This window comes from Pinus tabuliformis, chromosome 4_2 (genome assembly GCF_031772625.1).
Source record: "Pinus tabuliformis cultivar Carrire ecotype Pingquan chromosome 4_2, CPIR1, whole genome shotgun sequence".
Classification (NCBI taxonomy): Eukaryota; Viridiplantae; Streptophyta; class Pinopsida; order Pinales; family Pinaceae; genus Pinus; species Pinus tabuliformis.
Genome location: NC_142304.1, coordinates 338,549,999 through 338,622,087, shown reverse-complemented (window position 1 = coordinate 338,622,087; position 72,089 = coordinate 338,549,999).

Genomic DNA, 72,089 nt, shown 5'->3' with positions numbered 1-72,089 from the left:
TCATTAAGTAGGTTGCCGGGGTAACTGTTCCACCCGCCACTTCTGTACTGAATTCTGCGATGTTGGATTTCATCACCAACTAGTGTTTTCGGTCCGGAAGGTTACTATTTGTGTGTGGTTTGATGCCCTAGATTCTTTAGGCGTGTGATTCAAATTTGTTTGGTTCTTTAGAGACTTTAGGCGGTTTTCTTTGAGATTTTACTTTGTTTGCGTGTGCAGTAGTTAAAAGTTTTAACTGTGGTTGAATTACCGAGACAGTCCCGTAGACTTCGGGGCCAGTCTCCTGAGGTTGTAACCGTGGCCGATTTGTTGAGGAAGTCCCGTAGACTTCGGGGCCAACCTCCTGAAGACGTCCCGGGCCATTACGAAGGTTTGAAAGTCCTCGTAACTCCTAGTGGCAGTAAAGTAGGTTCACCTGAAGAAGGAGAGTCTTCGTTGGTTGTTCATCCTGATTACCAAACTCTAGAAACAGGTTATAATCCTGAAGCTATTTCGGTTTCCGAACTTGCTGGTAGCTTTTCATCTACTAGTGATATAGGCGAAGAACCTGAGATATCTGAACCTGTTACTCCAACATTAGGGTTAGTCTCTCCAACTTCTAGTGCTCCTGATTCACCTAGGGTAGAAAGAGTAATCACCGAAAATCTTCCTTCTGGTTTGATAGCTATTGAAGAACTTGCTCCAGAAGAAGAAATAGGCATCCCTATCCCTGAAAATCAACCTGTTATTGATCTAAGGGAGCGTGAATCAATTTTTTACAGTCCACCTAAAAGTACTACTTGGTATCTTTCTTTAACTAATTATTTGGACAACTCAGGGTTAAGTTTTTCTCCACCTCGTGCTCCTTATCCACCTAGAGGTCTTTATACTCCTGTAAATATGTCTGGTCAGTCGTCCATGTTTACTCAATCGCCTAAATCCTTTTTGTACGGCGGTCCTTCTGTTCCTTCTCGGTATCAGTCAATTTCTGGTACTTTTGCGGGAGCATCTCCTCAACCCATTGAACATGGGTTATTAACTGGAAAGAATGGTAATAAACCGTTGAGCGTAGGAGACATTCTCATGATGTCAGGTTCTATTCCCAATTCTCAACCTCAAGGTGGCCAGTTACTGCCTGGGGGGCAGCCTCAATTAACGCCTGGGGGGCAACCTCAAGGTACACAATTTGCCTCTGGGGGGCAACCTCAAGGACAATATGTGCCTATGGTGCAGTACATTCCTCAAGGTCAACCCCAGCCTCAATATGTACCCCAAGGTCAACCTCAGTATCAATTTATACCTCAAGGTCAACCCCAATATCATTACATGCCTCAAGGGTATCTACCCTAAGGTCAGTACTCGAACCAAGGTTTCCAACCACCCCAAGGTCAATCTTATGTTCAAGGTACGGGAAATGTACCTTTCAATTATCAATCCTACCCTCAATCCGGTTATGGATCTCAATATCCTCAACCTGTTATGGGTCAATACCCCGGAATGAACATAGTGTGGGATCCATCGCAAATTCAACAGGTATTGCAGCCAAGTGTACAGTTGTCATCTCAAACTAGACAACCCTTAGTTTCTGGTTCACCCCAGCAACCAGTCCAGTCTAATATTCAAACTTCTGTACCTTCGGTAGTTTCTCAGTCTGGGCCTGTTTCGCCTCGTACTCCATCTCAAACGACTGCTGCAACTGCCGCAACATCTGTTCAATCTACCCCACCTACTTCTGGAGTATCGACAGCTCCGGTTTCTACTGTCTCTGTATCTACTCCTCAGACATCTTTACCATCATCTGGATCCACGATTCAAACTATGGTTCAGATGCCTGTAGGACAACTTGGTTTAAGTACGGTTGTCACAAGTCAACCACAATTCACTTATCAACCGTACCAGGGACAGTACCAATTCGGTCCTGCTGTCCAGCAGCCAGTTTATCAGTATCAACCGTATCCTAGGTACACTTATCAACAACCACAGCAACCCCAGTACGGTCCAGTTAATCCTGGTTTTCCGGGAGGATATAATATCCCGAATGCAATTCCTATTCCAAGTTATCCCGGATATCCTCCTCCTGGGGCTGGTCTCGTGACCCAGAGTTTTAGGGATCCTAATCGGCAGTTACCGTTTATCGCAACTTTGGACTTGCCTGACTTGTCGCGCCTAACGAACGATCCAATTAATTATCTTCCGTTTTGGCCGCCAATGCCGAACAAGTTGCCCAGTGACATTCCCAAGTTCGAAGGTAAATCTGGAGAGGACCCATCGAACCATGTGATGACTTATCACCTCTGGTGTGCCTCCAATTCCATCTCGGATGATTCGATCTGCTTACGTCTTTTCCAGCACACTCTCATTGGTCTTGCGGCCAAGTGGTATGTTGAGTTACTACGGTCCTCTTTTTATAATTTTAGCCAGTTAGCTACCTCGTTTTTAACTCATTTTCAGTTTCCGGTCAGATATGATAATGGCACGGAGTTACTAACTTCATTAAAGCAATCGACGTCCACTTATATTTCCGATCATATTCATGAATGGAGACGTCGAAGGCGGTTAGTGAAAGTTTTTATCCCGGACCAGATCTTAGCTGAATGGTTTGTTAAATCATTGTTACCGAAGATTACTGAAGACGTAGCTAAGGTCGGAGTAGTTACTGAGGAGCAAGTGATTGCTCAAGCCCAGTACCTTGACTTAGTTTATACTCAGTCAGGTACGTTACATGAAAAGATCCCCGATCTTCCCAAGTCAAATCAAATCGCTGCAGCTCCTTCGGGATCTCATGCCGCTGATGGCATGATTGGTACGGTGAACACTAAAAGCAAGAAGAAATCCTCCAAGAATTCTTCTCCTATCATAACCTTGCCTGATTCCCCGACAGGAGATTCTTCTGCAGAGGTTTCCGCCGATGTTCACGTTGTAGAGTCATCTACAACTAAATCAAAATCCGGTGGAAAGAAGAAAGGAAAGAAGAAGAATAAAGCAGACAAAACTCCAAAGGAGAAAACTGAAAAATCGGAAACCAATGACGAAAAACGCAAACCTCGATATCCTTGTCTTATTTGTGAAGAGGATCATTTTACAAGAGACTGCCCTCATCGGGCAGAGGTTGCGAAGATTGTCAAAGGTTCCCAAACTCCTGCTGTTTTGAAGGATCCATTTCCAAAGCAGGATAGTAAGATGATAGGTTCTTCCTCGAGTGCCAGTGAAGAACCCATATTGATGATGTCTCATGTAAGGATTGCGACTCGATCGCAAGATTATGGTAGTAAAAGTACTGTTGATGGCAAAGAAGCAGAATCTTCTCATTCTTATCCATCAACCTCAGCTCCCGGCTCCGATCTGCTATAGATCGAGAAGCCTAATCCAGACTTAGTAATCAAACCGCCCGCCAAGGGTATACTTCGAAAGTCTGCTTTCAATCCACATGCGAGAGCGGCCCAGAATTATAACATTGTTGAGGACTTAGCTATTTCACCCTCAGCAATGTCGGCTTTGGAAGTGCTGCAATCATGCCCAGCACAACGTAAATTACTTTTGTCGGCTATAGGAGCTGTTGATGTTCAGGACCCGAACCTAATAATCTTTGATCTAGAAAATAGTACACCGCGTTTGCCTCATCAAATGGCTTTCCAGATCCCAGTGATAGTAAAAAACAAGCCTATTCATCAGACTGTAATTGATGAGGGAGCTTCGAATTCGGTTGAACCCACACAAATGTGTCTTCTGTATAGAAACGGGTCGATTGCTGGGGTTTGTAGTTTCAAAAGCCGGCATTCGCGTTGATCCCTCGAAATTCGAAGCTATCATCAAATTGCCTCCTCCTTCGAGTCTTTGCCAACTCCAAAGTTTGCAGGGGAAAGCAAATTTTTTTTGACGATTCATTCCTAACTACACCGAGGTTACAAAATGTTTTACACGGTTGTTGAAACAGAACACTCAATTCTCTTGGGATGAGATAGCTCAGAAATCTTTTGATGCACTCAAGCACGCGTTGACCCATGCACCGTTGCTCCATCCTCCCAACTACAACCAGGATTACTTTTTGTATCTCGCCGCCTCCCATTCCACCATTGGAATGGTCTTAGTTCAGGAAGATGAATTCGGAACGGAACATGTGATATATTACCTTAGTCGAACGTTAAACCCAACTGAGCTAAAATATTCACATGTGGAGAAATTGGCATTGGCAGCCGTTCAAGCTGTCCAACGTTTTCGTCACTACATTTTACTCCGTAAAACTACAGTCATTTCGGATTGCAACCCTATGATCTACATTTTGACTAAACAATTGTTAGGGGGCAAGTACTCTAAATGGATTGTTATCCTGCAGGAGTTCGACTTGGAGTTTGAAAAATCTAAGTCTAAGAAATCTTTAGTTTTTGCAGAGTTAATGTGTGACTTCCCGCGTGCTGACACGAAAACTGTGGCAGAGGAGCCCATTGCGGACGAATCTTTGTTTCTAATCAGCACTTTAGATCCATGGTATGGGGATATCATCGTCTATCTCCAGACCCAATCCTTTCGGCCCGAAGTTTCAAAGTTAGAACGTCGGAAAATTCGATTCCAGTCCCAACAGTACAAAATTATTGGAGATACTCTTTATCGCCGTGGGGCGGACTCTATTTTTCGCCGTTGCTTAACTTACAAGGAAGCTAAAAGGGTTTTGAATGACTGTCACTCTGGAGCGTGTGGCAGTCATATGTGTGGGTATGCCACAACCCAAAAGATATTGCGCGCTGGCTACTTCTGGCCATCCTTGTTTAAAGATTGTATTATTGCGGTCTGAAAATGCCACAACTGTCAAGTGTTTGATCGAAAGATGCGCGCTCCACCTGCTCCTCTCCACCCTATAATTGCCGTTGGTCCTTTTGCCAAATGGGGTATCGATTTTATTACATGTAACCCTGACTCGACCGGGGGGCATGCGTATATCATCATTGCGGTAGATTATTTTACTAAGTGGGCCGAGGCGATGCCTACATTCGAGGCAGACGGCAAGACATCTGCAATTTTCGTGTTCAATCATATAATTGCTAGTTTTGGTGTCCCACAAGTGATAATCACTGACCATGGGCGCCATTTTCGAAACGTTATGATGACAGAACTTACAGGCCAGCTTGGTTTGCGTCACGATAGCTCAACTCCTTATTATCCACAAGAAAATGGTCTGGTTGAGTCCATCAACAAAGTTTTAGTTATCATGATCCGGTGAATCATTGGTATTCATCGGTCGAATTGGCACAACATGTTATTTTCAGCGCTTTGGGCGTACCGAACCTCAGTGAAAACATCAACAGGGTTCACTCCTTTCCAACTAGTTTATGGTTTGGAAGCTGTGCTACCCATTGAATGCGAAATCCCGTCACTGCAAATGGCCATCGAGTTACTTCCAGCTACTTCCGAGGAGGAAAAGCGTTTATTATACTTAGCTCAATTAGATGAGAATCGACGTGATGCTGCATTGGCGATCGAGACTCACGCAAAACGTATGAAAGCTCAGTATGATCGAAATGTGAGCCCTCGAAATTTTTCGGAAGGAGACCTAGTGTTATTGTATGATCAAGCTAATGATAAATTAGGTGCTGGAAAATTCGTTACTATGTGGCATGGGCGCTATATTGTCAAGCGAAAGCTAGCAAAAGGGGCCTATGAGTTGGTAGACTTTAACGGGGACTCTTTGGGTAAACCCAGAAATGGACTTTACCTAAAGAGGTATTATGCTTAAATGATGGGTATGGAGATTTTTAGTTAGGTTAGTTTTTCTTTCTAGCTGGTGTCTTTGTTAGTTTAGACAGTGTGTTAGCTTAGAGAGTGTGTTTTCGTCGTTATTCTGGCTTATCTTTGTTTTACTCTTGATGTTGCAGATGTCGATGCCTCTCCAAACATACATTGGTTTCGCTGATGGTGCTTGTCGTAGTACACTGAATATCTCTTCCGTAGCTTGGGTTATCTATTCGCCCTCTGACGAGTTAGTTTCTATGCATGGGGTAAGCCTCGGTCAAACAACAAACAACATTGCCGAGTACAGTGCAGTGATTGAGTTATTGTCTGAATCTATTTCATTTGGGATTCGGAGTTTGATAGTGAGGTTAGATTCTGAACTCGTTGTATTACAGCTTAATAGAGTGTATGCCATTAGAAATCCAGTGTTATTTAGGTTATTTTTGAGAGTGCGTCTCTTGGAACGTGAATTTGATTACATTGAATATCAGCATATTCCAAGGTCTTTAAATACATTAGCAGATGCAATTGCTTCTCGAATGTTAAATAGACATTTGCAATAATCATACATGTAAATTTAAAACCATTCCATAACATGATTTACAAGATAAGCCGGTAATAATGATATATATATATATATATATATATATATATATATATATATATAGGAGTGTGTCAAAAACTACATCGTCTTCAATCATAGGTTGAAAAACACCTTATGATCGGCAAAAATGATAAGTACAAAAAACCAAAATGTCACATGTGTCTACAAAACGACCATCCAATCACTGGTGATGATCTCTATATGACACCACTGCACGGGCCACCCTACATAAGAACCTCCTAAAATGTCCTGGGACCTCGACTACATAGCGCTGAAGCCTGATTGGAATGTCATCTATGGTAGTCTCTGGTATATCTGCGGTAAGACGCTCCAGGTCACTTTCCAACTCAGCCAAAGTCTCTGTGGCCTCGTCCTGTGGGGCTGGTGCCGCTACAACTGGTAGTCTCCTCTCGTAAGGCCGGAGATTGGCTGGACGTCGTGGGCCTACATCTGCATTTTGAAAATTATTACTATCATTTTTGAGACGATATAAAACAAACAAAAAAAATAGATAGTTTAAAAAACTTGTGAAAAATGAATTACCTGTATCATCCCATTGTTCTCCCGGTGGAAGAACCATGTCCGGATCTCCACGAAAATCAACTCCGGCATAAGGAAAATCCTGTATAGAAAAGACCTGGTCTTCTAACCAGTGAAAGTACTCCGGAGTAAATCGGACAACCTCCATCCCCTCATCAGGATGACGGGCCATAACCGCAACCCATCGCATCAATTTGGGCTCTCGAGGAAGCCCAACCTCAACAGTGAGCTGTTGTGGGATCAGCATCGGAACCCTCTCTAAGCCAAAACTCACAACTAAAGCCCCATAACCAAAGGTCTTTAGCTGTCCGTTTTTGGCTCTAGTCAGTTGGCCTTTTACATTGGCCAACACAGCATCACACCAGTTGAAAATGGTACCTCGATAGCAATCAATCGCCATCCGCATCTGGGATCCAGTGGCAATGTGTAAAGCGGCAGCCCCACAAAGTCTGGTAACTGTAAAGGAAATCACCATAAGTTCAGGAAGGGATATAGTTTTGATCTCTATCCCTTTCTCCTGAGACTGAGTGTTACACCACTCTTGTCGGAGACTAGTGATAGACTGGCCACCTGCCCTAGTCCCGAACAGAGTCAAGTGTTCGCCTCTCTTGGGAAAACCAGTGAGAAAGTAGATATCTGCCGGCTCCATCTCAAGCTGGTGCCCTCCAATATAAAAACACTGGTCCTGAACGTTCCATCTTTCTACCAGCCACTTTAGAAAGCTCACCTGGGCCCTCATGCCAGGTATGGCCCAGTATTTATAAAGGTTGCATGCCTTCAAAGCATCAATTGACGGTTGATGATTAATGGCGGCCAAATCAACATCTTCGTGCTCTCTCTCGCGCCAATCAAGCATGGTGAACAATCTACAAGCCATGAAACATCCATTAGATTCCATGAAATCAAAAAAATTTGGTCCATTTTGGAGAATTTAGGGTTTAAAAACTTGTTGCGCGGAGTACGCACCCCGCCTTTAGGAACAGAGCGTGGGTACGCAGGGTTCCTGAAGGCAAGGTGCGTACCCCCGACATTTTTCCAACTGAGAAAATGTCGGGGTACGCGGGTCCCTAGTGTGGTGCCTGCGTACGCCGAGAGGCGGTCTTTGAAACCCCAAAACCTCCCAAAAATAAAATCTGGGTCCTTAAAAATAATTCTAAACGGATGAAATTAAAGAGGAGGATGTTGAAAATTACCTGGAAGAGACGACGTTCGGTTTCGACGGTCGGATTTTCCGCAATGTCCACGAAAGTTTCTTGCCAAAAGCCCTTTTTCTCTCCTCAACAGTAAAATGATAAAAATGAATTGGTGAAAGCCCTTTTTATAGGTTTTTTTGGGTAAATAAATGGTAAATTTGTTTATTTTTCACCATGAAAAGGTATTTTTCAAAGTATTTTTATTTATCTTCAACATGTATGAGTAATGTGTTGGTTTTTGTGTAGGATAAAGGATTTTCAGGGAAAATTGTCATTTTTTACAAACAAAAACATCAGAGTCATATTTAAGCCCTTTTCTGACTCCTAAAACATGAAAAGATTGCTGAGCGTTTCTTTTACACTCGTTAAAACGGAATTAAAAGACGGTCCTCTTACAGCCCTTTTCTGACCGTAAAAACATGAAAAGATTGCCGGATTTTTGTCGTTTCAAATTCGATATTGGAAATAAAACGACGTGTCATTGATCGCTTTTTACTTTTCAGATCAGAGACACTAATCATGAAAGTACTCCTTGGTCGTAAAGATCAAGCGGTTCTCTCAAGTATTATTTTATACTTTTTCGGGCTTGGGAGACACAAATTTACGAAAAAGGTCAACCCTGGAGTCTTCTTAAGTTTTTTCAGACTCTCTAAAATTGAAAAACGTCGAGTTTCTCCTATACTGGACTCGTTAAAATTTCACAGTAAAGGACCTATTCGATTACAAATAGGAACAGACCACTCCTTCTTAGGGTTCGAATCTAAACTAAGTTGGACTCATCCGAAGGATGGGCTTATAATCAAGCAAATGTTATCCTCCTCAAGCTTGTAAAAAATAAAGAGGTACTTGCCAGAAATGGTGGGGGGAAAGAGAGAAAAATGAGCCTATTTGTTATCCTTTGTCTCGGAAAAAACCTTATCACCAGTATTGAACACGACACTTTTCATTCACCTGGGTTGGGAAATCCTTTGCCTAACAGTTGATCAAACCACATTGAAAGTCTTCAGCCGGTTTCTGGGTATTAACTTTGGGTCAATTGTCACCAAGCCATCTGTTGTGTCGTTATGTGTTCAAGAGGTCACTGCAAATAAACCATTCATCTGCAAAATATCTGTCATCCATCTTGACCATCCCTGAGTCAGTCCTTACAGCTACATTTCTTCAACTTGATCTATGATTTCGTGTTGTGGGCTTGCCTACGACGGATCGCTTTCTATCGACATCAACACATTATCTAGAAAGATGATCTAGGAATCATCAGTACCTTGAAATCTGCATGCCTCAATGGCAGGTTTCTCACCTTTGACGACAGTTTACATCATTGACTTTCGATCGAAGGATTCTGTGACATGTTCGACATCAACACATTCATTCACATCTCATGGATTGTACTGGGTACTTTGAGAACCATTGACATCACTGGTGGTCTCTCTCACACTTGTTAACAATTTACATCATTGACTGGTAATCAAGTGGTTTCTACCATGTTCGACATCAACTCATTTATTCGCATGGATAGAATCGTACTATTTCAAGAAGTAGAAATGAAGACCCTGGATCTAGTTTCCGCCATCCAGGCTGCTAGGAGTTTTGTATTCATTATATAGTAGACTAATTATAAACAGATGGCTGCATCCATACAGTGTCTACAGATGTCTATGATTATGATGTATTGCAAAATCATTCCTATATCAGAGCAGTAGTTAGTTTGTTAGTTAAGTTTTTGATATGAGTATGGGAATGCCTACCTCAGCGATGATATGATCTCATATATGTATTTTGTGTTGAATATTTGTAGGTTCCGACTGGGCTCTCCACAAGATAATCCTCGAAATGATAAAGTGCTTCACCCTTCCTAGATGATATAAAACCCTAATCTACTACAGACTTCGCACTTTAGGGGGCAATCTGTTACACTAAAATTTGTCACCATGACTATTTGCAGTCAGTATGGCTCCATCAACAACCATACTGTCCTCCTTGGCAAGTCTTATACCTCTGCTCCTCATGTCAAACTCCAAAAAAGAGAGAAAGCCTTTAAAAACTCAATATAACTCTGGTTCCGCACTTTCTCTTACTCTTACCTGCGTGCACGCACCTCAAGTACATAATACCTGCGTACTTGTACGCTCTGTCTGTAAAGGGGTGGGTGCGTACCCCTGTAAAAGTCAAAAGGCGCAAGTTTTACTTCAAAAAACTTACTTGCGGTCGATTCTAGAGCATTCTAGAAGATTGTTTGACGTGGATTGAGCGCCTCCAGATGGTTCATGCATCCCAATGAAAGAGGAACTTATCCCATGAAGAGGGGAACTATCCCTTTGAAAGAGGGGCTTATCCCATTGATGGTGGACCTGTTTAACTTCCTCCAAAGCATTATAAATATAGGCATTGGGCCAGAGGGAGGAGAGGTTGAAAGCTGAACATTCCTAAGGGTAGATGCTGCTGAAATTAGGACTCCCTTATAGAGCTTGAGAGGAGAGATTCCAATCCTTTCTTAGCTTCATTTGGAAGTGGGTGAGCTGATCAAAGTAGAGGAGAACTCTTGCTGGACCCTGGGAGGGACCTGCACAACACCAAGGCACTGGTTGTAAGGTTTCTTTTGTTTCCAATTAATACAATTAAGTTCATTTTTCTCAACAAGTTGTTATATATAATTTGTTTCATAAACTCCTTGGTCTTTATGATGAATATGTTTTATTATATGAGTTATTCAGGTGCTATGTAATCGTTTGCTTGTTAGTGAATGCAGGCTTCAAGGAGAAGGAGCTCATCTGGATCGGAGAGGCTTGGCTGCTACAAACAACGTTGGACTAAAGGTAAGACTTGAACACCTGGTTGCTCTTATTTTAAATGCATATTTAGGGAAAGATAGTGCTTGATTGTCTTGTTTGTCACTAGAAAGCCTTAGCTTCTAGGGAGGTCGGTTTTGTCCGCAAAATTGACTCTTTCCGCATGACAGACCAAGCTGTTAATACTAGGTTAGAATTTGAAGATGCGGATGATAAAGTCACAGATTTTCTCTCCTGGCAAAGCATAGAGGATGGAAGAGCTGGTAACTTACCTAAGATTCAAGAGTCTCTGATCTGAATTGGATCCATAAAAATTATCAAAGTTCTACGACTGTATCAAATCATGACAGGCTTCAAAAATTTGTGAACAAAGAGCTATCAGGAAGACCTCTGGACAGTGGCAGTTTCTAATCGCGCATTGCTAGGCAAAACCCCTCGAAATGGAAAGGCCCCGAGCGCTTGGTCACAAGGGAAGCTGACAACCATTGGAAAAGCGCTAAACCGAAAGGCGGGTCTCGTGCTCCAAAACCAACAGAATATCGGAGGCGTGTTGGGCAGTAAGCGGAATTGTCAGGAGACCCAGTGATGCCATACAACGAATGACGCGTGTCCGGCGGATTAGAGAGAAAACTGCCTCTCATCGTCGGCTAACGTCTGAGCAAGTCAACCGTGCGATAAGAGAAAACACCGTAGGATCTGGGGGCTCCAAATCTAACGGCGAAGATTGCGCTCGATGGAAAACCAAATTCAGAGGAGAATTAAGCTGCGGCATATACAAGTTGAAGTCCGATTTGACCGCTAAGCTGGCAGATGAATCATTACACAGAGTAACCAAAATACCGATCCGTTTGAGGAAGAGTTGGCGTAGTTCGTGAGAGGACAAGTGGCCACTTCCCTGTGAGACGTTACACAGTGGCGATGATGCAGAGGCAGGGAATTCCAAGCGAACAACAACAGGCGATCCAAAGAGGCGGAAGAGGAAGCAAACAGTCATGAGATGGATTGGCTTTAAGCCATGAACAGAACAGAGAATAGGAGAGAGAGGACAGTGAAGAAGGAAGAAGGAGACAGTGAGACAGAAGCAGAGAACAAAGAGCCGAGCTGACCTAAGGCAGCATCGAGCAGACAGAACCAGGCTTGAAAGGTTCAAGCAATCCCTGAGAGGATATTTTTTGGGAACTAAGTACCATATTGGACTCATATCATTCAGAGAAGTTGAGGTCGAGACTTGGTAAGGAAGAGTCTGTGCACTCTAGTGGCTTGGGGAATCCAAGAACCACCCTACTAAGCATTATCTGTTTCAGGAGACTCAAATTGAGCTCCTCATTGTAAAAACTCTATTTTAAAGACACAATAAAGAAGGCCACCACTGAAAGCTGGACCGAAGACGTAGCCCAGGAGGATTGGGTGAACTCCTTATTAATTTGTTGTGTTCTTGCATTTGCTTACTGTGTTTCTCTTACTGTTTTCCATTATCCAATGTCTGTGTATTTTTCAATCTGATCAATCCGTTGCCTAAGATAACATAGACACACACCAGCACATGAGTCTATAATACCTTCATTCATTAATTAATTAACTGATATCACTCATGAGTGATTTTTAGATCAAGTGGTATCAGAGCTTTAGGCTGTTAAGGTTAGACAAGGTTGTGTTGGATTTAGCTGTTGAATGCTAACTAGATCAAGGCTCAAATTAGGAGGAGAGTTGGTCGAAACTAATCCTGAAATTGGGAGAGTCTATCCTCAGAAGACAATGTCAGAGGAAGGTTCTATGGGGCCAGACCCTCAATTCATAGATAGTTTCCTAGCCATAAGGTCCATGGTAGAGGAAATGTATAAGGAATTTAGAAAACATAAAGATGAAGACTCATCAGGCTCCAAACAAGATAAAGGAGAAGAAGAGTCTCACTTCCATGACCACTCAAAAGGCAAAGGGAAAGAAGAAAGCTTTCTCACACCTCCTAATAGCCCTGAACATAAAAAGAAGGCATCTTTGATTAAACTAAATGTTAAATTTGATTTACCTATATATGATGGAGACTTGAATGTAGAAAAGCTGGACAACTGGATTAGACAAATTGATGTTTGTTGCAGAGTGCAAAGTATCGACTCAGAGAAGAGCAAGATTCAGCTGGCAAGCCTACGCCTTGGAGGCACTGCCTTGGTTTGGTGGGAAGGAAGGACCCAAGCTGACATGAAAAGACATGGTAAGACTATCTCTGTCTGGAGTGAATTTGTTTCTGCAATCAAAAAACAGTTCTATCCATTGGCCTACATGCAGCAAGCCATGATGAGCTGGCAAACTCTTCGACAGTTGAAAGGGCAAAGTGTACAAGGATACACCCAAGAATTTAGAAAGAGAGCATTGATTCTAGGAATCTCATTAGACTCACCCGAGACTCTGTTGAAGTACATTGGTGGTCTACACAGCTACATGAGGCACACTATCCTCATGTTTAATCCCACTAGTATAGATGAGGTATCTGTTCAAGCTACTCATCTAGAAGCTAGAGGAAAGAATGGAAATCCAGAAGTTGGGGGATCATCCCAACCCATTGCAAGCAAGAATAAGGAGAAAAGAAAGTAGAAATGGAAAGAAAGGAAGGCTAACACTGCATAGAAGAGCAAGTCTTCATGCACCCACTATAAAAAGGATAGGCATGATGATGAGCACTGTTGGATTCTGCATCCGGAGCTGAGACCTAAGAAGTTCGAGGGCAAGAAGAAGAAGATTCCTGCAGCTATTCAGAAAGATTTGGGGTCAGATTTAGGAGATGAAACAACCATTGCAGCCACAGGTATAAAAGGTAAGAATTTTGAAGCATCTACTAGTAATTCTGCACAATCTACTATTGATGAAGAAAATGAGAGAAAAATACATGAGATTTTCCATATTTGAGTTGTTTCCAAACATCAAAAGATTGATACTTTGTTTGATAGTGGCTCACAAGTAAATTTAATTTCTGAAACAATTGTAAAGAAGTTGGGATTAGTGACTACACCTCACAAGAAACCATACCCATTAGGATGGTTAAATGATAAAGCACAACTACAAGTGACTAGACAATGCAAACTCAAGTTTTTTTTTGGGTCAGCATTTGTAGATGAGGTTGAGTTAGACATAATTCCTTTGGATATATGTGGAATTATTTTAGGAAGTCCTTACTTGTATGACATAAAATCTATTTTCTATAGAGCTGAGAACAAGTATCTACTTGTTAAAGATGGAATTGAATACTTTGTAAGAGCTCATAAGCTCAAGAATAATTATACTCTCATAAACTCAGGGCAGATGAAACGAATGATAAATTCATGCAAACAATTCTTACTGATGGTTGTAAAGGAAAAGAAACCTGATAAAACCAATGTATTTGAGGGCTGTAATGCTAAACAACAAGCTGATTTAGAAAAGGTTGTTTCAGAGTATGATATCTTGTTTCAAGAACCTAAAGGTCTGCCACCCAAAAAGGAAATAGTGCATGATATTATTTTGCAGCAAGATGCTCCATTGCCTAACATTGGAATGTACAGGTTGTCCGCTTTAGAGAACGCAGAAATCAAGAAGCAGGTGCAAGAGTTGCTTGAGAAGGGTTTCATTAGACCTAGCACATCACCATGTGGGTCACCAATCGTTTTGGTGAGAAAGAAAGTTGGCTCGTTGAGAATGTGCATTGATTACCGAGCACTGAATAAGATAACAATAAAAAATAGTTATCCCCTTCCTCGCATAGATGATCTTTTAGATCAATTGAAAGAAGTTGTTTATTTTTCCAAGTTAGACTTGCATAGTGGATACCATCAGGTCAGAGTTGCAAAACAAGATGCATGGAATACTGCTTTCAAAACAAAGCAGGGATTGTATGAGTGGATGGTTATGCCTTTTGGCTTAACTAATGCTCCTGCTACTTTCATGAGATTAATGAATGATGTACTCAGACCTTTTCTTGATGATTTTGTTATTGTGTATCTGGATGACATTCTGATATTTAGAAAAACATGGGAAGAACATTTAAAGCATGTTAAGCAGACATTAGATGTTTTGAAAAGAGAAAAACTTTATGTTAAACTCTCAAAATGTGAATTTGGCAAAACATCCTTGAATTATTTGGGACATATAGTAGGGGGTGGTGAATTGAAGATAGATCCCTTTAAGGTGGCAGTGATTATAAACTGGCCTAAAACCCAAATCTGCTATAGAAGTTAGAAGCTTCTTAGGAGCAGCACAATATTGGAGAAAGTTCATTTATAACTTTTCCTCAATTGCAGCTCCCTTACACGCTTTAACAGGATTGAACAAGGTGTTTTAGTGGGGAGGAAAACAACAGAAAGCCTTTGACACCTTGAAAGAAAAGATTAGTACAGCACCTGTACTAGCACTGCCTGATCTTCATAGACCATTTGAGATCCAAACGGATGCCAGTGACTATGTCATGGGAGTGATGTTGACATAGCACGATAAACCCATATGTTATCATTCTGAGACATTTAATTCTACAATAGTTAACTATCCTACATATGATAAAGAATTGTATGCATTAGTATAGAGTGTGAAAAAGTGGAAACATTACTTAATGGGAAAAGAGACAGTAATACATAATGATCATCAACCACTTCAATATCTACACTCCCAAACTAAGTTGCAGCAATCAAGAAATTATAGATGGACGGGTTTTCTACAACAGTTTCATTTAGTCATCAGATATAAAAAGGGCATACACAATAAAGTTGCAGATATGTTATCTCGACCCATTATAAATGCATCTACTATACTTAAGCATAATTCTATGTTACATGAGAGTTACATTGAACAATATTCTCAAGATATAGATTTCAAAGTCAAGGAAAACGAGTAGAAGAATTGGATTATCATGTAAAGGACCGACTCTTGTACCATTGTGGGAAGTTATGCATTCCACAAACTGAAAGAGTAAAGATAATTCGAGAAGCACACACTTCTCTAATATTAGGTCACTTTGGGGTAAGTAAAACAGTTGCACAGCTGCAAAGATTTTGTTATTGGCCAAAAATGAATGAGACAGTTTCTAGATATGTAAGAGGGTGTACTATGTGTGCTAAAAGCAAGCCCAACAACATAAAACTAGGCTTGTACACTACATTACCAGTTCCTTCTCATCCATGGGAAAGTGTTTCCATGGATTTTGTTGGAGGACTGCCTAAATCTAGGAAAGGTCATGATTATCTGTATGTTGTTGTGGATAGGTTCAGTAAAATGTGTATTTTGATACCTTGTAATAAACAGATTACAGCTGAACAAACTGCAAAACTGTTCTTTCAACATGTATGGGTTCATTTTGGATTACCCACTTCCATTGTATCTGATTAAGACACCCGATTTGTGGGGAAGTTTTGGTCAAGTCTGTGGGAACTGATGGACACCAAACTGAAGAAAAGCACAGCTTTTCATCCACAAACCGATGGCCAAACAAAAGTTGTTAACAGGACAGTGATCCAGTTACTCAGGGGATATTGCAGCAAGCACCCTAAACTTTGGGATGAACATTTTTGTTGTGTGCAACATGCTTACAACAAAGCAAAACATTCTTCTACATAGAGATCTCATTTTGAGACCTGTTTTGGTTTCACACCAAGGTCTCCTTTGGATTTTGTCTTTGGTAAAAACACCACAGTTGAGGGACACAGAGATGTGGATAGGGCAACTAGGTTCATTGAACAAATCCAAGAGATCCACCAGGCAGTATAGGAACAGCTGGAAACGAGCTAAGCCAAATACAAGGCAAGGCATGACAAGCAACGGATGGAGCATGGTTTCCAAGTTGGCGACCAAGTCTGGCTGTATATCAACAAGGACAAAATGGAAGGTGAAGGTAAAAAGCTAAAACCTATCAGGTATGGACCTTTCAAGATACTTGAGAAAATTGGTGAGAATGCTTTTTGCCTTGATCTACCAGCTTACATGCACATCTACTCAGTTGTGAATGCAAATTGCTTGAGATTGTTTGAACCTTCACTAATTGAGGATCCTGAAGAGCAGAGTCAATTGCCTTATATTGATGACCTGTTACCTGAATATCTTAATGAATTGCAGGAAGACACAGTTTTGGACAAGAAGGTGAGAACGACATGCAAGGGAGATGTTGAGTACCTCAGAGTTGGGCTCAAGGGTTCAAAGCCGAGCAGTGCAAAATGGATAGAGATTGGACAAGTGAGACAATTGTACCCTCACTTAGTCGATGCTTGAAAACTAACTTTTGGTGGTCCAAAAGCTTTTTCAATGGGAAGGCGTGATCCGAATTGGATCCATAAAAATTATCAAAGTTCTATGACTGTATCAAATCAGGACAGACTTCAAAAATTTGTGAACAAAGAGCTATCAGGAAGACCTTTGGACAGTGGCAGTTTGTAGCCAGCAAGGAACGACGAGGACCTCGGTCAAAGCACGTTGACCGAGGCCCATGGAGACCGCGCAGGACACAAACTAGCAGTTAGGAAGTCCGGATCGGAAAACGGAGGCCATTTCTGATGCGCGATTAGCGCTAATCGCACATCGCTGGGCAAAACCCCTCGAAATGGAAAGGCCCCGAGCGCTTGGTCACAAGGGAAGCTGAAAACCGTGGGAAAAGTGCTAAACTGAAAGGTGGGTCTCGCGCTCCAAAATCGACGGAATATCAGAGGCGTGTTGGGCGGTAACCAGAATTGTCAGGAGACCTAGTGATGCCATACAATGAACGATGTGTATCCGACGGATGAGAGAGAAAACCGCCTCTCATTGCGGGCTAACATCCGAGCAAGTCAACCGCGCGATAAGAGCGAACACCGTAGGATCTGGGGGCTCCAGATCTAACGGCGGAGATTGCGCCCGATGGAAAACTGAATTTGGAGGGAGAATTAAGTTGCGGCATATAAAAGTTTGAAATCCAATTTGACCGCTGAGCTGGTGGATGAATCATTACACAGAGTAACCAAAATACCAAACCGATTGAGGAAGAGTTGGTGTAGTTCATGAGAGGACAAGTGGCCACTTCCCTGTGAGACGTTACACAGTATGATGACACAGAGGCAGGGAATTCCAAACGAACAGCAGCAGGCGATTCAAAGAGGCGGAAGAGGAAGTGAACAGTCATGAGACGGATTGGCTTTAAGCCATGAACAGAACAATGAACAAGAGAGAGAGGACAATGAAGAAGGAAGAAGGAGACAGTGAGGTAGAAGTAGAGAACAAAGAGCCGAGCTGACCTAAGGCAGCATCAAGCAGACAGAACCAGGCTTGAGAGGTTCAAGCAATCCCTGAGAGGATATCTGTTGGGAACTGAGTACCAAATTGGACTCATCCCATTTAGACCAGTTGAGGTCGAGACTTGGTAAGGAAGAGCAGGGAAAATTTTAAGAACCCCCCCTAAATTTATAAATATAATAAATGGGCGAATCTCCATGGTATATAGGAAAAATGGAAGGCGATTTTATCAATAATATAATATGTATATATAATTTTTTGGCGAATCTCTCACTAGGCATGGCGAATATTTTACTCAATTATAAAATCTTGTAAGATCTTGGCAAGTCTTTCACTAAATAATAAAACTCTGTAAAGTCCTAGTGAATCTTAGCATAGGCTACATGCTGGTTTAATTCCCCCATTTAAATAGGCTACATTCCAGGTGAATACCAAGGGTCAATACCATGTGCCATTTTGGTGAATACCATGGGTCAATACCATATGCCATTTTTGTTTTTATTAATTCTAATATTAGGGTTAATAATGGTTTTTTGCATGGTATTAATAACAATCTAGTCCATGGTATTTGTCCCATAGTATTTTGGCCATAGGTTTCACCTAAATATAACCCATTTTTTGAGTGTTCGTAAATATAAGGTGACTTATGGAGTAACTATAAAAAAATGTTTTATTTTTTTACCACATCTCTCGTTTATTTATATTTTTATTAATTTACCATACCTCTTTTACAAATATGGTATTTGGACCATAGGATTCACTTAAATAAAACCTCTTTCTTGAACCTTCATAAATAGAATGAGGGTTATGGACTAAATATAAAAAGAGGTTTTATTTATTTAGGATACGTCTAGTTTATTTATATTTTTATTTATTTACCATACCTTTTGAGTAAGTATAAAAAGACGTTTTATTTATTTACCATACCTCCACTTTACTTATATTTTTATTTGTTTACACCCTTACATGTATATAAGGTGACTTATGGAGTAAATATAAAAAACGTTTTATTTATTTACCATACCTCCACTTTACTTATATTTTTATTTGTTTACACCCTTACATGTATATAAGGTGACTTATGGAGTAAATATAAAAAATGTTTTATTTATTTACCATACCTCTCATTTGTTTATATTTTTATTAATTTACCATACCTCTTTTATAAATATGGTATTTGGCCCATAGGATTCACTTAAATAAAACCTATTTTTGAAAATGGGCGAATGGATTCACTTAAATAAAACCTATTCTTGAAAATGGGCGAATGGAAGGTTGTAAGTCCTAATTTCAAGGGCTAAATTTACCTTTTTTACCCTCTCCCTTAAAATAAGGTGGGCTATTTGAGGTGATTTGTAAAAATGTACTATGATACAAAATATTCGCCCACTAAAAATTTAAAACCCTTTAATTTCACCAAAGGGCGAACATTCGCCCCTAAAATTATCCTTGAGGAAGAGTCTATGCACTCTAGTGGCTTGGGGAATCCAAGAACCACCCTACTAAGCATTATCTGTTTTAGGAGACTCAAATTGAGCTCCTCATTGTAAAAACCCTATTTTAAAGACACAATAAAGAAGGCCACCACTGAGAGCTGGACCAGGGACGTAGCCCAGGAGGATTGGGTGAACTCCTTATTAATTTGTTGTTTCTTGCATTTTCTTACTGTGTTTCTCTTACTGTTTTCCATTATCCAATGTCTATGTATTTTGTAATTTGATCGATCCGTTGCCTAAGATGACATAGACACACACCAACATATGAGTCTGTAATACCTTCATTCATTAATTAATTAACCAAGATCACTCACGAGTGATTTTCAGATCGGTCCCATAAAGAGATATTGTTTTCGGAATGGGAAACACAGTTGATAAAAGCAGAAAGAGCTACCTCCAGGGCCAGGGCTATAATGAATAATGTTATTGAGTTGGTAAATGATAACTTATATGGTGCCAATTTAATTTCTGATTGTTCCCTAGGAAAACTTCTGAAGGTGAAAGTTTTAGAGAAGCAATGGAAGCAAGATTTGGACACCAAGGAAGAGCGGCTTAACAGAATACAAGGTCTTAACTGGGATGTGCATTGGTCCTTTCTGGTCAAGCCGCACAACCAACAGATGACTATCAAGTGCCTTATTGATGCCATTGATCGCATGATGCCTGAGCTCTCAAATGCCACATACACAGGACAGTTACACTCTAGGATGAGTCATCCTCCAGAGATCCAAAGCATGCTCTCAATTTGTCGGTTAAAGATGCAAGAGAAAGCCTAGATGCAATGAATCTCTTCAAAGCTTATCACAATTCTATTTTTGAAATAGAATCCCATATTTTGATAAAGGCAGTTCCAACAACTATCAACAATTTTTATGGATAGTTTTTTTTTAATTTTACTATAAAGACCCTTTCATGTCACTTGAGAAAGGGTCCTCAATTTGTATAAAACTAGACTTGAGAAGTTTGCACTTATGCACTTCTTAATTTATTTTTTATAAGCCGTGGATCGAGGTTCAGACTTTTTGTGAAAGAGCTTCATAAAGACTCGCATTTTTGTATCTCCTTGGAGTTTCCAAAATAAGAAGATTGAACTAGAGTGTTACTTGCATAAATGAGATTCAAATGCAATTGGTAATTCTATCACTGTTCTTTTTTCTTTTTTTGTGTAATTAACATTCCATTAAGTTTCTATTGTTGATGTATTCACAGGTTTTCAAACAACTCTGTATTATTTCACTTCTGAATGATTTAGAATTGTTATATTATACACATATGTCAGCGATAAATATTAGTATGTTATGCGATATGTTTTCATATTACTTTGTTTAATTTCTTAAACAAAGTAATCATTATTTAAATGTATCTTTCTGTAGATGAATAAATAATCTATATTATTATTTGTTTGCTAGGAATCATCAAGAATCACTTTATTATGAGAACACCCAGGTTATATAGATATCTATGTATATATTTGTTACGGGAATAAGTACCCTAGGGCTTTGGGTTGAAACCCCAACAGAGCAAGAGCAAACTATAGTAAGAAACACTCATAAAACTCAAGAAACATGCTTATATAAACAAACTATGCGATAGCGACCATACCCGGATTTCCTTCGTTTGGGTAGTTCCAACAGGGTTCAGACCCTCTGCAACTCCTGATGATCTTCGAATCTGCAAATCAACCAATTCAAACATACATAGCAGCATATAGATAAAGCATTTTAATGAAACTAACTTTATATCATATAAGCAAAATGATTAGTTATACATCAAAATAACATTCATACATGAATTACAATGGTATATGATGCATAAACAAAGTTAATCTCAGGAAGAAGACAACGTTTCTTTTTATTGTAGAAAGCTATAACCAACACGGAGAGAATTCACCCGAATCTTCTTCTTTCAGCTCCAAGTGGAATCGTCCTCCAGATCCGTCCAGTCCTAGTCTTCAACAACCTCCTTCCATAACCAATACCATGATATCACAAGCAAGTGGGAGAATATCAACACTCAAGGAAACAAGGGTTTCCTAAAACTTGGGAAAGTGCTCGAAGCACAGGGATACTTCAGACTCAGTCAGGGATAATCTCAGTATAGTAATTCTATCTCTTCTCCTTCTTAAGGCCTTCCCATAGAAGTCTATTTATGCTTCTCCCAATTAGTTTTTTAGTTGGGAAACAGTTGGGCCACGGGCACTAGGAGGTAATCAACAAGTAAAACCTGTGAACTCTGCCCATAGTTAAGGAAATTTAATTTTTTTAAGTGTTTTAACACATATACGCGGGTTGGGTATTGACTAACTCGTGTGTACACACTTTTATCTCAGGGCAAAGTAGCGTACAGGGAATAAAACACTGTTTTTAAAATATTTGGACCAAGTCTAGAAGGAGGGGTTTCCCTAGGCCATAAACCAAGCATCACAAAAACCAAGGGTGGTATTTGGAGCTATAATAATCTTAGAGCTTATAGATTAAACCACCTATCATCCTTTTACATATTTAAAACACCCATTCATCAAATCATACTGTATTGGGAAACTGGTCCCATAATATCCAGTTGGAGCCACCATACCAAACAGATAAGGAGTTGCACTAAGGTCCGGACCGGGTGGTTATCCCCCAATGTTGTTGCTACGATTTAAGAGGCATCAACATTTTTGGTTCTAGAAGGATTTCAGCAGTGGGTTTTAAATTTTTCTTTTCAACTTCTTGCTTAGGAATAGGGGATTTAGAACACGAAGGAGAAGTTGGAGGTTATGGTGAGGGGGAATTACTCTTGGAATGGCCTGTAGATTTAGATTTACTCACCATTCACAAAAACCTTGCCCTCCTTCTAGCACCAAAAATGTTGATGCCTCTTAAATCGTAGCACCAACATTGGGGGATAACCACCCGGTCCGGACCTTAGTGCAGCTCCTTATCCGTTTAGTATGGTGGCTCCAATTGGATATTATGGGACTAGTTTCCCAATAAAGTATGATTTGATGAATGGGTGTTTTGAATATGTAAAAAGATGATAGGTGGTTTAATCTATAAGCTCTAAGATATACAAAGATATCTATATATCCTGGGTGTTCTCATAATAATGCAATTCTTGATGATTCTAGTAGACAAATAATAATATAGATTATTTATTCATCTAGCAGACAATTCTTCTCCTGAACCTCTTGAAGTACAATCTTTGATTTGTAAACTCTGGGGGATCTCATTATCTAAAGAAGATTCTGAGTTATCCCAAGGCAGTGTTACTTCCCAATATATCCCATCCCAGCCGCTTACTAGGGAAAAGAGTGAAAAACTTGGCATTCCACCAGTTGAATTCCCTTTACCAAGTCGAAAAAGGGCTAGAAAGACACCATCAGAATCTCACAGTGAGATTTTGTCCTCCTCATCGTCCATTCCCTCCATACCATTGTAAGGTTGTCCATCTGTTTCCCAACTTCAGATCATAGTCCAAACAGGTACAGGAACTTCAACATCCTCTACCCAACACTTTCAACTCCTTCGTCATCCTCTTCTACTATTAGTTCAACAATGGCACATAATCAACCTCAACCAAGGCCATGAACCAACCCAGGAGCTGTCAGAATGCCTGCACCTTTGACCCAATTGCCAGCACATCCTGAAAAATAGCTACCTAAATTTAATCCTGACAATGGTCTGTTAGTAGAAGAAAACATAAAAAATTTCATGTTATCAATTAAATTGAATGGAGTAACGGAAGAAGATGTTGTTGTTAGACTATTTCCATATACTTTACAAGGAGCATCAGGATCATGGTACTTTTTGTTACCACCAGGTTCTATCAATAGCTGGGATGCTTTCCAAGTGCAATTTCTAACTAAGTTTGGAGACGATAGGTTTACAAAAAATTTGATTAATGACCTCTCCAACTTGAAATTCAAATAAAAAGAGCCCATTAAGGACTTCAACTCATGATTCAATAAGTTGTTGAATAAAATACCTGCGGTATCCAACCCTAGTGAAGAGGTCTGAAATGAATGGTACATTTCTGCTCTTCCTTTAAACATAGCCATCTTCATTGATAGGGCTGCCAAACCAACATTAGCAGAAAATATGAAGGAAGCAATAGCTGTTGAAAAACGCATCCTTGCTTTGGAAAAGAAAAACGCTCTAGAAGAAAGGAAATCCAAGAAAGTTACCTTTAGAGATGATTCAAAGAAAAAGGCAACCAAGGAACCATATGATATGGAAGGCTTACAAAAATTTCTTAAAACTATGTCTAATGAAATGGTTGAAATAAAAAAGCAAGTAGCTAAAACTTCTACGAAAAGACCATTTAGGAACTTTAAAATAAATCAGCCTACTGATCCCAAACCACCCAATGCTATATCTAATGTAGAATTTGACCTGGATGATGACAAGGAAGAAGATACAGTTTTATCAGTTGAAGAAATAGAAGAAGATGAAACAGTTGAATGTCATGGAATGTGGGACTTTATCTTACCCAACTCTGATAATGAAAGTGAACAGGAAGCTCTTCCAGTAAATACCAGAAGTAAAAGTATAGTAGAGCCTAGTCAAGCAAATCAAAAGAAGAAAAACTCAAACCCTGTTAGTAAAGACAAAGTTCCCACAAAGAAAGCTCCAGTTGTATCTCCCCACAATCAACCATCATCCTCCAACCCTCCCTCATCATCTAAAATCCTAGTAGTTTCGGATTCCATGGATTATAACATTGTGGAAGATATGAAGAAGACTCGAGCAAATATTTCTCTGCATGAACTGAGCAAGCTCAAACATCAACAAAAATTGCTGCTTAAAGAATTAAATGCAGTACCTTCTTCTCCTCTTCCAACTAGTGTATTATCAAAGGCTACTAGAGGATCAGGTAAGCCACCATCTGATAAGGTAGATGCTACCGATGCCGTTTTGATTGGGGATAGGTAAAATTCTCACACTCCTCCTTTTCTCTTGACTTATGAGATCTACAATAGAAATTTGCATAACTGCTTGATTGATTCAGGGGCTTCATCAAATATAATGCCAGCATCAATTTGCTCCAAATTAAATATTGAACCTCAAAAATCTGCAGTTCATATTGTTCAATTAGATCGAGCTAAGGTTCAAGTTTTAGGAGAAATAAATTTAGTTACTATTAGATTATCTGCTGATCCAAGGGTTGTCCAGAGAATTGATATATTAATTGCTAACATCCCTGAGTTTTATGGTTTGATCCTTAGCAGAGATTGGTCTAAAAAACTTCATGGTTATATTTCCACTGATTGGTATCACATGTGGCTTCCCTATAATGGGAAACCAAATCAAATTAGAATTGATCACGAAAAACATTTGACTCACACAATAACTGATTTTGAAGAAGAAAATCAACCTGTAGCCTTCAATAATAACATTCTTGGAAACTATTCGGCTGAATCATTTTTTGGGAATTTCAATGCTCAACAATCCCCGTTTCCTGTTAATAGTGTGATATCACAAGTTGAAAATTTCTCTAGTACTGATACTTCTAAGTGTGTTAGTGTTGCAGATGAACTTGTAGATAAACCTGTAAATAAGCCTTTATTTTGGTCTTTGTATTTTGATGGATCTAAATCTAATGATGGTGCAGGAGCAGGATGTATTTTAGTCAGTCCTGAAGGAGAAAAAACGATGTTATCATGTAGATTAGAATTTGAATGTACCAACAATACTGCAGAATATGAAGCATTGATTCAAGGTCTCTATAAAGCAATAGGCCTGAATATCCAATATCTGAAAGTATTTGGTGATTAGGAAATTATCATTAAACAAGTGAGAAATACTATCCATTGTCTTTTGGGGCATCTAAAACATTATCAATCGCTTGTTCAAGATCTCATAACTCATTTTCTGGCATTTGACATTTCTCCTATTCCTAGATCACAGAATGCAACAACAGATCTTCTGGCTAATGTTGCTTCTAAACTCCTTCCATCCGAAGATTATAGTCCAGATAGATTTTCTATTGAATTAATTTTTCGACCATTTGTCCCAGATAATGTTACCAATTGGCATGTGTTCAATCATGATGAGGATATCTTAAATTTCCTGACATCTGAAGGATTTTATGACAAACAAATTATTGATGAAAGCGATCATGATCTTCAATTAACACAAAGACTCAATGAAAATCCTATTTCTAAATCTGTGGTCAAGATAGAAGATCTTTATGATATTAAGGATAGATTCAAACAGTTCACTAATGCAAAACTTCAAAGTTCAATTTTAAGGTTTGAATTAGTAAATCTTGGCACTGATGCCAAACCACAAAATGTCAATCTTTGACTTGGACTTTCATCACCTAAAAGATTTGATTTCATCAGTTTATTGAAGAAATACAAAAATGTTTTTGCTTGGAATTATGAAGATCTGAAAACTTATGATACCTCTATCATTCGACACACATTCCGACGATTTCTGATGAGAAACCTGTACAACAGAAACTAAGGAAAATTCACCCAAATCCTGAAAGCCAAATCAAAGCAGAGTTGAATAAACCCCTTAAAGCCAAAATAATATTTCATGTCAGACATTCTAAATGGGTCTCAAATTTAGTACTTGTGAGGAAAAAGAATGGTGATATTAGGATTTGCATAGATTTTAGAAATCTCAACAAAGCATGTCAAAAAGATAATTTCCCATTACCAACAATGGAGCAGATACTTCAATCAGTAGTAGGCTCAAAGTTAATGTCTTTTCTTGATGGTTTTTCAGGATATAATTAGATCTTGGTACGTCTAGATGATAGATTAAAGACGACATTCAGAATCAAATGGGGAACATATGCTTATTAGAAAATGCCTTTTGGTTTGATAAACGCTGGAGCTACTTTCCAAAGAGCTGTGGACATCGCTTTCAAAGGTTTGATCAATAGGACGGTCGTTGTTTACTTAGATGATATAACTGTCTATTCTAAGAAAAAGAGCAACCATCTACATGATTTAAAGTAGATCTTTGAACGTTGCAAAAAATATGGGATTTCCTTAAATCCCAAGAAATAATTCTTTTCTCTTGATGAAGGTAAACTTTTAGGGTTTATTGTATCCAAAAATGGCATATACATTGATCTTGACAGGATAAAAGAAATTTCTGATATTCCTTTGCCACATAATAAGAAGTCTATGCAATCATTCTTGGGACAGATAAATTTTGTAAAAAGGTTTGTTCCTAATTTTTCTCATATTGTTTTACCCTTGCAATCCATGATTAAGAAAAATTCAGTCTTCAAATGGGGACATAACGAAAAAGAGGCTTTTGACTCGATCAAACAAGCGATCATTAATGCTCCTGCATTGAGTACTCCAAATTTTTCTAGTCAGTTTATTTTGTATACTTTGGCCACTGAAACATCTTATGCTGCTGTTTTGACACAAATCAACGATCAACAAGTAGAAGCACCAATATCATTCTTTAGTTCTAATTTGCAAGGTGTTGAGCTTAATTATTCCGAAGTTGAAAAACAAGCGTTCACTATGTTTAAGTCTATTAAACATTTTAGACCATTCCTCCTAAAAACACACACTAAAGTAATAGTTCCATTCCCTGCAGTAAGGCAATTGCTAGTTCAAAGAGAAGTAGGAGAGAAAAGAGCTAACTGGGTGACAACCTTACAAGAGTATGATAATGATATTAAACCAGCGAAAATTGTTAGAGGGCAAGGTTTTTGCAGGTTATTGGCAGGAGCCTCCAATATATCAGATCATGAAGACTCATATAGTACTGCACAAGTAAACGAGATAAGTATCATTGATTCTGAATCTCAATATGCTAATATGATCTTTTGCTTAAAAAATGGATATGATCCCCCTGAATTCAACTACAAAAGCAAACGTGCCTTAAGGTTAAAAGCCAAACACTATGAAATCATTGATGATGTGTTATTCAGAAGAAATTATGATTATGTTCTATTAAGATGCCTTGAAAAATCTGAAGTGCAGAAGGTTTTGCAAGAACTACATGATGGCCCAACAGGTGGACATTTTGGAGGAGAAACTACAGCCCACAAAATACTACATGCTAGGTATTATTGGTCGACTTTGTTCAAAGATGCCCATGACTACGTGAGGAAATGTAAGATATGCCAAACTTCTACCAGAAGACAAAGGAAACCAACTTTTCCTTTATAACCAGTTAACATTGAGCAACCATTTGAATAGTGTGGGCTTGATATTATAGGAGAGATCGTTCCACATTCTTCCAAGCAACACAAATACATCCTCACAGTCATAGACTATTTCAAAAAGTGGGTAGAAACAATTCCACTAAAGGTATCCAATTCTAATGTGATTATCAAATTTATTGATCAGTTCATCATTACAAGGTTTGGTTTACCTAATGCGCTTATCTTTGACAATGCATCTTATTTTTCTGGAAATAATATAGTTGAATTTTCTCTTAAGAGAGGTTTTAAGTTAAAATACTCTGAAAATTACTATCCTCAAGGAAACGGCTTAGCAGAGTCAACTAACAAAAATCTCATCAGGATTATTAAAAAAACTGTTGATCAAAACCATAAGAATTGGCATAAATCTTTAATATTTGCATCATGAGCAGATCGTATAACTTAGAAGGCCTCAATAGGTACTTCTCCTTTTAACTTAGTGTATGGGAAAGAAGCTGTAATTCCACCAAATTTAGCCCTCCCATCTCTAGCCCTAGTACAATTTATTGAAGAAACTCCTTCTTCCTCTATTCAATTAAGGTTTGATCAAATTCTTAAATTGGATGAGGAAAGGGAAAAGGCCAAAATTACTCATGCTAAACATCAGCAAGTCATTAAATATTCTTTTGATGCAAGTTCTGTTGGCTCAAAAACATTACAGATTGGTGATCTCGTTTTGAAATGGGACAAAGCACATGAAGACAAAGGTAAGCATACCAAATTTCAGAAGATGTGGCTTGGACCATTTCAGATCATTGAAAAGATAGGCTCATCAACGTTTCTACTGCAAGACCTATCAGGAAAGAGAGATTCTCTTCCTGTGAATGGGCTTATCTTAAAGAAATTCTTTTCCTAAGGAGGTAACCCCTTCTTACCTGTACATATTCTTTATGCAAATTGTGGTTTCTTTTAGAAATAAGGTTGTAAATAGTATATCATTGGCTTTCTACTATTGAAAAGCTCTTTGAAAGAATATTGTGACTACTTGCTTTTAAAAAATAGAAACTTTTAAGGAAATGATTACAGTTTTGGAAATTGGATTAAAAAAACAGAAAACTCTGAAATCCTCTTTAAATTTGTGAAATCTTTCAAACCTTGAAAACATAGTAAATCATTTTGAGTTTTATCAGTCGAGAAAGGTTTTTTATAAAAAAAAGTAAAGACTTTCTCCAACTAAGCATCTACAACTCTTTAATTGTCATCCATAAACCCTTAAGGAGTTAGATATTCACCCCATCCACTAGGCTTATGATTTTTCAGAGTGTAATTCTAAAATATATCTAAATCAAAAGACAAGGGGTCTCATCACGAGTCAACTTGTTCAATTTAATTACAACCAGTGAATGGCATTGTCATTTTCTGGCTACCAAACTAGGGCAATGGCTTTTAATCAAATAATAAAACAAAATATGAAAAAATATATATGTAGATATATCTTTCTGAATTTATCTTTAAAAGATTGCACTCTTAGATGGATGGGACAATGAATAATTGATGGTTAAAAGGTAACCCTGTCGAGACTATAGATGTTTGCTGGCAGCAGTGGCACTACCTGTGAGAAAAGAGTAAATTTAAAAGCTATGTTGGAAGAGCCCCCTACTTTATATTTAACAACCAATCAAAGCTTGAAGAAACCAAAAAATGTTTTTATTTTATGATTAGGGTTTGTAAAAGAAATTGCAAAGTTTATATTTTTGTTTTATTTAGAGTAAATTTTTTATCTAACTAATTCCTAGATAGTTTTCTTTTCCTTAATTGATTCTACTTAAGAAAGTGTTAGAAATTTCATTATTTTATTCAGAGATAACCAGTTCTGCTAGTGAATCGCCAATTGTTGTGCTATACAACAACCCCCCCCCCCCCCCCCCCCCATTTCAATTTCTTAATCTTATTATAAAGATGCTAAGTAAGAAATAGGTCCCCTTTAGGATATAAAAAAGCAATAAAACTTTTGAATAAAATAGATTTTCCATATTTTTCATATAAAAGTTGCTTTATGAGAATTTGGAACCGCTCATCGCAAATCACAATTGTTTAAGACCAATAAACATCCATTTGAAAAGTTGTGATGTGATTAGAGTCATCGCAAATCCCTCATCGCGAAGTTTTAATCGAAATGATCCATTTATAAAATTACGACGTGATATAACTATTGCATCTCGCATATCATTAATACCAAGGAATAACTCACGACATTCGTTTAAACCTTGCGATGCGATAAGGCTATCACAATCGCATATCGTCGATCCATAGGAAAACATTGGAACCACTCCATTGAGACTTTGCGATGCGATGAGGCTATCGCAATCGCATATCGTGCTCTCAATAAAAACAAGTAATATAAACTATGAACATGCGCGATATAAGGATAAATCAATTATAAAGAAAAAAACGTGATTTGCCAAGTTTGAAAAGGAATCCGCCATCTCCACATTCCAGCTCACCACTCATCGCAATCGCAACAATACGAAGAATTCTTTTGAGTAGGTGCTTGAAACTCCCGATTTGTGATATGCGATGGTTCCACAAATATTAAAATAATGCAATCGCTAATCGCAAAGTCACGAAGCCTGTTCTAAAAGGACCATTGGAAAACTTGTGATGCGACATATATTACTTCGACATTAAAGTTTCACGTTATGAAGTTACGGTAAAGCATTAAGGGGCAGTTATGGTTACAGCCCTTTAAGGATTTCATCCATGGGGACTATGTACAATGTGAGATCTTTTGCATCTAATGCGCATAACTTATTTTAGTCTACAAATTGTTGTATTATCTCCTCTTGAAGTTTTTCGCCTATCACGCTCCTCTTTCTCATTTTGCAGTGTTAATCCAAAATCACACGGGTAGTCAAGATGTCTAAGAAATCTCGAAAGACAAAGGTTCCCATTGCAGTGGAAGAAGGACAAGTAAAATTGGTGTTAATCTCAGATACTACCTGTCAAGGCCTTGGTAAGATCTCATGGGAAGGCATATATGCTTTGCTTGAAGGTGAAAATCCAAAGGAGATAGAAGAAGAAGCAATAGTTGATGGAACTGATGAAACAGAAAACACGCTCAGTGATTTGGCTGGCTCTTTCCTCCATAGAATAATAACCCGTGCAAAAGTTTTACCATATAATGATCTAGTGAGATGGGTAATCGAGAACATTAATATAATGGACAGAGCTTTCTTCACAGCTGATGGAAGGATGTTTGGATCATTCAAACCTTAATATGTCAAGAGAATGTATCACTTGCCTAATCCCCAGTGGCACTACAACAAAGAATTCCTGAAGCTTTCGCCAAGGAAAATGACATTGAATCAGACTCTATCAAGCAATAGAGACATTTTCCTAACAAGCACAAACATGAATCATCTGGTATGTATTCTGTGGACTCCTTGGCATCTCCATATTGTTATGCTACTGCTATGATGTGTAGACTCTTCGAAAGTCTCGATTTTGCTATATTTTCCATTGAGATGGTTCCATAGATAGAATCAACGATAAACTCCTTTGTCATGGACTGGGCAACTATCCTATCAGACAAAATAGCTAGTCAAATACTGGATTATAGAAAGAACAAATTTGTCACTACCCGAGTCATGCCCCCATTCCATATGAGTGCTTACATAATGGAAAGAATTTGTTTTAATTCCGACTTTCCCATCCTAGGTTGGAAATGGGTTGTTTAGGATCCCACCCCCATTCATATTTATCATAAGTACTTATGGAAGTCTGAATACAAGAATCATTTATACATGATTTGCCATGGTTTCATTTTACCCGTACATCAAGCTATCTTTAATAAACCTACTCCTCGGCTATCTGATGAGGCTAGCATCGATTTAACCTCAATCAACAGTTGGTTCGGGGAGGAGAAGTTCACCTATATTAGGGTTTTTGGCAGTATTACAGATCCTCATGTCCTTCTGCTTTACATTCTAGATAAGCTATTAGCTAGGGAGGTAGCCTACCAGATAGTGGAAAAAGGGATGTCTAGAAACCTTAAAGAATCCAAGAAACAGTTGTGGCCTCCCTTTCCCCTCTGCTGTGGCACCTACACATTGCATGATTTTAAACATGCCGAGAAAGAATCAGAGAAAACAAAGGATCTGAGTCTAGTGTAGAATTTTCTCTACAAATCAGCTAGCTCACTGATATCATGTAGAAATTTCACCTGCAGATCAAACTGATATATGCAATGTACTAAAGCATAATACTAGATCTACATCTACCATAAACTTTGTGGAAGCTTAATTGAACATGAGCATCATCAAGCATGAACACATATAACTGATAAGAAGGAATCAATCACACATAACACATAATATATCACTGGGGAAAGCACCAGCATAAAACCCCAACACTGTATTATCAATCAATTGGAAATCCTCAACAAAATACAAAAAGAATCAACTCAAAATCTATCCTGCTCTCTCTGTACTCTGATGATAAAACTCATGGACTACCTAGCCCTGTATATAAAGGCTACACCTCAGGTCCAAGCTCCTATTTCCTTGCGCAGTTTTGATTGGGGTCCAATTACAAAACACATGTAAATTGGCCTGATCATACCTGCTGTCAACCTCAGGTCCAACTACGCAATACTTGAGGACTCAAGTTCCTCCTGCATGCAAGGAATACTTACTAGAAATATCCTAGCAACTGACAATACTCTGTCCCTCCATCTGATCTCAACTAGGTCTCTGTCTGAACTGCCATGCATCAGTTATCCATGAGAGAATACTCAGTTATCTGAAAATAATAGTTGTCACATGCATGCAAGCATCAACAAACTATATCTCATTAATTTAACAACTTGTTAAATTAATCTAACTGAACTTGACTAAGTTAAACTAAGTCAATTGATCCTCTCAATATAGAACTCATCCTTAATTCCTCAATCAGTGGAGAAAATCAAGGACACATTCCCCAATTAGTGGAGAAATAATTGCATGTTCTCACAAAGACTTCAAGTTTGCTTTTCCTTAACTAATTAACTCATGGAGAATTAATTAATTAATATTCCAAACTGCTGGTAAGACCAAATTCGAATTTTACTTCCTATTTCTAGTCCAAGGACTGACTAAAATAGGAATCCACACTACACTACTAAAAATAGAACTTCTATTTTTAGCACTTCCATTTTTCATTCCTTGTTGCCCAATCCAGCATTGATGCCCAAACTTCTATTTTTAGCAGTGTTATTTTTAGCACTTCTATTTTTAGCAATTTCTTGTTGCCAATTTTCAACACTTCCTCTCAACAAGAAAGGCTTCCTCTTGAACCCAATCCTGTACCTCTGGAATGTTCTACATGCAACACATCTACCAAGTGTGGTTGCTCTAGCAACTCTCGGAACAAAAAAACTCCCAACTGACATCTCTGTTGGGCTAGAAACATACTCTGATGCTGAAGCTTTACCTGCTACTGAGAAGTGCTCCCTCTCTGAACTCTGTGCTACTGCAACATCTACATGCATCTCGCACCATTGCACCCTTCTCTGTGCTACCCTGCATTGTGCAACACACTTGTGCCTCTCGCATTGCTGCAACCTGCATGCTCTGCGCTGTCCTAGGATTTCCTAGACTGTAGCTCTCTTTGTCGCTCCATCTGCTTCTGTCTCTACCCAATCAGTCAGTTCCTGCTACTCCACATCGGGGCTCCCGTAGCAAGGTCTCATCCAAGAGGTTGGGTACCTTAAGGATCCTGCCCCTCCTCCTTGGGACGATCACTCTATATCGCCCCACCTCCTACCTGGAGGTATGGCTGCATGTGATCCCTCTGCCCACCTGGCTCGAAGTTCCCCCCTACTGGAGGTCTCTGCATGAGTAGATGTCTCTACTCGATCTCCTCTCAGCTTCTCCTGTTGTGGCTGCTCCACAACCTCCTGAAGTTGCTGCACCAATCATGGCTCCTCCACAATCGTCTGAGACTTCTTCTGGCGTTGCATGTTGAGAGGTAATATACCCTCCCTCTCAACCACCAAGTCTCCATCAGTTTCCTTGCTGCTCAAGGCTTTGCATGCATCTTGAACCTCAAGAGCATACAGGTTCTTGACCTGTGAACCAATCTGCTTCACCTGTCTAGTGATGATGTGTCTAAGGAAAACCTTTCCCTTACTGAAGACTACATCATAGCCTCTGTCTTCCAGCATCACGATCGACACCAAGTTTCTCTTCAGTCCTGGTACATACTTGACATCGGTCAAGGTAAGGCGAGCTCCATGCTCCCTTTGAAAAATAACTGTGCCTACACCCGAGACACTATAATTTTCATCATTACCCATCACTATGAGTATCTGGAGATCTTTCTCCTCTAAAGTATTGAACAAACTCTTGTCGCTGGTCATGTGGAAATAAGCTCCACTATCAAGAAACCAACCACTTCCCACCATGGATGAAACCATGCATGCGAAGAGTGTGAAATCCAACTCAAACTATGAAGCAAGTGCCTCACCTTCAGATCCTTCCCCGGATCCCTTCTTGGATTTCCTCTGTGGACAATTTGCAGCATAATGGCCCACCTCATGACAACGAAAGCATCACACTTTCGATTTGTCAACCTTCTTCCCACCATTGGAAGAACTGGATTCAGAAAGAGAAACCTTCTCCTTCCCCTTCTTTGCCTTACTTGCTAAGGCATAGTTCTCCTCATCCTCCATGGATGAAGAACCGTCTTTGGTGCTCCGTCTGATCTCCTCCTACATCAAATCTGACCATAGTCGTTCCCAATCTGGCAGTTTCTCCCTTCCATTAACTGAGTCCTGGTAGCTATGCCAGCTCTTAGGAAGGCTAAGGAGTGCTAGAATCACCATATCATCATCAGTTGTCATGACCCCTACACTTGTAAGCTCATCCCTGCATGTGATGAGCTTGGTAGATACATAGATATCGTCTCATCCTTTTCACACTTGATCTTTCGAAGTTTGTCCTTCAGTGCTAGCTTCCTCTGATCACTGCTATGCTGATATAAATCTTTCAATATTTTCCACATCGAAAACAGAGTCTCCTTCCCATGGAGGCTCGACACTATGTGATCTCGAACTCCCTCCAGGATGATTCTCCTAGCTCTAGCCGCACACTTCTTCCATTCCACCAGTTGAGTAGCATTAGCCAGCTTCGAGACTTCTTGATCAATGAATTCCTTAAGACCATTATCTTCTAATACTGCCTCCATGTGATCCTTCCAGGCTATATAATTTGAACTGCCATCGAGGGCATATTCGAGTCTCAAACCATAGAACGCCATCAGTGAAATAGATGTGATAAGAACATAAGATCTATATCCCAAATAACAAACTTCGAATTCCTTCTTGTATACTGTTCTTCCTTGATCACCTGTGCTCTGATACCATGTAGAATTTTCTCTACAAATCACCTAGCTCACTGATATCATGTAGAAATTTCACCTGCAGATCAAACTGATATATGCAATGTACTAAAGCATAATACTAGATCTACATCTACCATAAACTTTTCGGAAGCTTAATTGAACATGACCATCATTAAGCATGAACACATATAACTGATAAGAAGGAATCAATCGCACATAACATAGAATATATCACTGGAGAAAGCACCAGCATAAAACCCCAACACTGTATTATCAATCAAGTGGAAATCCTCAACAACATACAAAAAGAATAAGCTCAAAAGCTATCTTGCTCTCTCTGTACTCTAATGATAAAGCTCATGGACTACCTAGCCCTGTATATAAAGGCTGCACCTCAGGTCCAAGCTCCTATTTCCTTGCGCAGTTTTGATTGGGGTCCAATTACAAAACACATGTAAATTGGCCTGATCATACCTGCTGTCAACCTCAGGTCCAACTACACAATACTTGAGGACTCAAGTTCCTCCTGCATGCAGGGAATACTTACTAGAAATATCCTAGCAACTAACAGTACTATGTCCCTCCATTTGATCTCAACTGGGTCTTTGTCTAAACTGCCATGCATCAGTTATCCATGAGAGAATACTCAGTTATCTGAAAATAATAGTTGTCACATGCATGCAAGCATCAAAAAACTATATCTCATTAATTTAACAAATTGTTAAATTAATCTAACTGAACTTGACTAAGTTAAACTAAGTCAACTGATCCTCTCAATATAGAACTCATCCTTAATTCCTCAATCAGTGGAGCAAATCAAGGACACATTCCCCAACTAGTGGAGAAATAATTGCATGTTCTCACAAAGACTTCAAGTTTGCTTTTCCTTAACTAATTAACTCATGGAGAATTAATTAATTAATATTCCAAACTGCTGGTAAGACCAAATTCGAATTTTACTTCCTATTTCTAGTCCTGGGACTGACTAAAATAGGAATCCACACTGCATTGCTAAAAATAGAACTTCTATTTTTAGCACTACCATTTTTCATTCCTTGTTGCCCAATCCAACACTAATGCCCAAACTACTATTTTTAGTAGTGCTATTTTTAGCAATTTCTTGTTGCCAATTTTCAACATCTAGCGATATTCCCTAAAAGACAATATGATCCAAATAAGGTTGCTTTCAATTTCACCACTCAGGTGAAAATTAGTAAATTCATACATGAGAATGATGAGTTTGATGACTTATTTGCTTTAGCATAGTTATTCTCAACAGTAAGTCATCTGGCAAGATTCAAATTGGGAGCTGAGAAAATGGACAAATTCATGGAATATAGGACACAGAGGTTACTGATAGTACCCCTGGATTTGTTAAGTACTACACCTATCATTCAGCAGGCATAACACAGTGGAGAGCAAGTAATTGAGAAGGTTTCTGAAGAAGTTGAAATAAGTGATAAGGCCAGTGAGCCACTAAGCACTGATGTCCATATCGATCCCATATTTATTAAAGAATGGGAGCAATTTGATCAACATATCAAAAGCCAGAATGATCCTCAAAACATTATCACATCAACATCTCCCGAAACACAATGGCCCATTATTCATGATATTGTGATTGAAGGGACACCCAACAAAGACACAACTCAAAAAGAGATAGAAATAATCCCTGAAAATCCTTCAGGAGAGATTACGTTGAATATCTAGGAGATTCCACCCTTGGATGTGTTTTACAGCCCAAAACACGGGGCTGTAGTCAAGAGGCAGAGGAAAAAGAGGAAAATAGATCAAACCTCATCCACAGCTCCTCAATCGGAATTCATGAATGTCATATGGAAAGATTTAGAGGTCAATCCTTCTGAGGATTTGACTAAGTTATCTCAATTTGCAGGCACATACATAGCTGCTACAATTGATAAGGCAACTGAAGTGCATCAATTGATTAAAGAAAAAGATCAAAAAATTAATCAGCTTGAAGAACAGTTGGTAGCTGATCAGAAAAAGCTTAATCGGCTTGAGGAACAATTAACAACAGAGAAACAGAAAATTGACCAGCAGGCCATTTAGAGACAACACCAGCTGTCTCAAGACCTCGAGCACCTTAAAATTATGCATCAACAAGAAATTAAGTCTAAAAAAGAGCAAATCATACAGCTACAATTCTCCTTGGGACAATTCAAAGATTATCTCAAGGTTGAAGAGTTCAAAAAGGAAGCCTTAGAGGCAAATAAGGTTTTATATCAACAGTTGAATCTACTCTGCGAGAAGATATATTTTATTGATCCATTATGCATCATAACAACATCACTGATGGACCAAGCAGTGAATACCAGGTTAGAATTTGAAGATGCGGATGATAAAGTCAAAAATTTTATCTCCTAGCAAAGCATAGAGGATGGAAGAGCTTCTAATTTACCTAAGATTGAAGAGTCTCATAAAGAGATATTGTTTTCGGAATGGGAAACACAGTTGATAAAAGCAGAAAGAGCTACTTCCAGGGCTAGGGCTATAATGAATAATGTTATTGAGTTGGTAAATTATAACTTATATGGTGCCAATTTAATTTTTGATTGTTCCCCAGGAAAACTTTTGAAGGTGAAAGTTTTAGAAAAGCAATGGAAGCAAGATTTGGACACCAAGGAAGAGCGGCTTAACATAATACAAGGTCTTAACTGGGATGCGCATTGGTCCTTTCTGGTCAAGCCACATAGCCAACAGATGACTATCAAGTGCCTTATTGATGCCATTGATCGCATGATGCTCGAGCTCTCAGATGCCACATACACAGGACAGTTACACTCCAGGATGAGTCATCCTCCAGAGATCCAAAGCATGCTCTCAATTTGTCAGTTAAAGATGCAAGAGAAAACCTAGATGCGATGAATTTATTCAAAGCTTATCGCAATTCTATTTTTGAAATAGAAGCCCATATTTTGATAAAAGCAGTTCCAACAACTATCAGCAATTTTTATGGACAATTTGTTTTTAATTTTACTATAAAACCCCTTTCATGTCACTTGAGAAAGGGTCCTCAATTTGTATAAAACTAGACTTGAGAAGTTTGCACTTCTGCACTTCTTAATTTATTTTTTATAAGTCGTGGATCGAGGTTCAGACTTTTTGTGAAAGAGCTTCATAAAGACTTGCATTTTTGTATCTCCTTGGAGTTTCGAGAATAAGAAGACTGAACCAGAGTGTTACTTGCATAAATAAGATTCAAATGCAATTGGTACTTCTATCACTGTTCTTTTGTCTTGTTTTGTGTAATTAACATTCCATTAAGTTGCTATTGTTGATGTATTCACATGTTTTGAAACAACTCTGTATTATTTCACTTCTGAATGATTTAGAATTGTTATATTATACACATATGTCAGTGATAAATATTAGTATGTTATGCGATATGTTTTCATATTACTTTGTTTAATTTCTTAAACAAAGTAATCATTATTTAAATGTATCTTTTTGTAGATGAATAAATAATCTATATTATTATTTGTCTGCTAGGAATCATCAAGAATTGCATTATTATGAGAACACCCAAGTTATATAGATATCTTTGTATATCTTAGAGCTTATAGATTAAACCGCCTATCATCTTTTTACATATTCAAAACACCCATTCATCAAATCATACTTTATTGGGAAACTGGTCCCATAATATCCAGTCGGAGCCACCATACCAAACGGATAAGGAGCTGTACTAAGGTCCGGACCGGGTGGTTATCCCCCAATGTTGGTGCTACGATTTAAGAGGCATCAACCCTCTCCTGACTGTTTGGAACTAGAAAATTCCTCCAAAATCATTGTATTTGCTCCTCTGCGTCCTTTCTAGATTGAACTCTCCTCTTTTGCTCAACCTATGAAGCTAAATAGCTCGATCTACCAAGGAACTCACACTATTGGCTTCTCTCTTGTGTCTCAAGTGTGTGTATCTCCAACCCCATCTACCTTCTCTTATCATCTCTCGCTGGCTCACCAACGACCATGATTAAATCCTCATCAAGGACTAAGATCATTTCTAGGTCGATCCATGTGAGTTTCTACAAAATTTTTACTTCTATCAATTAATTCACATTAATTAATCGATTTCCCTAAGTTAAACTTAGGCATTTTTAATTATCGATCAATTAATTTAATTGGGTCGTCTATAGGTGGAATTTCCAAAAACAATTTCTAGGTTTTAACCTCTCCACAAAGTTTGAGACTATAACACCTATCCAATTCACAAAAATCAACATAGTATGGAATGTATACTAGCTATGGTTGGAAAGCAAGGGGCAGTTGGGATGTGGGAGAAGCCCCCAACTGGCACAAGGAAATCGAGACCAACACAATGACCAACTTAGTTCATAACTATGGGAATTATGTTCAATGGTGGAGTTGGATGGCGGGCCACAATAGCTGGTTCAAGCAAACTAGAATGATGAATCTTTTCATAGCCATGTGTTGGGAATGTACGAGCCAGGGAAAATTTGTGAGAGGAAAATCAATCTAAGATCAGTGGACGCACTAGAAAATTAGTTCCATTTTCATCCATAATGGAAGAGTTATTAATTCCTACACCTTCTATTGTCCTTTGACAGGTATCTTGGTTGATTTTACAAGGCATTATGGCTCATTTTCTTCCTGCAGTACCAAAATCAAACCACAGTACCTTGTTGCAGTTGGTAGAGGAATTTTGGGGGTTCTATTTCCTAATTGGGCTTGGTGGACAAAGATTTAGGTGCATAAAGGGATTAAGAAATTATATTTAAAGGAGACAAGAATGGTACCAAGGAGTGGCATTTGATTTTCCCGTAAGCAAATCCCTTACTTGTGACACCCCTTTCATTATCTGAAATTTTGTGATGTAATTAAGAACATATAATGTTTGGATGCCAACATTGTTGCTATGATGTCAAACTCTATTATATGATGTAATATTTATTTTTATTAGTATAAAATTTCTAAAGTTTAATAAAGGGGACAACCAATAGATTACGATGCGTTAGGGTGGACATAAACTTGATTTAAGAGGAAAAATATACCTTGGGTGAATATTTCCCTTTGATGTGATCTTTAGTCTTCCCAATAAGCTGAAAGGTTTAGAAGATGAAGGGTCAAGGTGTGATTATAAAAATAAGAGGGGGAGGCAATCAAGGGGTTCTTCTTCTTAGTTCTTAAGCTTTTGGTTTTTCTCTTTTCTATTACTCTCTCATACATCTCTCTCGCACACTCATAAATTTGAATTTCCATGAGAATTGGTGACAACTTGTGTAACTTGATATGAATGTGTTGTAGCAATTTTTCTTTTGATGAGATGGCTCTAAGGATTGGGAATGGCCTTGATTGTGTGTGGCACATAGGGTACTGAACAAAGGAGGGTTAAATAACTACAAAGATTAGATAAGGACTCCCTTGTGTCGTACATACTTGTATGGTCCTTTTGTGAATGTGAGCCCGGGAAAAGATGGAAATGTTGATTACTAAGTTTTCCTATGTGTGTGTGAAGGAGAATGGCCTTCACTTATGGTGTTAAAATATGGTTTGAACCTGAGTGTGAAAAATACCCCTAAATTAATTTATCTTCAAGGCATCAAAATCTGACATGGAGGTGGTCAACTGTGAGAAAAATTGTAGCATAGTTGAGTCTATGGTGGGGTGGAATGTGGCTCACCCTACTTTAGTTTCTTTTATTTTTCTAGTTGCAAGAGATAAATATTTATTTATTTGTTAATATTATTTTTGGCATAGATGGTTTAGTGACATGCATGATTCTTTAATTTCTCTTTTTCCCCTCCAGACCATCTAACACTTGATCTATGAAAGGTAAAGGAAAATGGTCCTTTTTAGTGGCCTTGTTCAGTTCTCGATAATCGACACAGATCCTCCACTTACCATTTTTCTTTGGTACTAGCACCAAAGGAGAGACCCATTCACTGTCAGAGATGGGGTAGATGAATCCTGCATCCAGTAACTTCTGCAATTCTTCCTTGAAAATGTCTTTGAGTGCTGGATTCATCCTCCTTTGAGGTTGCCTGACTGGCTTGAAATCTTCCTTAATGTATATGTGATGAGTACAAACTGAAGGGTACACTCCCTTCATCTCCTTATAGCTCCAGGTGAAGGCATCTAAATGTTTTCTCAATAAGCTACACATTTCCTTCTCCTAGGAGGTGGATAGGGATGAGTTGATTTTCAAGGTTCTTTCTGGGCCGAACTCTATATTATTAACACGGAGAGAGGTTGGGTCGGCCCCACAGAGATCAGTTAAGGGATTGTCTTGGGTTTCTTTCACTAGATCTTCTAATGGTAAAGTATTGGGGGGTGGATTATGAATTAAACTTTCAATGATATCATCCTAATTTTGCGGTTTCCCCCCATGGCAGTTTCTACTGCACACAGTGGTGTAGAATAGACTTCATCCTCATCCTCCTCCTCCAATCAGAGAGGTAGATCATGTTCTAGCAAGGGTTGGGCAGGAGGGTATAGGATTAGCTGCTTGGACATATGCCCGTTCTTGATTGTCATGTTCCCAGCTCGACAGTTGATGTAGGCATCTGCAGTAGCCAACCAGGGTCTTCCCAGGATGAGAGGATACCTAGTGAGCTTTGCTTTCAGCTGGAGAACCAAGAAATCAGCAGGGTACTCCCAAGAATCAATGGAGACCATCACATCCTCCACAATCCCCTCAGGGGTCACGGTGGAGTGGTCTGCTAGCTGCAGTACTGTCGTGGTCTTTCTCAAGGAGCCCTAGAGTTTGAGCTTGAGCATGGTGTCCTTGGTCATCACATTAATGGCAACTCCCAGATCAATCAAGGTATGTGGGATCATGGTGCCATTGATGTGGACATCAACTACTGGGCTTCCAGGGTCTAGATATTTCGGACAGATTACCTGCCCCAACATTAGGTCAGATAGTTGTCCTATGACATTAATGGTTGGGGCATCTCTCTTGCGCTTGCCTGGATGCTTGAAGCACTTCTCTTTGATAATATTATTGTATATAGGCACATCCTTTATGGCTTGGAGAAGTGGTATCTTTACACATAGCTGTTTTAATTCTCCCAGAAGTTCATTTTCTTTCGGGGTAGGCTGTTTTAGTTCGGATAATCTCTCAGGAAAGGGTGGAATTGATTTCGATTCACTTTCCTCTTTATCTTCCTCAACCTCCTGAGGGGGAGGCTGGCTATCTGGGAGAACCTTCCTAGATCATAGGTTAATCTCCTGAATCTCCACAGCATAGGTTGGGCATGATGGTTCCCCACTATATACTTGCTGAGCCTGTCTGTTGTTCGGGTTCGGGTTCGGTTGAGCAGGCATTTGGGGTTGCCTTGGTGGAGCAGGAGGCAATGGTTGTGGTTGAGCAGGTGGTGGAGGCAAAAGAGCGGGAGGAGAGTTGTACTGGGGCCTCCACCCCTGATGAGATGCATTCCACTGAGGTTGTGGCTGAGTATAGGAATGGAATGAATGAGCGGCTGGTTGGGCATGATATTGAGATGGATATGACCAAGGAGGAGGTGTGGACCAGGAAGGATGAGCAAGGGGACCCCAAGAAGGTATGGAAGTGGCTTGATTGGGGTTGTAGTATGCCTGAGATGTCCCTTGCTGGTATGGTCTAGGCCCATGCGGTCTCCTTTGGTTCATGAAATAGAGTGGTTCAGTGGCTCCTTCGACCCCTTGGTATACAGCTTTAAGTCCGGGTAAGGAAGGGCACTTATCTGTAGAATGATATTCTTCACAGACTGAACAAACCTCTATAGAGTTCAATGGACATTCATTCCTAGGATGCCTTCTGGTGCACCTAGGACAAAAAATGGCCAAAGCCCTCTCTGCTTCCTCTTGTTTCCTTTTGATATGCAAGGTATCCATTTGCATGGCAAGAGTCTGCAGCATCTCACTCTTGAAGTCTTCCAGCATGTTTCCAAGTTCACCTTTAAGGGATGAACTGGATGAGGAGGTACTAGCTATGGGTTGACTCCCCTACCTCTCTTTCTGGCTGCCCTAGAGTGGTTTCTAAAAACAATCTTTATGTCTTCATAAGGTAGTTGGTAGATGTCTCCCCCAGCCAGTAAATGGAGGGTGTCTAGAAGGTCTTTCGGAATTCCTCTGAGCAGGACCAACTTTAGAGATTCGGGGTCAAGTGTGCACTTGGCCCTTTTATAACTAAGCTGGAACCTTTCTTCATAATCTTCCAAGGATTCATCACTTCCCATGGTCATTCGGAAGATTTCTTCCTTGGTATCTTTTGACCTACAATAGTCTCGATATTTGTTATTAAAGGCTTGCTGCATCTGAGCCCAAGTTGTGATGTTGTTGCCAGGTAACCCCATGAACCAGCACAATGCTGCATCCTTGAGGGTAGAAGGAAACAACTTCAACTTCTGCTCATCTTCTGCATAGTCATAGGTTCGACAGATAACAACAAACTCAAACAGGAAGGTGTCAGGATCTTCTGTAGTCAATCCATGGAAGTGAGGTAGGGCTGAAGGGCTGATGTTCTTCATTTTAGTGTCCCCATTGGTCTCTCGGATGGGAAAGGTACCCTCTACTCTTTCTCCATTCCCCCTAGCATTTCTATTTTCAGCCATTGTCTCAAGAGGGATGTTTTCTTCCTCTTCTTCTCCTATAGGTTCTTCAAATATCTCAGGTTGTTCCCCTAAAGGTTCTTCTGGATCACTACCACCGAAGAAGAGAGAAGGGTGGCTTTGTGATGTGGTGGGGGTGTTGGGTAAGAATTTTCCTGAATTATCTCTATTCCTACGAGGCATGAAAGGAAATATTTTTTTTGGTGATTTTTGTTTTTCTGCTTGTACTTGCAAAACTGAAATTGATTGAAAAAACAAATTGCAACTACTGAAATGAACTTGCTGAAAGGAAATTGCAGAATTGAAATGAAAGCAAGGAAATGACTAATCTGGAATGAAAATTGCAGAATTGAAAGGACTAATCTACTTTTGCTGAAATGGAAATTGCAGAATTGAAAGGGCTAATCTACTTTTGCTGAAATGGAAATTGCAGAATTGAAAGGGCTAATCTACTTTTGCTGAAATGGAAATTGCAGAATTGAAAGGGCTAATCTACTTTTGCTGAAATGGAAATTGCAGAATTGAAATGAAAGCAAGGAAATGCAGAAATTGAAAGAAACAACTACTCTACTTTTGCTGAAATGAACTACTTAGCATAATGTTGCAGTAGAAAATAGAAGAAAAGCAGTAATCACAAAATACTCTGATGCTTCCCCGGCAACGGCGCCAAAAAGTGGTGAGCACCAGTATTGCAGCAATAATGCTGCAACTCCTGGGGCTTCCTACTTTACTTTTATCAACCCGGTAGTTCGTAACAAACTTGGAAGCGACGGTGTTGTATGCACAAGTACTAGTTCTTACTGTAGGCTGTCACTTGGTCAGCTGGCACAAGATCACTAGGAGCTCAAGCCAACTTCTATGATTTCCAGAAGAAGCTTTATGTGTGATGAAAGAAAGGAAAGCTCACTCTACAAAGGCTACTCTACTTGTAGAAAGTGAAAGAAGACTGAAATGTGAAGTAACCCTAGCAAAACCCTAATTATCCAACTAACCCTACTTTTGCAGAAAGAGAGATGAAAAACCATAAAATGAATGCCATTACCTACTTAGAAAGTAAACAAAATCTATTCAAGCTATTTCTAGAAGGAAATGAGAAAAAAACATCTTTTTGGGTTTTTTTTTTTATGTATTTTATGTGAAATTGTGATGCATATAATTTATTGGTTTGCGGATGTGGAAGCAATTAGGTGGCGATGGGGGGCGGCTTTGGAGTTTGCAGAGGTGTAGGAAGGTGTGGATGGGTCCTAGGAGGCCTCTGGTAACCTTCTGGAGCCTTTCCCTACAATCGAATTTCAAAAAGTCACCTACAAGAATTTCTACAGGAGGCTGCAGGGGAACTACAGGAGGATGCCGAGAGCTGTTTTAGAGGTTTTGAAGGTGGAAAAATGGTGGGAAAGGGTAGCTGAAGACTAGAGGGATGTGTTAAGGTGTCCAAGGTTCATCAAGAAGGATTATGAAAGAGAATGATGGTTGGATTCGTTCAAGGGACGAGAGAAAATTTTATGATAAAAACGCAACAAATTAGGGCATATTTATGAGGGGCTGTAAGTGACCTGTGGAGCATGTAGCAAAAGAGATGGTGATGGCTGATTTATTGACTTATTATGAGCAGAGATGTATTGCAAAAGAGCTGCAAATCAAACACTGAAACTGAGCAAGAAAAGAAACTAACTGCACAAAAAAACAGAACTATATCTCATGTTAACCTAAATTCTGATCTAGGAAAATAGAATGCAGAAATAGAAATGAGTATGGAAAAATGGATCTGAAGCAAAGCATTAACCTCTAAATCAAACTATAACACTAGAAATTGCATGGAGAAGGCAAAACTGTGTTTTTGGTGGCAGCAAGAGGGTCTTGACCTTAGCTCATGGTCCCAAAGGGAGGAAAGGAGGTCAAGGCTCTGTTGATGGCCATTTTATATCTTTCTCTTACCACTATTTAACCTACTTCAACAAACTGAAATGGAAACAGCTATGTAAATCACCAAAAAGCAACCTATTTTACTAAGGAAGAAATCTATCTAACAACAACTAATTCATGAACTGCAACAAGACATATAAATACAAAACAAGAGGTGCTGGGCAGCTTGGGTTGGGACCTAACCCAAGAACTTCAGCTTTCTGGAAGAACTCAGTGCTGGCTTAGAAAAGATTTCATCTTCATTATCAAAATAATAGTCACATTACACAAAATTGTCCGCAAAAGTAAGCTCGAAATAAGTTGAGCAAAAGCTGCAACAAAAGTGAAAAAATTTGACTAACATCCAACAACCTACTGAGGCCCTAGGCCTCTCTATTTATACAACCGGAGCTCCCAACAACTCTCCTAAAACTAGGGAGTCTTGGCTCCCAGGACTTGAGAATGACAACAGTTAACATTCACTTGCTCAGCTGCCTTTTTGATGCATTGACGTGGTTGCTTGTGCTCCGAGCTTTCTGAAGGAGGATTCGAAGTAGGGGGTCATCAATGAGGGGGACACCCTCCTATAAATCCTCTCCCTTGTCTTCCTCGAATATTGGCTGCCAAATTCTCATTAAACCTTCGAATTTGTCTCAAAATTGACCAAAAATATGAATAAAGCACACATTAGACTTCATGGCATAATGACTAACCCAACTCACTCTATTAGCATAAATATAATAAAAAACATGCAATAAACTAATGAGAATGGTAAATTAAGCTAAGTTAGGAGGCCAAATGAGCCCATATAATTACCCATTTATGGGGCTCATCAATTCATTGTATACAAACTGTTTGATGAAACACCCTAATGAAAATGTTGTTTTGTGGATGGAGATAGTATTATTGTATGATAGTACTATTGTATGTGATTTAAGCCTACATGCATGCAAGACATTTGAAGAAAGGTGTGAAAGTTATTTTATACAATTTGCATATAAACTATTTGATAAAATACCTCAAAGGCAAAACTCAAAAGTCGCATGATTGAGTGGTATATTTCAAATAATATGTTACAAGTGAAATCGAAGCAATATTTCTTATTTCATTTCATACAAAATGTTTGAAAAAATATCTACAAGAAGAAGACGACTTGATTGGTTGTATTCAAAGTATTTGAAGAAAGGTTTATATGTAAAGTGTTTGAAAAAATGTATGAGAGATGAAAAGCAAGTTTTTTCAAGTGTGGTTAGGATAAATTTAGTAAGGGTATGTGACAAAGTGATATCATAGCTTATTTTCAAGCTAGTAAAAAGAGAGAGGAATTTTGGGTACGTTGTAACCTCTATAAGTCATTAAGAGAAGTGGGTATGTGACAAAGTGGTATCATAGTTGATCTTTAAGCTCGTGAAGAAGAAAAAATATTGATATCATGTATCCTTAATCAAGCATTAAGGTACTGAGTATTTGACATTACTGCTCTTTTCTCCTTGTCTTTGTTTCGTCAGTCTCTTTCTTTTCTCCTCTATTTTAGCATTGAATGGAAAATAGTTGGTTTTTATTGGGCTTTTCCCAACCCCTTTCTCTCTCTTCTTGATTTTATTCCCTTTTTATTTTTGTTTCTATCCTATTTTGTGGAGATTTCCTATTGATTTTTGGATTAGATTACAATCCTAGTTTACAAGATTTTAACAGAGTTAGTCCTAAGGGCCCTCACACTCTTCAACTTCTAGTTTTCTCTCTATTGTCTTTGGGAACCTTTAAGCTCTCCTATGAATTTTGGCCTCACTCCCCTTGTCCTGATCTCTACTTAAGGCTAGTATCTTCAGTGTCATTAATTTCTCCTTCAATATGCCCAGGTAGGCCCATCGTGGAAATCGAGGGGGACACTTCAATAACTCCCTCTCTTCCAGTTCCAGAGCACAATGCTAAGTGGAGCGCTTTGCAAATATCTACATGAACTCCATCCCCTCTGTAATTCGAGCTGCAATCTAGGAGACAAAACGAGAGGCATAAGTAGACCAACACTTCATAATAGATGCAGATGTGGATGCTGAAGTTGAAGGGTGGATCCCTGAGATAGGGAGCACCACCAATAGAAACATTAGATATAATAGACCATCAATATCTATTGACAGTTGAATACGATAACGGGGAAGGTTTTAGTGGAATGAACATAAGCTCAATAAGAAAACCTATTATATATTGATGAACTCTATAAGAAAACAAACGGGCTCACTGATAAGATCTTAGTCGTGGAAAAATAGATAGTTGATTTGGAGTTCTTAACATTAGAGGACTTGGAGGCCTACCCTAATATAATTTGGGTGATTCACAGTGTAAGAACATGGATTTTCAATTAATTTTGGTGTTTACTTTTATTAATAGCAACGCTGCAAATCTTGTCGTGAATTTTGGAGTTTATTTAGCAAGTAGATATATAGACTAAAACTTTACTATTTAGTTACTTTTGTCTTCCAATTTAAACAATATATCATGGTAAAAACTCTATTGTTATTCTACTAGTTTGGTTTCCCTTGAGGAAAACAAGTAGAAATAACCATTTTTGTATATTTTGAAACATCATAGTAATTTTGAAACAAATCGTGCTTGATTTAAAAACAAAACAAATTATACATATTATCATGGTTTTACTAAATTATAAATAAGAACATTTTATACATAGAGACGTGAAAGTTGTATAAATATATTAAGAGCTAGAATAGATACATCTTAACTCTTGAGATACTATAGAGATGTGAAAGCTTCCTTATATTTTATTTTGTAGTAAAAAAGAGATTCACATCTTAAGATATTTGACCCCTTTCCACATTTAAGATGAATTTATGCTAATAAATTATATAATAAATTCATGTATGATTTATAGCTATTATATATATATATATATATATATATATATATATATATATATATATATATATATATGGACATTGGAGATCGGTGGCCGCTACGCCCACGATAACTATCGAGGAAGATCCACCCGAAGGGATCACTTCCCACCAGATCATTAGCAGAGCCTAACACCAAGGGCATTGAGGAGAATTGACTGAGTGACCTCCCATTAGCAAGGTAATTTAACCACAAGAACTCGACCAATTCAACTAACCCTTGAGGTTCTTTATATTTATTATCTTATATAACCATTCCTATTAAATTTATTAACAATTTAATGATAAATTCAAATAATATTAAACTAATTATTTCAATCATAACCAACCTACATCCATCTTACCAAGGGTAGAGAGGGATCAAATCCTTGGAGGTGTGAACCTTTAAAAAGAGACTTGATCCCTAGGCCCTTGGTAGATCCAGAGTTTTCAACAATAGTCACACAAGGATTTGAGTGCTAACGCAGGGATCACTTCCCACCGGATCATTATCAGAGCCTAACCCCAAGGGCATTGAGGAGAATTGACCGAGTGACCTCCCATTAGCAAGGTACTTTAACCACAAGAACTCGACCAATTCAACTAACCCTTGAGGTTCTTTATATTTATTATCTTATATAACCATTCCTATTAAATTTATTAATAATTTAATGATAAATTCAAATAATATTAAACTAATTATTTCAATCATAACCAACCTACATCCATCTTACCAAGGGTAGAGAGGGATCAAATCCTTGGAGGTGTGAACCTTTAAAAAGAGACTTGATCCCTAGGCCCTTGGTAGATCCAGAGTTTTCAACAATGGTCACGCAAGGATTTGAGTGCTAAGTATAGGAACACTGGTCACACAACGATTTGACTGCTAAGTATAGGAACCCATACATACTCTACCCCCCTCTCTACCCCCCTCTGGTTTTGAACCTGTGACCACTTAAGAGAAAGCACATTTGACTGCTAAGTATAGGAACCCATACATACTCTACCCCCCTCTGGTTTTGAACCTGTGACCACTTAAGAGAAAGCACATTTGACTGCTAAGTATAGGAACCCATACATACTCTACCCCCCTTAGGAACCCATACATACTCTACCCCCCTCTGGTTTTGAACCTGTGACCACTTAAGAGAAAGCACTTTTGACTGCTAAGTATAGGAACCCATACATACTCTACCCCCCTCCGGTTTTGAACCTGTGACCACTTAAGAGAACGCACATTTGACTGCTAAGTATAGGAACCCATACATACTCTACCCCCCTCTGGTTTTGAACCTGTGACCACTTAAGAGAAAGCACATGCTCTTAACCATTAGGCCCACTCAAGCTGTATATTTATATACCCAAAACACTTATTAATTTTCACTTGCATAAATTTACCTCACACAAAAATATTTTAATTATAATATCAATTTACATAATTTATATATCCCCAATATTTATTGTTTTTTATTTTAAGAAAAATTAACTCATACAAAAAAGTCATTTTTAACTATCATATACTAATTATTTTTTACTTTACCTCAGAAACATTTTAATTATGATATCAATTTACCTAATTTTTACACGCAACATTCCAATTTCATGCAAAATTTCACACGTAATAAGAGTTGAATCGTGTTTATTCTTTCATGTTTTAACAAACAATTTTATACTATTTTTTCATTATAGATATAAATCTAATTTTTCTTTTTGTAATCAAAGCTAAGTGGAATGAGGAATGAGATGTTGGTAAGCGTTATAGTTGGGTAAGTTTGTTGTCTCAATAATGTGAAGCCAGGAAGAATTTACAAATCTAATTTTTTTTTTGTAATCAAAGCTAAGTGGAATGAGGAATGAGATGTTGGTAAGCGTTATAGTTGGGTAAGTTTGTTGTCTCAATAATGTGAAGCTAGAAAGAATTTACAAACAAATAATTTTATTCCATTACTATAGGTTACATGTTATATCTATATCGTTTAAGATTTATAGGTTACATGTTATATAGTTTAAGAATTTTTTGAAGAGCAAACATACTTTAATTTATTTTAAGATTTTGGCACCACAAATTTTCTATTCATTTTGATTTCTTGAATTTTTTCTATGTTTTATTTCCTTATGTGATCGATAATATTATTTGTTTGTGTATTTTTGTTAAAAAATTTAATTGAACATATATATTCAATATTTTTTTTTGTTTTTCATTAATTAATATTAATTATTTATGTGTATTTTTGTTAAAAAGTTTAATTGAACCAATAAATACGCCCACGGTAACTATCCAAGCAGATCCACCTGAAGGGATCATAAGGCAGATCCACCTGAAGGGATCCACCTGAAGGGATCACTTCCCGCCGACTCATCCACCTGAAGGGATCATAACTATCCAGACAGATCTAACTATCCAGGCAGATCTACCTGAAGGGGATCACTTCCAGCCGTCTCATTAGCAGAACCTAACCCCAAGGGCTTCCAGGAAAATTGACCCAGTGACCTTCCATTAGCAAGGTAGATCCAGAGTTTTCAACAATGATCATGCAACGATTTGGCTGCTAAGTCTACAAACCCATACATACTCACATGCTCTTAACCATTAGGCCCACTCAAGCTATATATTTATATATCCAAAACACTTATTAATTTTCACTTGGATAAAATTTTCCTCACACAAAAATATTTTAATTATAATATCAATTTACATAATTTATATATGGAATATTTATTGTTTTTTACTTTTAAGAAAAAATAACTCATACAAAAAAAACATTTTTAACTATCATATATTAATTATTTTTTACTTTACTTCATAGAAACATTTTAATTATGATATCAGTTTACCCAATTTTTACAGGCAACATTCCAATTTCATGCAACATTTCACACGTAATAAGAGTTGAATTATGTTTATTCTTTCATGTTTTAACAAACAATTTTATACTATTTTTTTCATTATAGATACAAATCTAATATTTTTTTTTTTATTATTATTATTTTTGTAATCAAAGCTTAGCGGAATGAGGAATGAGATGTTGGTAAGCTTTATTGTTGGGTAAGTTTGTTGTCTCAATAATGTGAAGCCATAAAGAATTTACAAACAAATAATTTTATTTTATTACTATAGGTTACATGTTATATCGTTTAAGATTTATACCTTACATGTTATATAGTTTAAGATTTTTTGAAGAACAAACATATTTTAATTTAATTTAAGATTTTGGCACCATAAATTTTCTGTTCTTTTTTATTTCTGGAAAATTTTCTATGTTTTATTTCCTTTTGCAATCGATAATATTATTTGTTTATGTGTATTTTTGTTAAAAAATTTAATTGAACCAATATATTCAATAATATTTTTTATTTTTCATTAATTAATATTATTTATTTATGTTAAAAAGTTTAATTGAAACAATAACTACGCCCACGATAACTATGGAGGCATCCACCTAAAGGGACCACTAGGGCGTGGAGGAGCATTGACCCAATGACCTCCTATTAGCAAGGTACTTTAACCACAAGAACTCCACCTATGACCTCCTATTAGCAAGGTACTTTAACCACAGGAACTCCACCCTCCACCCAGTGACCTCATATTACCTCCTATTAGCTAGGTACTTTAACCACAGGAACTGGACCAATTCAGCTAACCCTTTAGGCTCTTTATAGTTATTATCTTATATAACCATTCCTATTAAATTTATTAATAATTTAATGCTAAATTCAAATAATATTAAACTAATTATTTTAATCATAACCAACCTACATCCATCTTACCAAGGGTAGAGAGGGATTAAATCCTTGGAGGTGTAAACCTTTAAAAAGAGATTTGATCCCTCTAGGCCCTTGGTAGATCCAGAGCTTTCAACAATGTTCAGCTAACCCTTTAGGCTCTTTATAGTTATTATGTTATATAACCATTCCTAGTAAAATTATTAATAATTTAATGCTAAATTCAAATAATTTTAAACTAATTATTTTAATCATAACCAACCTACATCCATCTTACCAAGGGTAGAGAGGGATCAAATCCTTGGAGGTGTAAACCTTTAAAAAGAGATTTGATCCCTCTAGGCCCTTGTAGATCTAGAGTTTTCAACAATGTGACCTCCTATTACCTCCTATTAGCTAGGTACTTTAACCACAGGAATTGGACCAATTCAGCTAACCCTTTAGGCTCTTTATAGTTATTATCTTATATAACCATTCCTATTAAATTTATTAATAATTTAATGCTAAATTCAAATAATATTAAACTAATTATTTTAATCATAACCAACCTACATCCATCTTACCAAGGGTAGAGAGGGATCAAATCCTTGGAGGTGTAAACCTTTAAAAAGAGATTTGATCCCTCTAGGCCCTTGGTAGATCCAGAGTTTTCAACAATGTTCAACTAACCCTTTAGGCTCTTTATAGTTATTATCTTATATAACCATTCCTATTAAATTTATTAATAATTTAATGCTAAATTCAAATAATATTAAACTAATTATTTTAATCATAACCAACCTACATCCATATTACCAAGGGTAGAGAGGGATCAAATCCTTGGAGGTGATCCCTCTAGGCCCAGAGGAAGCACATGCTCTTAACCATTAGGCCCACTCAAGGTGTATATTTTATATCCAAAACACTTATTAATTTTCACTTGGATAATATAATATCAATAAATATATATATATATATATATATATATATATATATATATATATATATATATATATATATATATATATATATATATATATATATATTGCTCTTAACCATTAGGCCCACTCAAGGTGTATATTTATGATGATGATGATGATGATGGTGGTTAACGTCCACTGAGACCAAATTGGTCTATCGGACCTACAATTTTCTTAATTTTTACTTGTCTGGCTCCTCGTCTTTCTTGGCGAGATTGGTGTTGTAGCTTTCTTTCTTTTCTCTACGGTCTTCCAACTTCCTTTGTCTTGCATCTCCTTCATCTCTTCTGGTTCTTGGGACATTGGTGTCTTAGCTTCGCGATCTATAGTCGGAGAAGTTTGGTTTAGGAGATCTGCTTTGCTGTTAAATGGAGATTTATTTTCTACGGTATTCAAATCTTCATAACTGTTGATTTGTTGGGGCGGGCTTTCTCCTTGCTTGCTTTGCGAGTTGTTTCCTTCTTCCTTGATTTCTTGTGACTCAGAGTTTTCTCTAGAATAGTCTTCTTTGATGACAGTGTAGTGTTCTTTTTGTGCTCCTTCCCACCATGTAGATCTGTGGTGGTTTTTTCTAGCAAAATTTTTCTCAGAGGCTTTTGGGCAATTTTTGGCTAGATGCCCCGTCTCAAAGCACGATCGACATCTGAAGAGGACACTTTCATAATCAAGCTTTTGGTTCCACACATAGTCTTTACTTGTTAGGTTTATTTCAGCTGGGAATCCGGCGCTGAAATCCATTTCCACACAGATGCGTGCATAGGTGGTTTTGGCATATTCCTCTGTTTCTCGGCACCTGCAGTAAAATTTCCCAATTGCATTTCCGATGGCTTTTAGCGATGAAATTTTCACTTGGATATATATATATATATATATATATATATATATATATATATATATTTGTAATCAAAGCTAAGTGGAATGAGGAATGAGATGTTGGTAAGCGTTATAGTTGGGTAAGTTTGTTGAAAAAGAATTTACAAATCTAATATTTTGTTTGTTTGTTTGTAATCAAAGCTAAGTGGAATGAGGAATGAGATGTTGGTAAGAGTTATAGTTGGGCAAGTTTGTTGTCTCAATAATGTGAAGTCAGAAAGAATTTACAAACAAATAATTCTATTCCATTACTATAGGTTACATGTTATATCGTTTAAGATTTATAGGTTACATGTTTTATAGTTTAAGATTTTTTGAAGAACAAACATACTTTAATTTAATTTAAGATTTTGGCACCACAAATTTTCTATTCTTTTTTATTTCTTGAATTTGTTCCATGTTTTATTTCCTGTTGTGATTGATAATATTATTTGTTTATGTGTATTTTTGTTAAAAAATTTAATTGAACCAATATATTCAATAATATTTTTTATTTTTCATTAATTAATATTATTTATTTATGTGTATTTTTGTTAAAAAGTTTAATTGAACAAATAACTATGCCCACAATAGATCCAACTTTGACTGCTAAGTCTATGAACGTACTCTACCCCACCTCTTAAGAGGAAACACATGCTCTTAACCATTATCCATGCTCAAGTTGTATATTTATATATCCAAAACACTTATTAATTTTCACTTGGATAAAATTTACCTCACAAAAAAATATTTTAATTATAATATCAATTTACATAATTTATATATCTGGAATATTTATTGTTTTTTAATTTTAAGAAAAATTAACTCATACAAAAAAACATTTTTAACTATCATATACTAATTATTTTTTACTTTGCCTCACATAAACATTTTAATTATGATATCAATTTACCTAATTTTCAACATTTCAATTTGATGCAACATTTCACACGTAATAAGAGTTGAATTGTTTTTATTCTTTCATGTTTTAAAAAACAATTTTATACCATTTTCTCATTATAAATACAAATCTATTATTATTATTATTATTATTTTCTTCTGTAATCAAAGCTAAGTGGGATGAGGAATGAGATGTTGGTACCCATTATAGTTGGGTAAGTTTGTTGTCTCAATAATGTGAAGCCAGAAAATTTTATAAACAAATAATTTTATTTAATTACTATAGGTTACATGTTATATCGTTTAAGATTTACAGGTTACATGTTATATAGTTAAAGATTTTTTTTGAAGAACAAACATACTTTAATTTAGTTTAAGATTTTGGCACCACACATTTTCTATTCTGCTTGATTTCTTGAATTTTTTCTATGTTTTATTTCCTTTTGTGATCGATGTTATTATTTGTTTATGTGTATTTTTGTCAAAAAAAATAATAATTAAACCAATATATTCAATGATATTTTTTATTTTTTATTTTTCATTAATTAATATTATTTATTTATGTGTATTTTTGTTAAAAATTTTAATTGAAACCTTATTGAGGCAAATCCACCTGAAGGGATCACCTACGGCCGGCTCATTAGCAGAGCCTAACCCCATGGGCGTTGAGGAGAATTGACTCAATGACCTCCGATAAACAAGGTACTTTAACCACGCCGGGCCTAACCCAAGGGCGTCGAGGAGAATTGACCCAGTGACCTCCGATTAGCAAGTACTTTAACCACGCCGGCTCATTAGCAAAGCCTAACCCCAAGGGCGTCGAAGAGAATTGACCCAGTGATCCTAACCCCAAGGGCGCGGCTCATTAGCAAAGCCTAACCCCAAGGGCGTCGAGGAGAATTGACCCAGTGAGCCTAACCCCAAGGGCGTCGAGGAGAATTGACCCAGTGAGCCTAACCCCAAAGGCGTCAAGGAGAATTGACCTAGTGACCTCCGATTAGCAAGGACTAACCCTAAGGGCATCGAGGAGAATTGACCTAGTGACCTTCGATTAGCAAGGTACTTTAACCACATGAACTCGACCAATTCAGCTAACCCTTGAGGCTATTTATAGTTATTATCTTATATAAACATTCCTATTTAATTTATTAATAATTTAATGCTAAATTCAAATAATATTAAACTAATTATTTTAATCATAACCAACCTACATCCATCTTACCAAGGGTAGAGAGGGATCAAATCCTTGGAGGTGTAAACCTTTAAAAAGATATTTGATCTCTCTAGGCGCTTGGTAGATCCAAAGTTTTCAACAACTCTTTATAGTTATTATCTTATATAACCATTCCTATTAAATTTATTAATAATTTAATGCTAAATTTAAATAATATTAAAATAATTATTTTAATCATAACCAAACTACATCCATCTTACCAAGGGTAGAGAGAGATCAAATCCTTGGAGGTGTAAACCTTTAAAAAGAGATTTGATCCCTCTAGGCTCTTGATTTGAGTGCTAAGTCTACGAATCCATACTTACTCTACTCTCCTTTGATCCCTACTTTGATTTGAGTGCTAAGTCTACGAATCCATACTTACTCTACTCTCCTTTGATCCCTACTTACTCTACTTTGATTTGAGTGCTAAGTCTACTCTCCTTTGATCCCTACTTACTCTACTCTCCTTTGTTGATTTGAGTGCTAAGTCTACAAACCCATACTTACTCTACCCCCCTTTGGTTTTGAAGCTATGACCTATTAGAAGGAAGCACATGCTCTTAACCATTAGGCCCACTCAAGCTATATATTTATATATCCAAAACACTTACTAATTTTCACTTGGATAAAATTTTCCTCACATAAAAATATTTTAATTATAATATCAATTTACATAATTTATATATATAAAATATTTATTGTCTTTTACTTTTAAGAAAAATTAACTTATACAAAAAAGACATTTTTAACTATCACATACTAATTATTTTTTACTTTACCTCACATAAACATTTTAATTATGACATCAATTTACCTAATTTTTACGGGCAACATTCCAATTTCATGAAACATTTCACACTTAATAAGAGTTGAATTGTGTTTATTCTTTCATGTTTTAACAAACAATTTTATAATTTTATTTCATTATTATAGGTTACATGTTATATCGTTTAAGATTTATAGGTTACATGTTATAGAGTTTAAGATTTTTTTGAAGGACAAACATACTTTAATTTAATTTAAGATTTTGACACCACAAAATTTCTATTCTTTTTAATTTCTTGATTTTTTTTCTATATTTTTTTTCTTTTTGTGATCGATAATATTATTTGTTTATATATATTTTTGTTAAAATTTTTAATTGAACCAATATATTCAATAATATTTTTTATTTTTCATTAATTAATGTTATTTATTTATGTGTATTTTTGTTTAAAAATTTAATTGAATCAATATATTCAAAAATATTTTTTTCCCATTAATTAGCTGACTTTGAGTTTTTAAATGTAACGTTCAGGTAACGTCATCTCTCCCTTATATACTGATTAAACCAACATATTCAATAATATTTTAATATAACACTACATGACATCATCTCTCATAATTTTATTTCTATATTTAAATCATAACCGTAATAATTTTTTTTCCTATATTTAAATCAATTAAACTGAATTGATGATGTCCATTATATTATTAATTTCAAATTCTTGTGTGGTTCATCATTATTTTCTTACATAACCATTCCAATTAAATTTATCAATAATTTAATAGTAAATTCACGTAATAAGTATTCATTTGTTGACGAATGAATATATAGGAATACAAAATATAAAGTAAAACGATTAATTTTTATTTCAGTTCTATGATTTTCCCAATCATTACCACTCATCTGGATAACGTGGGATCAATTTCTGTGCATCTTTTTGACTTATTTGTCTCATAAAGTTATTTAACTCTTTTTTTTATTCCTGAAATTCATATCCACGAAGGCTCACGCATCTTACGTTTAAAAGAAATTTTATTAAACTCTCCTTTGATTTCTTCGTCCTCTACTTTTATCGGATTTGGGGTCCATATCATCCTCGCTTCCTCCGTCGTTCCCGACCGCACGTGATTCAACCTAAGCAGTTTGCTTGCAGTATAAATTACGGGAGGTGTCTTTAGTGTGATATTTTGTATTTTCTGTTGTTGGATTCTGATAATGAAAAGTCTAAAAAATTAACGAAATATATTATTTTTTAGTTTAAAAAAAGCATGAATTGGTAATGTAGCTTAAGCTAAATAATGTTATGTCTATTTAAAATTGATTTTTTTTTTATAAATAAATTTATATTAATTTCAATATTTATAATTGAAAATGATTTTTTATTAATGCAATGTTTATTTTAAAATACTAAAAATTAAAATAGATTAATATTAAAAATCAAAAATAGATTTATATTAATTTTAGATTTATTAAGCCCACGGGGTTTTGGATTGACGGTGAGTGGGTGCGCTGTTAAGGCACTCCTTGCGATAGGTCACCGGTTCAAATCCCCCGTGGGTACTTAGGTTAGTCTTAACTAGAAAAAAAAAAATAAAATTTAGATTTATTAAATATAAAGATATCAAAATTTTCATCAACTTATTCAATATATTCATATTATTATTATTAATACTATTATTTATATTTGTATCAATTTCACATTTTATATATATATAAATGTTTTTATTTATTTTTATTTTTTGTTAAAATCACGATAATACATATAATTAGATATTTTATAATTTCTTTTATTATTATTATTATTATTTTTTAGTGTGATGTGTGTTAATTATAAAATTAAAATTTTATATGCTTATTACTTAAATTTAAATTGAAAATTTTGAAATATAATAGTTATGAATATGATTTTTTTTTGTTTTTGTTTGTCAAGTTGTTTGTGATTTCTACAAATGACTATAGATTTAACTTTTGGCTTGAGAAATTGTGACCTAGGGGCATCTAAGTTGTTGAAAATTAAAATTACTTGGGGATAGCACCTGACTTGGGCCACACACACTAGCCCTTAATATGTTTTTTGCCCACAAACTTTTGAACCGATGGTATCATGCACTACTTAACAATACACCCCATCACCATATATTCTAAGCCCCATGGGCAATATGAATTATGTTTTTTTTTTTTTTGGAAACATTGTTTGTAATTTAATTAATAAAAATAAAATTATAATATGACAAATTGAATTAATTTGATTTCTTATTTTTATTATTTTTTTAGTTAAGTCAACATCATGCTTTAGTATTATTATTAATATAATGCTTCATTTTAATGATACTATAACATTTGTCCAATATTAAGTTGACATCTACATGTTTACATTCATTTGCAATCACTACAACATCTCTCCCATATTGAACCACCATTTTAATTTTTACACTCATCTAATGACACTACAACATCTCCCCCATAATCTCTCTCAAGGTAATTAATTTGAAAGGGGTGTGTAGATTAGTAGTATATTGTTATAATTCATTTTTTTAAAGTGAAGAAGTTTTGACTTTAAATTAATGAACCTTATGTATGTATGTTGGTTGTTGTTTAGTGTATAGATGTTCTATATTTTGAAACATGCATGGTATAGTTAAATTCTTTTAGATTTGAATGACTTTGTGTGTAGTTTCATTGATTTATTTTTTATAATAATTTAGAGATATCTATGTATACATTTTTTAGTATTTGGGGAAGGGGCTCCTCATTTTTCTTTTGAACGCTTGAGTCAATAGACATTCTAAAGTTAGAGATAGATTACTAATGACTCTTAACCAAACTTAAGCTTGATGGCCAATGTGTTGCACTTAGCCTATAAATTTTTAATTTGTCTATTTTGTTGCAACATAGTGTTTGTTGTCACCACTAGCCCATTGTTATGATTTTCCTCCTGAGCATAAATTATTCCTATTGTAAAGAAAATGGAAGTCTTATTATCTACAATAATTGCCTCTTGTCTTTGAACTACACATCGAATGTCTATAATCTCGTACACAAAGGGAAATACCCTAGATGATTGTGATTTGTCATGCATTTCAAAATCCGAAGAGAACTATTCAAAACCCACCAATTCCAATACTCTTTCCAAAATCCTCTATTGATGTTGAGAACCACTCTAATTTAACCACCAACTTGATACAAAAAACACAACGAAATAGGATGTAACTATATAATTAATGGAGCAACTAACCTCATATGTTTCCAAGGCTAATTAGAGATGCCTCCAAGTAAATACCATACACAAGGTAAGGAGACACAATTCCTATACAATGTTGAGCCAATAGAAGCCTCTAAAAACCAACCACCTAGAATGAACATAGAATACATTATCCCACATACACCTAGGGCCTTAATAAAACGAAACTCAAAGGGTCACTCCATTAAATCCGAAGTGTGCAGTGGTACAGGGGATATAATGACCTTTGGTTTTTATCCTCTTGACTTCAATTTGACGTGCTATTTGGCTTAGTTAGTTAGTGGCATGCATCACTTTGGTTTATTCATTCTAAAAAATAATTAAGGAATTGGGGAGAAGGATACTTAAGGGTTCCACTTTTCAGGTGAGAGGCTTCATTAGGTAGATGATTAGCCTATCAATTTTGATATCTTAGAACATGAAAAATCTTTATAGATTCAAAGTGATCAACCTATTTTTGGATGCACAAAATGATCCTACTTTATTAGGATTGGACAAAGAATGTCAATGCACAAGTCTAATCATTATTGTTGAATATTCAATGACATTTAATTTCCTTATTCTCCCCGGGTCAAGAATATTTAGCCCTTGATAAAGAGCTAACATCTCAACCTAATTATTGTTAGCTCCACCAAGGCCCCATTCAAACTTGGTATCCTTCATGATATATTCTAATATTCTCCCTTAATGGTGGCTAGGGGAATGAATATACATTTATAGGAATATGGAAATGCATTAGCATTACCTCTTAATAACAACTACATTCATATTGAATAAACTATGAAAATGTATGAAGTTTTCTTTAGTGAAGAACCTGGTAACAAACAAGAGAAACACTCCTAATGAACAATGCCATCAACAACCAAACCCTAAATGTGATGGATAACATATGTGTCCCAAATATTTGGCATGAGAGAAGTTAGTGATTAAATCTTCATAGTTAGATGGTTTACCAACATAAAAACATATAGTTTCAATATGTACTTATAGATCATTTTATATTGTCTATCTAATGAATCCTCTAGTTTATTCCCTTTACTCTTCCCAAATGGCTAATTCTATGCATTTATAGTCTCTTGAATGCCACCATTGGTTCACCAACGCAACTTCCCCCCTAAAGTACACCTATTTATGTTTGCACATTTACAATTATATAGGTTAATTATGTGAGTAAACCAAAATTTATCACATGATATTGAATTTTCTGGATCTAATTTGCATTAATAGAAAGTATGTAAAAAAATATAGAAAATTAAAAGCAAATCCTCAAATGAATGTCAAATGAAAAAGCTTTATCCCTCTAAAGTTTACCTTAAAAGACATTTTTTTGAAAACTTACGATTTTGCAAAGATATAAATGAATGAAAATATAAATTTCTGAAAAAAATATGAAACTTTGGGATGCATACAATATGTATTTGGCCTACTCAATCTAATTTAGGTGTTGTCTTTCAACATAAATGGTTTCTAGGTAAAATTCCTTGTTTGTACATGAGTTGTGATATTCGTTTTGTCTCTTTCTATCTCTACTTTTAGTAGAGACTTATATCTATAAAGTCTATCTAAAGGAAAATCATCCTTAAGGATCTTGAATATTACTTTTCATTATTTTAACGATTTTGTATAGGATGGCAGGTACAATAAGGGGTGGGGGACTCATTCTTAACCCCAAGGGACATCAATTTAGTACCTTTTGATGGAATATGAGCAAGATTTTGAATAATCTATTAGACTTGTATGTCCTATTGCAAGGTTTGATGGTAGGCAAATCCTCCAATCTATAGAATTTGATTGTTATAAGGGATTCTTTATTTATTAATAGGAATATGGTTTGGGGAATCACTCCTATTGATGCTAGACTTGTTGCTATGATTAGAAGAATAAGGCAAACTCACATCACTTTTTCAAATCTCAATTTTTACCATGTCAAATGGGAAAACAACAAAAAAGAAAATTGTCTAATAAATCTCACCATTTTGAAAAGGAAGGGATGTCTCTCCCTAAACAACGTTGACACTTATCAACCCATACCTTTACTTATGAAGGATAAGTCACTCATCATGCATTTATATTGGCGCACAACAAAGTTATCGGATTGGGATGCATCAAATATAAAAATATATACAATGGGATGCTCCATTATCACTTGCACAGAACTCACATCTATTTAACATACTCTTCAATTATTAGCAATTGATCAAGGGAATAAATGTGCAATATCAATGGCTTCAAATCTGCATTACAATGTACTTAACATTTTGGAGGCTCCCTATTCTATTGGGTTGTTTGTGTTTCATGGTCTTGTGAGGAATCTTTGGTTCTTTTCTTTGGTCCCTTGGACTGTACATGCATATTATAACACTGCTTTCTCTACTTCTTAGATACATGGATTTTACAAGTATATTTTGACCAAGAATCTTTTATTGGTGAAGAGGTGATTCAAGATTTGGTTCTGGTCACTTTGGTGCATTCCTAGGAATTTTTGGCTTCTCTTCTTTTCATAACAAGTTGGTTTCTCCTCTCACAGAATAGGCCCTTAGACATTTTTGGGTAGTTCTAGTGGCTTTTATGCATGCCCTCTTTTCATATGTTTTAGAGGGGGGGCTTTCTAGTTCATTTCTAAATATTTTAATTTTCCATTATTTTCAATGAAAGGATAGCCCATTTTGTCATTGGGACATTCTTGATGCCTTCTTTCTCTTTAGTTCTCAATAATCCCCTACTTCTTAGTTTAGAAATCATATTTGGAGAACTAGCTTAATGGATTGTAAATAATTACAAGGAACTATAGGAGCTCTCAAATGCCACGAGGAAACCCTATTTCCATGAAAACCAACCTCCCTTGCTCTAAGGAAAACTAAAGTAAAATGGACCTATTTTAAGTCCCTTTGATGAAGTATTCATAGGGATTTTATTGAAAAAAGAGAGTATATAACTACTCTTGAATCTAAAATAGTAGGTATTAGATGGGTGATTAGTGAATTGGTTAAATAAAGGGAAAAAAAAAGGTGTTGGTTCCAGGGTTCCTTCAAATATAGATTCTCCAATAGTTCGAAACTCATCTTATCAACTCATAAGGACATTAGATCCATCAGAGAGTCTAGCTAATGTTCAAGGTTGAAATCAGAAGTTGTTTATCCTTCTTATTCAAATTTTATTATGTTTTTTAAAGTCCCAATTTTCTAGGCATTTATTGCATGATGTACACCTATCATTTTGATAGGAATATTTTGTATCTACAATATATCAAGCTTATAGTTTCATGCTTATGTGTAACCCTCCATGGGCTTGCAAACTGATGAACAATTCATTTTTTGCGTACCTTTTTGTTGTGAGCTTTGTTGCAACTTTTATTAATACCTAGTTATTATTTAAGAAAAAAGAGAGAGATGAGACTTTGGACTAAAGATTGAAGCCTAAAATGATTGAATCTATAAGAAAGAAAATAAAGGATCATATTATTATTATTTTTTTTGTATATTCCACTCACGATACAAATTTCTCAAATGTGAGATAGTTTATCCCAAAATATTTTTCTCAATTTAGTCTCAAGAGGTAATTCAAGCCACGTCAATGGTCCAAATTTTGTGAAATATTAAATGTGAATTCTTGAATTAATAAAAATAAAAAATTCAATACAATATACAAACTCTAAAACAAAACTAAGAGAAAGCATTTACTATTTAGGGCTGACGAAACAAAAAGGGGCCAAAACCCTTGATGTTTTATGAAAAATAGTGCCTCAAACCTTGAAGCTTTGTCAAATCTTGATAAGTTCCTTCAAAGCCTAAAACAATGCAGATTAACCAAAGTTGTGGCACACTGAAATATTAAACTAAGGAGATTAGATCAATATATCAAACACCATGTTAGAAAAACCATATCTCTAATTCCATGTTATAAAAAAATTATAAGCATCCAAATTCCTAGAAAAAATATTTAATGAACTCATCTACATTAACATTATTCAATTACTTATTGCATAAATCAACATAAAGATAGTGTAGCGCGAGAGTCATACTTTAAACATTTACAATGAAACCTACTTACAATAATGGCGAGGATGGAATTGTTGAGCTCTAGTTGCTTGCTCTCATTAAGCACAACCAATTAGGAAACCAAGTATGGGGGATGAATCTACTCTTAACCAACCTCTTAGTTAATACAACTAAGAGCCCTTAAAACCTCAATTAATTGTTTATGGCATATTTTATTCCTATCTCTTTCATTTAAAGCTTAAGCTCCGAAGAAAACCCCAAAGCGTCAAGATGCTCCAAGCGGAAATGCCTTCACCATCTCCCTAGACCCATTGAATAGTTTATTCTTCACATTCATCCATGAAAAAATTCCCATGCATAGATTCTGCTTGTCATCCAAGAAATTTTCTCTATTTTTTACTTAAGTATGCAATTTTAGCTAGAATTTCTTTATTTTTCTCTTTAAATTGTTTTTTAGAAATATCTACTGATAAATTAATTAACTTATTATTATCACTACTTATTTATTTCCATCACCAATATCATATATATAATTCTTCAACCCTTGAATTTCTTGTATCTAAGCCAATAGGCTTCTCACATCTAATAACTTCTTGAGCAGCCATCAAAGCCTTGATCTTAAAAACCTTGCTATGCAAATCCATGGTGTCCTTGAAATCCTTTGCATCGAGTGGATCAATGTCTAATTTGAACCAAAAATACAAATGCGATTATTAGTGAAAAAAAAAAACCCCACTTCTCAAATTGAATTCTTTGATGACATTAGTCACATAGTGTAAATATAATAATGCCTCGTAAACAAGCATCCTCCATGAAATACTCTTCAGATACCAAGCTCATGAAGGGACCAACAATCCCCTTTCCTTGAGTTTTGTAGTTAAGTTTAATCCTTTTGTAGACTTTAATTGTGGAAGATGTTTAGGTCAACCTTTCAAGATGCTTAGGGTACAAAGGCTAGTGTACCTTACCGAATTTTTACTTTTACAAATGAGGCCTCAAACCTTAGGGCCCCAAATAGGTTTATAAGCTTTAAGCATGATTTCAAAAGTTGGGAAGATGGATAAAATTGTACTCTACTTCCTCAAGTTATGATGTGGACTTTAATGCATATTGTAGTCACTTGGATGATTCTTATATTAGTTTAATAGAGGGTGATTATGAGGAAGATATAGGAACAAAATCCATCATAGGCTATTAATTAAGGGCTTAGGGGCTCTTAGTTGCATTTACTAAGAGGTTGGTTGGAAGGAGAGTCATCCCTAAATTGTGGTTTCCCATATTAGTTGTGGTCATTGATTACTTCTTGATTAGAGGTGGCGGATGCAAATATTTGGTAAGTCGATTTTTCTTCAACGAGATACTAGTTAATTTCTTTATTCTCCTTTCCTTCTTAGTTATATGAAGCTGTTATTTAGTTGTATTTTTACTTTTTGTTTGGTTTCTAGTATTGATGTATTACTTGGTGGTATTGTACTTACTTTATTCAAAATATGTTAATGATTTACTTGAAGCATGGGAATATGCAATACCCTGATATATATATATATATATATATATATATATATATATATATACTTTGGTGATGAAAATAAATAGAAAAGGAAGTAATAATAAGAATAACTTATTGCTTCTACTACTATTTTTTTGACAAAAACGCTTATATTGTATTAATTCTAGAAAAACATTGAGGCCTGAAAGCCTACGTACATAGATGTAAAGGAGAAAGGCAGATCCAAGGGAAGAGTTCCCAATGTATTACTTCAACGCACTAAATAAATTTCACTGGTTCCTAATGTGTTGGTTGCATAACAACATACAAATTGATAGACGATAAATACATATTTGCACTGGTTGATACCAAAATGCTTTGAAAATAGATGATGCTTTTGCATAATTCCTAATTACTTGTCCTTGTTAGGCCTTATTAATAGAATTTTCTTTCGTCATGGATTGAATGTGATATTTATTGTTTGAGTCTGAGATTTCTGCAAATTTCCTTTCTAATAGTGAAACTCGTTGTTCCAAAGATGCAATTCTATGATGGTGAGTGTTAGTAACTTCGTGGAGAGAAAGGATCACATTTTCAATATGATTGCAGAGCTTATTTGTTTGGTTAAGTGCCTCTTTGATTGATGTTGCGTTAGCTTGCAAAATTTTGATCTTAGAGATAAAAGCTTGCTCACACTGTTCATTCTAGCATCGTTGTATTTCCATTGTTCGAGCCAGCTCCGCGTTGAGGCCTTCACAACATCGACATGGGGGTTCATCAGATCCTAAGGGATTCATTGCAAAATGCTCATGATAAATGGGGGACAGAGGGAGGAAGGATAATAAAATACTAAAGTAAGGAGGAACCTAACCAAAGGGCATGAGAGAGAATGCATATGAGGGGACAGATTAAGTATAATTCCAATTTATTTATTCATACAATGCAAAGGGCTTGAGATATTAGAATCTTTGCACATAAATAAGAAGAGAGGATAAATCTAGGGATTTGGACTTCACATATCATCCTATGTAGTTGAGAGGACCTTTTGAGAAGGGGGATATTGTACCTCAGGGTGTCCTTTCGATGTCATGATCACTAAAGTTGCCAGATTTGGACGCTGCTACAGGCGTGGAATTTGTAGTGGGCAGGACAAATTCTAGAGGAATGATGATACCAATGTTCATGATAAATGAATGGGGATAATATGAAATCTTGAGTTGATTCTTGCCTCTCCTTGTGATTTCTCATAGGCTCTATTTTCATGGTGATTAACTATTTTATTGTTTCCTCTTAATATGTGATTGAATGAATCCCCTTACAGGTGTACTAGTTCAACATGGATGGGGGTTATAATTTGGCCTACCTCAACATTATTGGGAATCATTCCTTTGACTAGCTGATTAATGAGCAAGGCATAGTCCCCCAAAACTATGGGACAACCAATGTGGAGCTCATGAAGAATGGTGAAGCCCAAGAGGAGATTGTAAGCTTCCACTCTATTGTTTGATTCCTGTCCTAGGCCCCATTCAAATGAAACTCGTTCTTCTCCCCTATGAGAGATGATGACTCCACCTACTCCTGCTTTCCTTGGATTGTTTTTAGAAGCTCCATCAAAAAAGAGACAAGCCCTTTCTGCTCTTTTAACCAGGTCGAGAAGTCTTGTTCCTTCAACCTTATTTTCTAATTTTTAAGTAGTGGATGACATTTAGGAGGGTTGTGGATGACTTGAGTAGTTTTTGTGAGGGAAAATTGGAACCACTGAGTCTCCTCTGTAAACTTTGGAGATCCAACTTGTTGTTACCTTTTGAGAGGATAAATTCAATTGCAAGGCCCAAAATTTGGCCAATATCTTTCTTTTATCTATATTTTTGAGATCGAATATGCTCTATCCTTGCTAGATAAATTTGTCAGTAGAGGAATGTTGGAAGGTTGAACAAAAATAATTGATCAAATTTTGTTTTGAGAGGGAAGGGGTAACTTATATTCCAATGAGCAAAGAATTATGCCATACTCAAATCAAAATTTAGATGGAATGGAAGTGGTTGAAGCAAGGACTTCCAACATGATTGAGAAAATGGGCAGGAAATAAAGAAGTATTGGATTGTCTCTTATGAATTCATGCAGAGAGGGAATTTGGAAGGTCCTTGTATATTGCGATTCTTTAATTTTTTTGCTGTCAATGTTTTTCCCCTGAGAATAATCCAAGTGAAGAGTTTGATCTTGGGAAAACTTTCAGATTTACATACTATTTTCTAGTGAGGCCAGAGTGGTTGTTGGGTTTAATCTTCTTGAAGTGTTTTGTAGACACTTTTAACTATGTAATATTTCCATGTTAAATTCCATTTGAATCCATCCCTCTCAGTAATTTGGATTGGGGCAACACCTTTTAAATGTTCAATAAGTAAGCTACATTGATGGGAAATTCCAACTAGAATAGATGGGGGTTTCCAGGCCCTTCAAATTGATCCTTTTTTTTCCCAAGATGAAATTCACACCAACTTTGTTATACCTCTTTCTACACATCAATTCCTTAGTTGTTGAAAATTAGGGATGGTAGAAATAATTGGTTTTCTAGAATGTTGTCTTCCTATAGATCTATCTCATTTCCATTCCCTAAGATTCTGAAAGTATGATATTTGATAAGAGGAAGAGCCTTTTTGCACAGTTTCCAAATTGAAGACCAAGTTCTAAGAGTTATTAGAGACATGCAAAGTTATTGTGAGGAGGTGTTCAGATACTTTCCTTGTATGGCATTTTTCCAGCATGTTGACCCCTCTATGATTAATCTCCAAAGGAGTTTTGCTCCAAGTTATTTTCATAAATTCAAGTTGCATGATGCCAATACCCCCTCTTTCATAAGGGCTATGAACTTCTTCTAGTTGAGGATGAAGAATCTCTTTGTGTCTGTCTTACCTCCCCACCACAAATCTCTTAAGATAATTTTGATATGTTTTTGAATGCTAATAAGAGATTTTTAGGATCACATATTGATATAATTTTGGAAGAGAAGATAATATGTATTTTATTTGAATGATGTTGCCTTCCAAATTTAGCCATTGTGTCCCCCAATATTGAAGATTTTTCCTCATCTTATCTATTTCTTCCCATAATTCAACCTTCGTATTTTCTTGAATATTGGCATTCCTAGATATTTGAAGTAAGTCCATTCATATTTGTAAGGAATTTCAAATATTTGAGAAATTCACCCAAGAGTTCTAGCGAGGGTATTCCATCCAAGTATATTTCTCCTAATTTTGTTGAGTAATCCTTCTGAGGCTTCAATAAAGAGGTTGAGGTTGGTCTTGATTATTTTAGCCGCATTGTTGAAGCTCCTCCAATTAATAATGTGTCATCAACAATTGAGAGCGGTTTAGGATTTTTACTCCTCTATTGTAGTGAATGTCGATGTTCAACGCTATTTATCTGTCTTGCTCAAGCTTTCTGCTGAGGTTTTCTTCCATAAGTACATATAGGAAGGGAGAGAGGGGCACCCTTTCCTTAACCCCCTTGTGCTTTGGAAGAATTGGACCAATCTCTATTTACTAAGGCTACAATCTATGGCTTGTGTAAGTGTGAATACTTGTATCTTTATTTGAAATGATGATGAGCATTCACATGATCATTTAATTATCAACTCAGGGTTTGCTAGACTTATGAGGACTCTGTGTTGTATGCATAAGTACCAAAGTTCCTACCAATTTTATATGCTCATGCAAAAAACCTACATGTGATGACAATCATGATCAAGACATGTTTAACTACTAAATCAGTTCAGCCACAAATTTTCTAAGTGTTGGAATTCAAATCAACACTTAATATTAAGGAAAATACCCAATTGTAAGCAGGGTTCCTATCAGGTTCCGATTTCACAAAACTTTCTGCAGTTTTGCAACAGTTTTGCTGATTTCACAACAACATCTGTGTACTCAACTCCACACACACCAAAAACCAAAGAACATGACCTAGTAAAGTACATGAATATAAATAACATGAAACACACTTGAAAATAAACACATAATGTAAATCACATCGGTCGATCCTAATCTAATGAACAATTAAAGAAACATAGACAATATGCAAGAAAGAAATATACAAATTACTAAAAGGAAAATGTAACAGATGACCTTACCTCGAGCAGGCCCAACTCGGGGTTCAACTTGTGTCTAATACTTGAGTTCATGAAAACAAACTCAACACATCAAATACAAATCCACAGGTAATTATATTAATCAACATAAATTATAAAAAAGTTTAGTAGCCTTTCCCTACTTTGAGTTTATACATACATATTTATAAGTAACAAGGGAATCTAAGGTCCAACAAACTTATTTAATTTTAGAGGCTACATCATCCAAAACAATTCACCTCATAATTTATAAATTCTAAATAAAACTAAATGTAGTGGCAAGTAGCTTGCACGACTGGTAATAATTTATGAAGATCACTATGTTTAGACTCAACAATGTAATGACTGTTCTGTGCTGAGGAATCTTGACCTGTTTAAAACTGATTACATATAGGCTTGTGAAAGAGTGATCCCCTTTTCGATCTTTGAGATAATCTATGAGGTGGATGAATATTGTATTGGTCCATTAGCAACTACGGAATAACAGGTGAATGATAGTTCCCAATGATCTGAAACCTAGAAAGGGAATTGTCCACTTAATCCACCTTTACAACATTCTAATAGTCTTCAAATATGCCACATATTCCTTGGAAATTGTGTGTTTTTGCATCTAAATGTTTTATATGCATGCGTTGGACAACTTTAGATTAGCGCCTCATTTATTAAAACAAGACATAATTACTCTTATACTACCCTTTAGTTCTAACCTAAAACGTAAATGTGAAGACTAATAAACATAATTTATACCTTAGCTTCCCACCGTACACGCTAGTATTTTGAAGGTGCTTTCAAAGAGAAAGAGGGAAAATTGGCCAAAATGGGGTGGATGATTTTGTAGCAAAAAGTCCATTTTTTTAGCTCGTCATCACCCCCCTACTGATATTGATGCATGCATTCTCCCCTTTATAAAATCCTGCATGCACATCACTCCAAGAGTATGATGGGTGGCCTGAATTCTCCCAAATAATAATACCCAAGGCAACATTCCAATTCTTGCCAACGTGTATGTTCCTCCATTTCATCCCAATGGAGAGGGGTTTAGTAATGCCTATTAGTGAAATAAAGGATTGGTAAGTGAAACCTTAATCCTATCCATCAGGATCCACACTTTAATATAGAGCTAGTATAAAGAGTAGCTCGATTGAATGTTAAACAAAGGTACGGATATCCCATTGGGAACCTTTTTTGAAGATGTTTTGGGAGACCATTCCACATAGTTTGAATGATGAGTAGGGTGTTATAGGTTTCAACCTTAGTCACCTCCTGATACTTTGTAATAGTAAATCGTTGATCGTGTTGTGTATTTATTGCATCTCCTGGGTCCATTCTTAACCTATTCAAATAATCACGGATTGGACTTGTTAATTATTCTCTCACTGCAAGCTTCAATGCAACTTCCATTGTACACTCCTCAGAGTATTGTTCAACCCTAACTTCAGGCCCTTCTGCCTGGTCAATGTATTTCAGAAGAGTATCCATGTTTTGAAGTTTTGGTCTAAGTTTCTGCAATCAGGCCTTCAACTTCTGATTTTGTAGCAGGAGTCTTTTATTTTGTTTCAATAATGTTTGGTTTGCAGGGCTAAAGAATATAAAAAGTTTGGGAATTACAAACTTACCTTTTTGACTTTGATTTCTTCACCTTATTTCCAGTAGTTCCTATGTGAAATTGAATAGTCTCTCCTTGCAGTTGGAAGTCACCTTCGCTTTGAAATTGAGCAGTATCATTATAGGTGTCAGCTATATCCATTTCCACTAGCTCCGGTTTTGGCTCGTCGTCGCTGAGGGTTCGCTTGTGGGGTAGACTCCTTCTTACTTGTAGATGCCAATTTATACATAAGGGGGAAGATTGATGCTCTTGGTTTAGTTTTCCTCCATTGCAAAAATTCCCCCATGGAACCCCAATTCGGCTCAGCTCGTCCTTGATAATGATCTTGATGATCCCTTCATGAAAAAGTGCAGACTTTGGATTTTCCCTCTTCTGAATGGTTGCAACCATCTTGGTTATACTTTTTAGCAAGAAGTAGGGCATGTTCATAGGTTTCATTATGGCAAAGTGCATTAGGATGTGAATGTGGTAATGATACACTTTATTGAAACACCCCTCACATGTAATGAACTTCTGCACAAAGTAAACAATGTCATGCCACAAGGGTTGTAACAATTCCCTTTTGATTCCCTACCTCAAGTTAGGAAGTGATGACGACTCTTCCATGAAAGGACACCAACTCTCATTTGAAAAATTGAGATTATTTTACCACTTCCTGTGGGTTAGAGGAACCTGAGAGATTATTGTTAATGTTTTTTCATTTATAGGGATAGTGAGTTGTTGGACCAAGGCCCTGTCTCCATTGAAAATTTTAGCAAATTCTAAAGCGATTTGAGTGTCATACCCCTGTAATTTTTCCAAGAACAGAATCCATTCAGCCCAAATAA